The 72089-nt window shown below is 42.8% G+C and overlaps 2 protein-coding genes and 1 long non-coding RNA gene across 17 annotated transcripts in view; 2 read left to right on the top strand and 1 right to left on the bottom strand.

Annotated features, from left to right (window-relative positions):
• Window positions 1-14615: 14615 nt before the first annotated feature.
• On the bottom strand, window positions 14616-42843 carry LOC129857832 (transcription initiation factor TFIID subunit 12-like). Of its 6 annotated transcripts, XR_008759949.1 has the most exons (7): window positions 42452-42548; window positions 41349-41596; window positions 40848-40925; window positions 40600-40714; window positions 39555-39643; window positions 22800-23312; window positions 14616-22700 (listed from the first exon to the last, which is right to left on the bottom strand). XR_008759949.1 is itself a non-coding variant. In XM_055926458.1 (6 exons), the coding sequence occupies exons 2-6, from the start codon at window positions 41520-41522 to the stop codon at window positions 23286-23288; spliced, it is 483 nt and encodes a 160-aa protein (XP_055782433.1). In that variant the 5' UTR covers window positions 41523-41596; window positions 42452-42548; the 3' UTR covers window positions 14616-23285. The 6 variants fall into 6 exon arrangements, 5 of the variants coding, with proteins under 5 accessions (XP_055782433.1, XP_055782429.1, XP_055782428.1 ...); XM_055926458.1 differs by having other exon boundaries at window positions 14616-23312; XM_055926454.1 differs by lacking the exons at window positions 14616-22700; window positions 22800-23312; window positions 42452-42548 and adding exons at window positions 36187-36959; window positions 42726-42843.
• A 1428-nt stretch (window positions 42844-44271) lies between these two features.
• On the top strand, window positions 44272-50103 carry LOC129857831 (uncharacterized). 2 transcript variants are annotated; one of them, XR_008759948.1, is made up of 5 exons: window positions 44272-44685; window positions 44809-45696; window positions 45830-45906; window positions 45986-46372; window positions 48525-50103. It is a non-coding gene; the product is annotated as an uncharacterized LOC129857831 (long non-coding RNA). The 2 variants fall into 2 exon arrangements; XR_008759947.1 differs by lacking the exon at window positions 45986-46372.
• A 13521-nt stretch (window positions 50104-63624) lies between these two features.
• The window catches only part of LOC129857827 (receptor-type tyrosine-protein phosphatase U-like), a 262960-nt gene continuing 254495 nt past the window's right edge, over window positions 63625-72089 (top strand). For 3 of the 9 annotated variants that reach the window (XM_055926449.1, XM_055926447.1, XM_055926444.1), the window contains exon 1: window positions 63627-64123. In XM_055926449.1, coding sequence (XP_055782424.1) covers window positions 64054-64123 — 70 coding nt within the window. In that variant the 5' untranslated portion in view covers window positions 63627-64053. Of the gene's footprint in view, window positions 64124-72089 lie in introns of all 9 variants that reach the window. The other 6 variants (XM_055926452.1, XM_055926446.1, XM_055926445.1 and 3 more) reach the window with 5 other exon arrangements.

The raw sequence follows: 72089 nt of genomic DNA, 5'->3' as shown, positions 1-72089 counted from the left end.
TTCCAAAGTCAAGTAACTATCCTGCACCATTCCCAGAACATTGTGGAAAGGCTGTATGCAAAATAACCATAGGACAACCACACTCTCACCAAGCTCTAAGCAACATAATGGTTCTCAGAACATTATGTGCATCTTGAAAGCTAGTTATGGAGGAGAAAATTGAAGGCTTGAGTTCACGCATGATTCCAAAGTATCCCAACTAGTCCCTGGAAATAGGCAGGAACCAATGACATAATAAACAAATCCCTGTTGTGGGGAAAAGGAGGGGACATGAAACTCAGAAGGTCATCTCTCGTGTTTCTGTGAGTCCCTGAACACGGACATTTTTGCTGACTACTGCCGTCTATGTTCTATGTAATTGGCTAAAAGAGCGAGGAACTATATTTACACATCCCCAAAAAACATTAATTACAAGACGAGAGAGAAGTTATTCCTGGGGCTTCAGAGTGGCGAAGCGGTCTAAGGCACTGCATCTTAGTGCACTACAGTAACCTGGTTCAAAGCCAAGCTGTATCTCAGCTGGCTGTGATTGGGAGTCCCATAGGGCGGTGCACAATTGGCCCAAAGTCAGCCGGGATAGGCCGTCATCGTAAATAAGAATTTGTTCTAAACTGACTTGCCTAGTTAAATAAAAATGTTTAAATAAATGATGAAGCCCTAGTTGTTTTCCACACGTTCTACAGACACATATAGAAGATTGTTAAGATGCTGTATTATAGGCTATGTGCTGGCTGTATTGTCATGATCATGTCCCTTATAGAATTACCTGAGGATTATTATCAAATATTAGATTCACATGGAAACGTTTATCCTAAAGCTTGTTTATGAATGTCATTTTTCTGGTATGTAACACATATTAGGAAGCGGGCACAATCTAATCTAGCCTAGAGCACCACAGCAGCTGAAAGCTCTCCAATATAGTATCATGGTTCACCCCAACCATGGGGTGAATTGCATTTTTGCTGTGAGTGCAAATGCCTCTGGCTGCCTAAAAACACTACATTGCTATTGTTTTTTTCCAAACAGAAACAACTTATTTGAGCACAAGTGAGACTCCACCTTTTCAAGCTTTATGGCTTTGTATCTGGCTTTTTCCTGGAACATAATAGTTTCAGGAGGAGTCTCTAGTTGTCACCCGCCCACCCTCTGGTTTGAAAGAGGCATGTTGCTCTGGAAGGAATTGCAGTGTTTCCAGTGAAGGGATGGCTGTCGTAGACCTTGTTAATAATCACTTCCTATTATTGTCTCTCTGAGGATGCGGATGGGCACTGATATTGCCGGGGTTCAATAGCAGACTTTCAATTTCCCTGTGTGTGTGTGTGTGTGTGTGTGTGTGTGTGTGTGTGTGTGTGTGTGTGTGTGTGTGTGTGTGTGTGTGTGTGTGTGTGTGTGTGTGTGTGTGTGTGTGTGTGTGTGTGTGTGTATGTGTGTGTGTGTGTGTGTGTGTGTGTGTGTGTGTGTGTGTGTGTGTGTGTGTGTGTGTGTGTGTGTGTGTGTGTGTGTGTGTGTGGCAAAGGAAGGTGTTTAAAGGCTGAAGGAAGCAGGATGGCTTGCTTTTGTTGTTACTTTGTCAATGATTGATAAAATACTCCAAACGAGACAGCTAGTAACAATAGGATGGATTGGATAGATTGCCATTATTGATATTGTAGCAGCACGAAACCAATAAATGCAATTTGAAAAGACAATAACTGAGAGAGGAATCTATTTGAAGGCAATCTAAACCATTATGGGGAATCCCACACATCCTATCTATAAAAGGGATTTATAGAGAAGACCAGGTGTGGGAGAGGTGCTAATGCTTGGTGTCACTTTGTGGACCTCCTGGGAAGTCCAAGGAAGAAGTGAGCATGGTATAATACAGCAGGTAAAGATTAGCCGTATGTAGGAATATTGCTGGGATGAAACAGATATCCTAATGGAGACAATGTAAATAACATAGGTGATATAATGTTGCGTTGGTTGCCTTACAACGTTCCGTATGTTTTTTTTATGAGAAAAAAGTAATAACACTAAATACATTTATAAAGACCAGTGAAATCCCCATAAGCATAAATACGATCACACACAGTTTTTTTCATAATTTACTCATTTACATACTGTACAAACTGTTGAGCGTTCTGATGGTTTTGACTAGGTTGGGTGTTGATGCAACTACATGATCATGTCCCTTGATGTACACAATCCTTTTTATTAAGCCATCAAGTTATGGTCATAGACATTAATCTTATGAAGTTATATAAAAACAAATATATATACAGTGCTAGTAAAAGGTTTGGACACACATTTTTATTTTTTATTTTATTTCACCTTTATTTAACCAGGTAGGCTAGTTGAGAACAAGTTCTCATTTGCAACTGCGACCTGGCAAAGATAAAGCATAGCAGTGTGAACAGACAACAACACAGAGTTACACATGGAGTAAATAATAAACAAGTCAATAACATGGTAGAAAAAAGAGAATCTATATACAATGTGTGCAAAAGGCATGAGGTAGGCAATAAATCGAATAATTACAATTTAGCAGATTAACACTGGAGTGATAAATCATCAGATGATCATGTGCAAGAAGAGATACTGGTGTGCAAAAGAGCAGAAAAGTAAATAAATAAATAAAAGCAGTATGGGGGTGAGGTAGGTAAAATTGGGTGGGTAGTTTACAGATGGACTATGTACAGCTGCAGCGATCGGTTAGCTGCTCGGATAGCAAATTTTTAAAGTTGTTACTTAGGTTTTTCATTATTTTTACTATTTTCTAAATTGTAGAATAATAGTGAAGACATCAGAACTATGAAATAACACATATGGAATCATGTAGTAACCAAAACATCTAAACTTATTTTATATTTGAGATTCTTCAAAGTGGCCAACCTTTGCATTGATGACAGCTTTGCACACTCTTGGCATTCTCTCAACAAGCTTCATTAGGTAGTCATCTGGAATACATTTTAATTAACAGACGTGCCTTGTTAAAAGTTAATTTGTGGAATTTCTTTCTTTCTTAATGCGCTTGAGCCAGAATTTCTTTCTTTCTTAATGCGCTTGAGCCAATCAGTTGTGTTGTGACAAGGTAGGGGTGGTATACAGAAGATAGCCTTATTTGGTAAAAGACCAAGTCCAAATTATGGAAAGAACAGCTCAAATAAGCAAAGAGAAACAACAGTCCATCATTACTTTAAGACATGAAGGGCAGTCAATCTGGAAAATTTCAAGAACTTTGAAAGTTCCTTCAAGTGCAGTCGCAAAAAACATCAAGCGCTATGACGAAAATGGCTCTCATGAGGAACGCCACAGGAAAGGAAGACCCAGTTACCTTTTCTGCAGAGGATAAGTTCATTAGAGTTACCAGCCTCAGAAATTGCATCCCAAATAAATGCTTCACATTGTTCAAGTAACAGACACATCTCAACATCAACTGTTCAGAGGAGACTGCATGAATCAGGCCTTCATGGTCGAATTGCTGCAAAGAAACCACTACTAAAGTACACCAATAATAAGAAGAGACTTGCTTGGGCCAAGAAACACGAGCAATGGACATTAGAATGGTGTCAATCTGTCCTTGGTCTGATGAATCCAAATTTTTGATTTATGGTTCCAACTGCCGTGTCTTTGTGAGATGCAGAGTAGGTGAATGGATGATGTCTGCATGTGTAGTTCCCACGGTGAAGCATGGAGGAGGAGGTGTTATGGTGGGAGGGTGCTCTGCTGGTGACACTGTCAGTGATTTATTTAGAATTGAAGGCACACTTAACAAGCATGGCTACCACAGCATTCTGCAGCGATACGCCATCCCATCTGATTTGTGTTTAGTGGTACTATCATTTGTTTTTCAACAGGACAATGACCCGACACACCTCCAGGCTATGTAAGAGCTATTTGACCAAGGAGAGTGATGGAGTGCTGCATCAGGGGATCTAGCCTCCACAATCACCCGACCTCAACCCAATTGAGATGGTTTGGGATGAGTTGGACTGAAGAGTGAAGGAAAAGCAGCCAACAAGTGCTCAGCATATATGGGAACTCCTTCAAGACTGTTTGAAAAGCATTCCAGGTGAATTTGGTTGAGAGAATGCCAAGAGTGTGCAAAACTGTCATCAAGGCAAAGGGTGGCTTCTTTGAAGAAGACTGGTATTGTATCTCTTTGTTTGGATTCAATTTCAACATCAACAGGATTATGCCTATGTGCATGAATAGAGATGTCAATTTCAGTTTTCTCAGGGCCACTACTTGTCTCAGTATGACTTCTATTTTTCCAAACCAAAATATTCTACTGAGTCTACAGAATGGAAAGAATGGAAGAATAGAAAAGAAGGAAAACATAGTTTTTCAGGGGAAGAGAGGGAGTGATTAAGTTTGTGTAGTTGATATAGAATGAGATTGGTATCATTGCCAGGGTCGAGATGAATAAACAGAGGGAGGGCATTGTGGACAGCTGAGTGTGAAGGAGAGGGGCACGCTATGTGTGTGTGCACATGCATATGTGTGTATGTCAATGGAGGCTGCTGAGGGGAGGACGGTTCATAATGGAAACCATGTGTTTGATGTATTTGATACAATTCTGCTCCAGCCATTACCATGAGCCCGTCTCCCCCAATTAAGGTGCCACCAACCTCCTGTAGTGTATGTGCATGCGCATATGTGTGTAAGAGGGTGTGCTTATGTGTGTATGTGAAGGAGGAGTTCCTGGTGGAAGCGGTGGAGGGGTACGTGAGGCTGGTGGACTCCCAGGGGAACACTGGCCTGTGCTTGTATTGTATGAGAAAGACCTCTCTTTAGAGTTTCCTATGGGACTGCCATGTACATAAAACACCATCAAACACACACACACACGTCACACGTCTAGTCTCTACTCTGTCTCCCAGACACACGCTCTGTCATGCACTTCCTCAGACACAAACTATCATAAACCTAAACTGCCTAATGATCGTGAGAAAGAGAAATCTAAATTCTGTCATATTTACAGTGCCCTCTCTAACTCTCAGTGCCCTCTCTAACTCTAATGTTTTATTCTGTTGCCTGTATACTCCAAAAGTTTGTGTTGAAATAAAACAATGACTATGAGGTTAAAGTGCAGACTGACAGCTTTAACCTGTATAGGATCAGCGTGGCGCTAGCGGCACACCCCCCCCCCCCCCACTGAAAAACCAGTGCCGCGAAATTCAAAAAAAGTATTTTTTTAAAATATTTAACTTTCACACATTAAAGTCCAATACAGCTAATGAAAGACACAGATCTTGTGAATCCAGTCAACATGTCCGATTTTTAAAATGTTTTACAGGGAAGACACAATATGTAAAGATGTACATCTATTACCTAAAAACACATTAGCATAATCCACCATCTTTTATTTGTCCACCAACACCAGTAGCCATCACCAATTCGGCTAAACTAAGATATTTATAGCCCCTAACCAACAAAAAAACTCATTAGATGACAGTCTGATAACATATTTATGGTATGGGATAGGTTTTGTTAGAAAAAAGTGCATATTTCAGGTATATGGCATAGTTTACAATTGCACCCACCATCACAAATGGACTAGAATAATTACAATGAGCAACGTGTTTACCTAACTACTAATCATCAAACATTTCGTAAAAATACACAGCATACACGAATCGAAAGACACAGATCCTGTGAATACAGACAATATTTCAGATTTTCTAAGTGTCTTACAGCGAAAACACAATAAATCGTTATATTAGCTTAGCACATAGCAATTAGCAGCCCAGCATTGATTCTAGCCAAAGTGAGCGATAAAAGTCAACATCGCCAAAAGATATTAATTTTTTCACTAACCTTCTCAGAATTCTTCCGATGACACTCCTGTAACATCACATTACAACATGCATATACAGTTTGATCGAAAATGTTTATATTTAGCCACCAAAATCATGGTTAGACAATGTGAAATGTAGCTCAGCTGGTCAGAAAATGTCCTTGCGCCACTTAGACAGTGATCTACTCTTATACATAAATACTCATAAACGTGACTAAAAAATATAGGGTGGACAGGGATTGATAGACAATTTAATTCTTAATACAATTGCGTTATTACATTTTTTAATTTATCCTTACTTTTCAATACAGTTTGCGCCAAGCGAAGCTACGTCAAAAAACATGGCGTCCTAAGCCACTAAAATGTTTCGACAGAAACACGATTTATCATAATAAAAATGTCCTACCTTGAGCTGTTCTTCCATCAGTATCTTGGGCAAAGGATCCTTTCTTGGGAGAAATCGTCTTTTGGTGGAAAGCTGTCCTCTTGCCATGTGGAAATGTCAACTGAGTTCGGGATGAACTGAAAAGCATGCCCAACTTTTCACATCGTTGCAAAAATAAATGTCCCAAAATCGCACTAAACGGATATAAATTGCTATAAAACGCTTTAAATTAACTACCTTATGATGTTTTTAACTCCTATAACGAGTGAAAAGATGACCGGAGAAATATAACAGGCTAAACTAACGCTTGGAACAGGAGAGGGTCGGTGTCTTCCACGCGCGTTACGCAGCAAGAAAAGACTTGCTAGCTAAAGGTTTTTTTCATTTGTAGGGCCTGTGAACGAGCAATCGACCCCGTTGGAATCGTCATCACGTAAAGGCATCCAGGGGAAGACGTAAGAAGTGTCCGTATAGTCATAGCAACGACAGTGCCCTTTTAACTGACTTCAGAAAAGTGGCCAACATTTCTCAAATCTGACTCCATGTCAGGGAAATTGCTGTAGAATGGGCTCTGTTCCACTTAGAGACAAAATTTCAACTCCTATAGAAACTATAGACTGTTTTCTATCCAATAATAATAATAATATGCATATTGTACGATCAAGGATTTTGTGGGAAGCCGTTTAAAAAATTAGCCACATTAGCATAAATAGTCTAAACAGCGCCCCCATCCCCAACAGGTTAATTAGAGGGCATTTTCATCCATAGTGGTTGAACCATTTTGAAATTACAGCACTTTTTGTACATACAATAGTCCCGCCATTTTAGGGGAGCAAAAGTATTGGAACAAATTCACTTATGTCTATTAAAGTAGTAAGAATTCAAGTATTTGATCCCATATTCATAGCGTGCAATGACTACATCAAGCTTGTGACTCCACACATTTGTTGGATGTATTTGCTTATGTTTTGGTTGTGTTTCAAAAGATTTGGTGCCCAATAGAAATGAATGGTAAATAATGTAGTGTCCATTTTTTATAATCTTTTTTACTTTAATCCAGTTTTTTCTCCCCAATTTCGTGATATCTGCGCAATTGGCCCAGCGTCGTCCGGGTTAGCGTTTGGCCAGGGTAGGCCATCATTGTCAACAATAATAATTTCTGGTGTCCTTTGACAGCTCTTTGGTCTTGGCCATTGTGGAGTTTGGAGTGTGACTGTTTGAGGTTGTGGACAGGTGTCTTTTATACTGATAAGTTCAAACAGGTGCCATTAATACAGGTAACGAGTGGAGGACAGAGGAGCCTCTTAAAGAAGAAGTTACAGGTCTGTGAGAGACAGAAATCTTGCTTGTTTGAAGGTGACCAAATACTTATTTTCCACCATAATTTGCAAATAAATTCATTAAAAATCCTACAATGTGATTTTCTGGATTTTTTTCCCTCATTTTGTCTGTCATAGTTGAAGTGTACCTATGATGAAACTTACAGGCCTCTCTCATCTTTTTAAGTGGGAGAACTTGCACAATTGGTGGCTGACTAAATACTTTTTTGCCCCACTGTATGTACATGCAGGCAGGGTTATTAAAATGGCTATGCATAGATAATAACAGAGAGTAGCAACAGCGTAGCGGAGGGTGAAAATAGTCTGGGTAGCCATTTGATTAGCTGTTCAGGAGTCTTATGGATTGGGGGAAGAAGCTGTTTAGAAGCCTATTGGATCTAGACGTGGCGCTCCGGTCTATGACTAGGGTGGCTGGAGTCTTTGACAATTTTTAGGGTCTTCCTCTGACACCGCCTGGTATAGAGGTCCTGGATGGCAAGAAGCTTGGCCCCAGTTATGTACTGGGCCATACGCACTACCTTCTGTAGTGCCTTGCGATCAGAGGCCGAGCAGTTGCCATACCAGGCAGTGATGCAACCCGTCAGGATGTTCTTGATGGTGCAGCTGTAAAACCTTTTGAGGATCTGAGGACCCATGCCAAATATTTTCAGTCTCCTGAGGTGGAATAGGTTTTGTCGTGCCCTCTTCAGACTGTCTTGATGTGCTTGGACCATGTTAGTTTGTTGGTGATGTGGACGCCAAGGAACTTGAAACTCTCAACCTGCTCCACTGCAGCCCTGTCGATGAGAATGGGGGCGTGTGTAACATCTGGAGAGTGATGGGTGTGGAGTCAGACGCAGAGAGCAGAAGGTTGACGGGAAAAACGCTTTAATGTCCTCTGTGAAGTAACCAGTTACAAACATGGGTGAAGCCCAAAACACAGGCGCAAACAAACCCAAAACCATAGTTACTAAAAATACCGGACAGCGAAAACCCAAAAGAACACAAACACCACATACGTCAAATAACAACAAGCCCGCACAAACACCAGCGGGCTAAACGAACTTAAATAACACCCATCCCAAAACCCCAACAAGGAACAGGTGAAAACAATTAGACAAAAACAAACGAAAAGGAAAAAGGGATCGATGGCAGCTAGTAGACCGGCGACGACGACCGCCGAGCGCCACCCGAACAGGAAGGGGAGCCACCTTCGGTGGTATTCGTGACAGCGTGCTCGGTCCTCCTTTTCCTGGAGTCCACAATCATCTCCTTTGTCATGATCACATTGAGGGAGACGTTGTTTTCCTGGCACCACACGGTCGCGGTCAGGAGCCATATTGTGTCATTTTGGAGACACTTTTATTGTAAATAACAATAGAATATGTTTCTAAACACTTCTACATGAATGTGGATGCTACCATAATTACGGATAATCCTGAATGAATTGTGAATAATGATGAGTGAGAAAGTTACAGACGCACAAATATCATACTCCCCCCCCCTCCCCCAAAATGCTAACCTCCCCATGTTATTGGAATGGTGAGAGGTTAGCATGTCTTGGGGGTATGCTATTTGTGCATCTGTAACTTTCTCATTCATCATTATTCACGATTCATTCAGGATTATTCGTAATAATGGTAGCATCCACATTAATATAGAAGTGTTTAGAAACATATTCTATACATTTGTAGTCACAAGTAGTCATTGCGTGCTATGAATATGGGACCAAATACTTAACTTTTTACTACTATAATACACATAAGTGAATTTGTTCCAATACTTTAGCTCCCCTAAAATGGGGGGACTATGTACAAAGAGTGCTGTAATTTCGAAACAGTTCACCCGATATGGATGAATACCCATAAATTAAAGCTGACAGTGTGCACTTTAACCTCGTAGTCATTGTTTGATTTCAAATCTAAACTTTTGGAGTATAGAGAACAAGAAGAATAAATGCTTAACTGTCCCAATAATTGCGGAGGGCACTGTATGTCAGACAGATACATTGAAAGTAAGAAAGAGAGGTATCTAACATATGTTCTACTTCGTGTCAAAGGAGAAAATAAGTCTACCCTGTGATTTCTGGGCTGGCTGGGTGGGACCAAGCCAGCCCAGAGCAGATCTAGGACCCCTCCTCCCATATCGATGTGATTAGGGTCCAAAGCCTGGAGGTGATTGTGACATAATTAAAGGTCAAAGTCTAGTTTCCTCATATGACTGCTAAGTAGAGAGGGCAGTTCTACAATAATGCAGATAGTTAAATATTTTAGGGAGGAAAGAAGTATGAACATTCAGTAAGTATGTGCAGTATAGAGTAAATGTTGTTAAGTGGTTTTATGTGGCATCATGCATCTCAAGAATACATTCTCTATCTTTCCTCCCAATACAGACACATGTACGTACGCCTCTGCAGACACACACACGTCTGCCTATCTGCTTTGCACATGAGCATGTCCTGGCGAGCCTCCATTGGAAGCGTCCCTGGTGAAATGGGGAGTGAATGAGGCCTTTTGAGACCTGGATGGTGAGAGGCAGGTCCATTGTTAATGACAGCTGGGCTTCTTGTTTCTGCTCCCCTCTCTGGGGGCAATGGGCAGAGATTGGGTTTATACCACCCACCCAACCCCACATCTGCAGCAGCAGCGTTGACTGTGACTTAAAGGAGTCTGCATGCTTCAGTTCGGCTAGCGCCTAGCCGAACTCGGCTATGCGAGCTGAACGAGGGTGCTTGGGTACTCCCTTAAAAGACCTTTGCTTGAAAAAAAATTAAAAAGCGGCAATAGCACCATTTTGAGACACCATTACCAGTATACACTTCCACAAAATAGTCAGAATTAATAAATAGATCACTCAAAAAATCTGTCATAAAAAAAATAATTGCTGAGAAGCAAAACATTTTTGGACTATGTCAATAACGAACTAACGAAACAAATACCAAAAGAGTGTAATTATCTTGGATTAATTCTGACTATTTTGAGGAAGTGGCTACGGCGTCTCAAAATGCAGAAACAGTACTATTGCTGCTTTTTTCTCATTTTTCAAGTGAAGGTCTTTTAAAACTTCTCTAGGATAGGGGGCAGCAAATTCACTATTGGATAAATAGCGGGCACCCTTTTCAACTTCCTTCTACTCATCTCCAGAATATAAGAAATGCATATTATTAGTAGATTTGGATAGAAAACACTCTGACGTTTCTAAAACTGTTTGAATCATATCTGTAAGTATAACAGAACTTATGTAGCAGGCAAAACCCCGAGGACTAACCATTAATTTCTTTATTTTTTTAAAGTCACTGTCTGTTCAATGAGTTTTCATTGGGAAGCCAGATTTCTAATCACTCTGTTCTCAGTTCCTACTGCTTCCACTGGATGTCACCAGTCTTAGGAAATAGGTTGAGGTTATTCATTTGTGCAATGAAGAAGAAGGGCATCAGGAAGCAGTGTAACGTCATGTGTACTGTTTGAGAGTTGCGCAAGACAAAAAAAAGTAGCGTTAGTTTGTTGCTCTCCTGTATTGAAAACAGATAGACCCGTCTTCAATTTGATCGATCATTAAAGTTTACAAATACCTTAAGTTGTATTACAAAAGTACTTTGAAATGTTTTGGCAAAGTTTAGAGGTAATTTTTGAGATATTTTGTAGTGACTTTGCGCAAATTGGAAGCTGTTTTTTTCTGGATCAACCGCGCCAAATAAATGGACAATTTGGATATACATGGACGGAATTAATCGAACAAAAGGACCAATTGTGATGTTTATGGGACATATTGGAGTGCCAACAAAATAATCTTGTCAAAGGTAATGCATGTTTTATATTTTATATCTGCGTTTTGAGTAGCGCCGGCAGGGTTGAAATATACTACTCTCTCTTTGTTGACATTGTGCTATCATCAGATAATAGCATCGTATGCTTTCACCGAAAAGCCTTTTTGAAATCTGACATGGTGGCTGGATTCACAACGAGTGTAGCTTTAATTTGGTATCTTACATGTGTGACTTAATGAAAGTTTGATTTTATATAATTTTTTTGAATTTGGCGCTCTACATTTTACCTGGCTATTGGCCAAGTGGGACGCTACCATCCCACATATCCTAGAGAGGTTTAAGGGAGGCAAGCCACTGAGGGGAGGACGGCTCATAATAATGTCTGGAACGGCGTGAATGTAATGGCTTCAAATCATGTTTTTGATGTATTTGATGCTGTTCTACTGATTCTGCTCCAGCCATTACCACGAGCCCATCCTCCCCAAATAAGGTGCCAACAACCTCCTGTGGTATATGAGCACACTTGTTTGATTTGCTCGGCTGAGTTAGGCGCCAGCCGAACTGAAGCAAGCTGAGGCCTTGAGACAACTTCTCTCTGGACTCTGCAGCTATCTTGTTTTAAAAAAATGTTGCTATGTGGGCGTGTAACTACTTGTGACAAGGAATCAAGACAGAGATCCTTAAAATGCCCACTTAGAAGTGTTTCATGTTTGACAATTCCTTAGAACACAATGTAATTGTACCACAAACAATTCATTTGATGTGTGGTAAACTATGATGAAATTCATCTGAAATAGCAATAATGCAAAGGCTGATCTGACTTTCCGTAATGATTGGCTAATGTTGGGGACTGCATGTATTTTTGTATTGGTATACTCAATATTGCATCTTCATATGTAATTGATCTAACTAGAGCCAACCATTTCTTTCTGTACCATTCCTCACTGGCCATTCACAACACAGAACTACAAGCCTCTTCCTATTTCCACATCCTCTCCTTTCTTCTCCTCCATATCCCCCTCTCTCTTTTCCCACACTCCCTCCCACGCTGCCTGTGCTGTTATTGGTCAATCAGAAGCAGTTCTCAAGAGCACGCTCAGTTAGTCTCCTTGTGGCCGGAAAGTGGAATGGAACAAAGCTTCCCAAACTGGTGTATTAGGGCTATTTTTAGCCGTGCACGTCCATTTCCCCCGGGCTCAGGCTCCAGATATAGATCACCGCATCAATGATTCCAAACAAGTCCCCTTCTCCCTGGCTCAAATCCACTTATGTAATGCCCCCCTTGTAGCAAGAAGAACTGCTTGCACCACTGGGGCAGATCCAATACATGTTCTACTTCTCATCGTTTGTCTTTTTCTGTGTGTGTCTTAGGAACTAGGCTATGTTCATTATTTAGGAGTTGAATTTCTCTCTCTGTGTGTGTGTGTTCCTGTAGCTCTAGTCTAATAGGTCAGGTGCATGTGGCATGCTGGAAATTGAGAGTGGAGGAAGCAGTTCATTTCCATTTGGACGTCAAACACAAATCCAGGAAAACATGTTGGGTGTGACCTTAAGGTCCCAACTGGTATCCTGTCATTCAGCACACAATACAGTGAGGGAAGTGACAAATCCCGTAGCCAGTTTGTGTCAGTGCTCCCAAATAGGAGGAAGGTATGTACAGTGTCCCAACTGACAGAAGCTACAACGGCCTTGGGTGAAATCACTCAAGACAAGGATCACTTCCATTCTAAATACTGTCATAAAACTCAGTAGAAACAGCAGCCTGTTTGTATCTCAGCTGCCACATCTATTTACATTAGCCTAGGGAGAATGGTAATAATGTCACTCACCACCAAAGATAACTTTCTCTCGATGAAAGCACCTTTTGACAATTACAAGACAACCAATATTTTTTTAAACCGAGAGGACCATTCAATTGTCCCAGATTTTAAATCAGATGAATGTTTAGAGTACATGGGGAAAGAACATTTATTTAATGTGTAAAAAATTGCTTTCCCTTCCTCTGTTGCTACCCACGTGGATGAATATCCCCTCTCTTTTCTTTACATGGACATTGTGAATTATTGTGAGATGCTGCTGTGAGATATTGTGAGATGCTGCTGTGGGATGGGTGAGTCAGTGGAGCAGCTGGTCCATGGGAGGAAGAACTTAACCAGGCCTATATTGTGGATCAGCTGTGTCTGTTTGCGCTTTGTCATTCCAAATTGGCTTTCCAAATATATCCAGAGCCTGGGGAGGCTTTGACGTGCTAATGTAGTGTCCGTGGCGGTGGGCGCACCACACACTCCTCTTAACCCAGAGCTTTAGGTTACTACTGCCCCTGAAGGTAGGCTACATCCACGGGGGACGGGACCATGCAGGCCCACTGTTAGCGCAGACTGAAGTGAGCCACAAAGTCAGGAATTATGAAAATAACTCTTGTTTCTGACATCAAACCCTTCAAGCAAAACAGTTATATTGAAGAAGCATAGCTACAACATAATTGATAACTAAATAATTACTGATTGAATCAAAACTCAAAGTGGACCTGTGTCCCATTCCACATATAGCACAATTTAGACCATTACCTCTAGATCGAAATCTGTAGAAGTACCAGTAAGTTGTTCTTTTGCTAAGTTGCTCAATGTTAAGTGTGAGGGCATATAAAAACAGTAAATTCCTACTCTGAGATGAGAGCTATGTTGCTGGTGCTGTCTGGCCATCAGGCAAAGAGAGATAAATGAATTCATTTTCAAATGTGGGCACAATATTTATACCTCATCACCTCTCTGGCCATTTCAGTTGCTGAATAAAACAAAGGAGAAACAACCACAGCTCCAATGAACTAGTCTTGGGCAAGGCTGTGTGCCAGAGATCAACAGCAACCTCCCATAGCACTAACTATGCAGTCAATTTGCGGACAACTCAACATATTTGGATTTTTGTTTAAAACCATAAACATTGCCTCTCAGACAAACATTCCTCAATAATGCGAGATAAGACCCAAAGTCAACACAGTAAGTATAGCGCACATTTTGAGAGAGGAAAGCCAAGCCAATAGTATTTTTACTGCAACGCACAGCAATTGCAAAAGCACACTAGCACAGGAAGTGATGTCTGTGATATCAATATGAGAGAGAGAGAGAGAGAGAGAGAGAGAGAGAGAGAGAGAGAGAGAGAGAGAGAGAGAGAGAGAGGAGAGAGAGAGAGAGAGAGAGAGAGAGAGAGAGAGAGAGAGAGAGAGAGAGAGAGAGAGAGGAGAGAGAGAGAGAGAGAGAGAGAGAGAGAGAGAGAGAGAGAGAGAGAGAGAGAGAGAGAGAGAGAGAGAGAGAGAGAGAGAGAGAGAGAGAGAGAGAGAGAGAGAGAGAGAGAGAGAGAGAGGAACCTTTGTGACTGACCCAAACTTAAGGAAAGCTTTGACTATGTACAGACTCAGTGAGCATAGCCTTGCTATTGAGAAAGGCCGCCGTAGGCAGACATGGCTCTCAAGAGAAGACAGGCTATGTGCACACTGCCCACAAAATGAGGTGGAAACTGAGCTGCACTTCCTAACCTCCTGCCCAATGTATGACCATATTAGAGAGACATATTTCCCTCAGATTACACAGATCCACAAAGAATTTGAAAACTAATCCAATTTTGATAAACTCCCATATCTACTGGGAGAAATTCCACAGTGTGCCATCACAGCAGCAAGATTTGTGACCTGTTGCCACAAGAAAAGGGCAACCAGTGAAGAACAAACACCATTGTAAATACAACCCATATTTATGCTTATTTATTTTAACTTGTGTGCTTTAACCATTTGTACATTGTTACAACACTGTATATATATAATATACCATTTGTGATGTCTTTATTGTTTTGAAACTTCTGTATGTGTAATGTTTACTGTTAATTTGTATTGTTTATTTCACTTTTGTATAATATCTACCTCACTTGCTTTGGCAATGTTAACACATGTTTCCCATGCCAATAAAGCCCCTTGAATTGAATTGAATTGAGAGAGAGAGAGAGAGAGAGACTTGCTGACACTACTAGCTGCTGTGAAGGGAACCCTATATTTGTGGTAGCTGTTTGCAACACAGCACACACAGAGTACACTAAGCATGTAAACACAGGATTTCCCCATGACCTCCTCATTGTTCTCAGCTTATCTGGAGGACCTGGCTGGCACCATGGCAATCACAGCCCACCCACAGTGGCTAGAGCAGCACAGGTTGCCCCACTTTTGCCTGTCTATTGTTTACAGGGTATATTTGTTTTGAACAGGGGGTTTATTCAGACTATACACCTTTTGAACATTGTAGTCTCACCTGCTGTCCACAACAGCATCTATAAAAAATGCTGTGGGAGAAATCACTCACTGTGTTGATGCATGGGACACAGTGATGATTTATGAGAAACAAACAAATAAACACACACTTATTATATTTGGACACTTTCCAATCGCTTATACGAACACTGCTTCTTTTCACATCCTTTTAATTAATTGGTGGATAATGCTTGTTCTTTTCTAAAGTCTGCAAAGACGCATAGTATTGTAATTTAATTGATTTATCTTTGCAGTGATGTGATACAAACTTTCCATGAATTTACCATCTGACTACCATCACCTGGAATTACAGAAAGAAAACGGGGAGAGAACAGAGAGAGAACAGAAAAGCTCCACAACAAATAATGACCTCATCTTCCATCTGTGGGCTGCTGCAGGGAGGAGACACCTTCAACCTGGCCACTGCAGTCTGTCGCTCCGTCATCCTGGTGACGTCTGCTTCTGGGTGACTAAGAGATGAATGCACCACCAGCAGAATGGGCACCATACACTGACAACACGCAGGCCACAGCACGAGCACAGATGGCTTAGTCCAGTCACATTATTAAGTCAAGTGAAAATGCAAACTAACCTATCCCTAATAATTCCAGTTATAGTGGATACAATTCGATTAATGATTCCTTGATGATAATGGTTATGCTTATAGCAGATCTTCCAACTGAGGGAAAGTAATGTTTATATTCTACTAACTGCATAACTATGGTAAGTCATTGTTTGTTTCACTGAATAGTGTCCACTTCCCTGGTAACCCTAAGTACTCAAACCTGTACAGATGTGTGTACTACTGTAAGTATAGAAGCTGACAGACATGTGGAGAATCTATACATCTCATCCACATCACAACCCTGTGTCATGGTTTATTTCCCTAGAAATGTAGTGTCATTGTCCTGTATATCACTTACTTACATAATTACCAGGCATAAAGATTCCTGTTTTCAGTGTGGTGTCCAGTGAGTGGAGGGATGGAAGGCAGAAAGAGAAATTCAGGTCAGAAAACAGAACATCCACATGAGAAAAGAACCAAAAGGTTGAGGCTGTGACAACCTTCAATCTTTACCTGAATGCTGCTGAGATGTTTTGGTTCCTAGAAACAAGGCACTCCCCTCGCAAGGAATTGTGTTGACGTAGAATAGATAGTCACTGTCCTTAGTCTGGGTTCCTTTAATCCTCAGACTCCTGAAATTCCACGGACAACCCCCAAGCATGCACACAGACACACACACCATCCGTTTTGTCACCAAAGCCCCATATACTACCCACCACTGCGACCTGTACACTCTCGTTGGCTGGCCCTCGCTTCATACTCGTCGCCAAACCCACTGGTTCCAGGTCATCTACAAGACCCTGCTAGGTAAAGTCCCCCCTTATCTCAGCTCGCTGGTCACCATAGCAGCACCTACCTGTAGCACGCGCTCCAGCAGGTATATCTCTCTAGTCACCCCCAAAACCAATTCTTCCTTTGGACGCCTCTCCTTACAGTTCTCTGCTGCCAATGACTGGAACGAACTACAAAAATCTCTGAAACTGGAAACACCTATCTCCCTCACTAGCTTTAAGCACCAGCTGTCAGAGCAGCTCATAGATTACTGCACCTGTACATAACCCATCTACAATTTAGCCCAAACAACTACCTCTTTACCTACTGTATTTATTTATTAATTAATTTTGCTCCTTTGCACCCCATTATTTCTGTCTCTACTTTGCACTTTCTTCCAATGCAAACCAACCATTCCAGTGTTTTTTTTAGTTTTTATTTTACTTGCTGTGTTGTACTCACTTCGCCTCCATGGCCTTTTTATATTTTTATTTATTTATACATATATCTGTTTGCCTTCCACCTCCCTTATCTCACCTCACTTGCTCACATTGTATATAGACTTATTTTTATTTTTTATTTTTTTTATTTCACTGTATTATTGACTATATGTTTGTTTTTACTCCATGTGTAACTATGTGTTGTTGTATGTGTCGAACTGCTTTGCTTTATCTTGGCCAGGTCGCAATTGTAAATGAGAACGTGTTCTCAATTTGCCTACCTGGTTAAATAAAGGTTAAATAAAATAAATAAAATAAAAATCACAGTTGGGATGGTGTTCTTTGGCTTGCAAGCCTCCCCATTTTTCCTCCAAACATAACAATGGTCATTATGGCCAAACAGCAGTGGTGGGCAGTCAGGGCCAGCAAGGCCTTCTCTACTGGCCTAAACATCATCAGAATATATATATATATTTTTTTTAAATATATTTTCCCACAAATATGTACTAAATTATTCCCCAGGGTAAGAGTTATACTCTTCATTTCATAGCTTTCCTCTTGGTTGCACTGCTTCCAGCCCCAGGTTGAGATTTGGAGGGCTGGTCTTTATGTTAGATCTTTTATCCAATCATATTCAGCCATCATGTGTTGCCAGGGGTCTAAAATCTGCCCTCAGGCCTTCAGATTTAACAGTGCGGGCGCTTGTAGCTTAAAGTGAATCAAATAAGTGCATTGATGACGTCGTCTCCACAGTGACCGTACGTACATACCCAAACCAGAAGCCATGGATTACAGGCAACATCCGCACTGAGCTAAAGACTAGAGCTGCCGCTTTCAAGGAGCGGGACTCTAGCCCGGAAGCTTATAAGAAATCCCACTATGCCCACCAACGAACCATCAAACCGACAAAGCATCAATACAGGACTAAGACCGAATCGGACTACACCGGCTCTGACGCTCGTTGGATGTGGCAGAGCTGCAAACCATTGTAGACTACAAAGGGAAGCACAGCCGATAGCTCCCCAGTGACACTAGCCTACCAGATGAGCTAAACTACTTCTATGCTCACTTCGACGCAAATAACACTGAAACATGCATGAGAGCACCTGCTGTTCCCGGAAGACTGTGTGATCATGCTCACCGCAGCCGATGTGAGAAAGACCTTTAAACAGGTCAATATTCACAGACAGATTACCAGGACGTGTACTGCGAGCATGTGCTGACCAACTGTCAAGTGTCTTCACTGAAATGTTCAACCTCTCCCTGTCCGAGTGTAATAACAACATGTTTTAAGCAGACCACCATAGTGCCTGTGCCCAAGAACACTGAGGCAACCTGCCTAAATGACGACCGACCCGTAGCACTCACTCCTGTAGCCGTGAAGTGCTTTGAAAGGCTGGTCATGGCTCACATCAACACCATTATCCCGGAAACCCTAGACCCACTCCAATTTGCATACTGCCCCAACAGAGCCACAGACAATCTCTATTGCACTCCACACTGCCCTTTCCCACCTGGACAAAATTAACACCTATGTGAGAATGCTAGTCATTGACTACAGCTCAGTGTTCAACACCATAGTGCTCACAAATCTCATCACTAAGCTAAGGACCCTGGGACTAAACACCTCCCTCTGCAACTGGATCCAGGACTTCCTGACGGGCCGCCTCCAGGTGGTAAGGGTCGGTAACAACACATCCGCCACGCTGATCCTCAACACAGGGGCACGTCAGGGGTGCGTGCTCAGTCCCCTCCTGTACTCCCTGTTCACTCATGACTGCACAGCTAGGCACAACTCCAACACCATCGTTAAGTTTGCCAATGACACAACAGTGGTAGGCCTGATCAACAACGAGACGCTCTATAGGGAGGAGGTCAAAGACCTGGCCGTGTGGTGCCAGGACAAGATCCTCTCCCTCAACGTGATCAAGACAAAGGAGATGATTGTGACTACAGGAAAAAGAGGACCGAGCACGCCCCCATTCTCATCGATGGGGCTGCAGTGGAGCAGGTTGAGAGCTTCAAGTTCCTTGAAGAGGGCACGACAAGACCTTTGCTCCCTCAGGAGACTGAAAAGATTTGGCATGGGTCCTCAGATCCTCAAAAGGTTCTACAGCTGCACCATCGAGAGCATCCTGACTGGCTACATCTCTGCCTGGTATGGCAACTACTCAGCCCTTGACCGCAAGGCACTACAGAGGGTAATGTGCACGGCCTAGTACATCATTGGGGTCAAGCTTCCTGCCATCCAGGACCTCTATAGCAGGCGGTGTCAGAAGAAGGCCCTCAAAGACTCCAGCCACCCTAGTCATTGACTGTTCTCTCTGCTACCGCACGGCAAGTGGTTCCGGAGCGTCAAGTCTAGGTCCAAGGGGCTTCTAAACAGCTTCTACCCCCAAGCCATAAGACTCCTGAACATCTAATCAAATGGCTACCCTGACTATTTACATTGCCTCCCCCCTACACCGCTGCTACTCTCTGTTGTTATCATCTATGCATATTCACTTTAATAACTCTACCTACATGTACATATTACCTCAGCTAACCGGTGCCCCCGCACATTGAGTCTGTACCAGTACCCCCCTGTATATAGTCTCGTTATTGTTAATTTACTGCTTCTCTTTAATTACTTGTTACTTTTATTTCTTATTCTTGTCCGTATTTTTTAAAACTGCGTTGGTTAGGGGCTCGTAAGTAAGCATTTCCCTGTAAGGTCTACACCTGTTGTATTCTGCGCTTGTGACTAATACAATTTGATTTGATTTGATTTAGATGAAGGGGAGGAGACAGGTTAGAGGAGGATTTTTAAGCATTGAGACAATTGAGACATGGTTTGTGTGCATTGCAGAGGGTGAATGGGGAAGACAACATATTTAATTGCCTGAACTGGGTATCTTAGTAGGTGCCAGGCGCACCGGTTTGTGTCAGGAATTGCAATGCTGCTGGGTTTTTCACACTCAACACCTGACCTGTGTGTATCAAGAATAGTCCACCACCCAAAGGACATCCAGCCAACTTGACACAACTGTGGGAAGCATTGGAGCCAACATGGGCCAGCATCCCTGTGGGACGCTTTGACACCTTGTATACAGAGTGTATATTATCAAGCATGTTAACAAAAACAATGATGGACCTCACATGCCATCTGGTGGTCATAGAACTGACTGCCACAAGATGGGGCCACCTTCTGCCTCCAACAACAATAGGGCTCCCAGCCTCTTTGTGTATCAAGATGTAAAATTATGAGTTTGAACGATAATAAAACACGAGAATCCCCTTCAACATTTTTAACAATCAAATTACATTTGGGCCCCTAAAGTAAATGTAATTTAGGCTGTTTTGATAATATATTACTTCATAGAATTTAATGACTAATAAGAGAACTTAAATGAGAACTGCACCCGCTGATTTGGTCTCGTTTTTTTGGCTTGCTCCTCAAGAAATGCTGGCGGCCATGACAGAGCCAAATGTGATTTGGCTTTGCGGTGTGGGTTTATGTGGGTGTTTCTTGGGTGTGTTCTTGCCACCACCAAGACACCCATCTGTCAGAACCTTGCCACAGTGGTTTCCACCCACTCAAACTCAACAGACAAACCTCCTGCAGGTTGAGTTAAATAACTACAGGCAGAAGTATGGTGAGATACCAGAGGGAGATTTGAATAGGTCAGTAGCCTCCAGAGTAATATGAGAAGAACGCAATTGCTGAATTTACAGTCTTATACTCAGCTGGCCTCTCCCGGGATTTTGTGTTAAACGCTCTACAACAAAGCTTTCTTAGTGTCCAACAAGCTTTCTCTGCCCTTAACTTTGTTCTGAACACCTCCAAAACAAAGGTCATGTGGTTTGGTAAGAAGAATGCCCCTCTCCCCACAGGTGTGATTACCAACTCTGAGGGTTTAGAGCTTGAGGTAGTCACCTCATACAAGTACTTGGGAGTATGGCTAGACAGTACACTGTCCTTCTCTCAGCACTTATCAAAACTGCAGGCTAAAGTTAAATCTAGACTTGGTTTCCTCTATCGTAATCGCTCCTCTTTCACCACAGCTGCCAAACGAACCCTGATTCAGATGACCATCCTACCCATGCTAGATTACGACAGGTAAGGTTGCTCTCGAGTGGCAGATGTTCTTTACCATTCGGCCATCAGATTTGCCACCAATGCTCCTTATCCAATGCTCCTTACAGGACACATCACTGCACTCTATACTCTTCTGTAAACTGGTCATCTCTGTATACCCGTCGCAAGACCCACGGATTGATGCTTTTTTATAAAAACCCTCTTAGGCCTCACTCCCCCCTATCTGAGATATCTACTGCAGCCCTCATCCTCCACATACAACACCTGTTCTGCCAGTCACATTCTGTTAAAGGTCCCCAAAGCATACACATCCCTGAGTCACTCGTCTTTTCAGTTCGCTGCAGCTAGCGACTAGAATGAGCTGCAACAAACACTTAAACTGGACAGTTTTATCTCAATCTCTTCATTCAACGACTCAATCATGGACACTTTTACTGACAGTTATGGCTGCTTAGTGTGATGTATTGTTGTCTCTACCTTCTTGCCTTTTGTGCTGTTGTCTGTGCCCAATAATGTTTGTACCCTGTTTTGTGCTGCAACCATGTTGCGCTGCTGCCATGTTGTGTTGCTACCATGCTGTGTTGTCGTGTTTTGCTGCCATGCTATGTTGTTGTCTTAGGTCTCTCTTTATGTTGTGTTGTCTCGTCGTGATGTGTGTTATATCTTATATTTTGATTTAATTTTTTTTAAATCCCAATCCCCGTCCCCGCAGGAGGCCTTTTGCCTTTTGCTAGGCCGTCATTGTAAATAAGAATTTGTTCTTCTCTGACTTGAGAGATTTATTAGTTAAATAAAGGTAAAAAATAAATAAAAACATTTATGCAGATTTTCTAAACTAAGTGTTTTGATAACTTTCAAATGTAGTAACAGGTCCATGTAGAATTAACAACCCTTTACATAATACCATAGAATCAGTGTTCGGCTAATATAACAATGGGCACATTTCATCTTTCGTTGTCTTTCCAAGCCGATACAGATACTGTGCCTATTGGCATTTTGTTTGGTGTTAATGGGGCTACCTTGGTAAACATGTCAGGGTGGTCATACCTTCCTATGTGGTGTCCTGTATACACCAGGAGTTACCTGATCCTGGTGCAGAATACACCGGGTTTCTCCCTCCCCATATTGCAGGATACCATTCAATTCAATAATAAAAAAAGACAAGTTAAAGTTGTCTAGTAAAATGTTCATGCCGAGTACCAGGTCTCTTTCCATTTAGAGATATCAGTATGAAGCCCGTATGTAATTCTGGACTTCGTCACGTCATCTTGCAAGTCTCCAAGTTCCGGGTCAATAGATACATCTGTGAACAAATACACAGTCACTGTTCGATCACCAATGCCAGTTAGGATACGTGATATATTATGTTAAAGTTTGAACAGGTCAGACTAAACCTACCTACCTCTCCATTGACGACCATTGGTAAGCAGGCAAGAAGTGAGGCTGGAGGTAAGTTCTTTGCCAGCACCCTATTGATGGGCATGGCAGCGTAGATGAGCTCCTGGCCCCTCCTGAGCACTGATTACATTATCAATGGTGGTTAAAATTAGCATGGTGGAAACAACCTGATCACTACATTCACCTTTCTATTTCACTTCAGATTTGAAGTGAAGTGAAATATAATGGTAAACGCAGTGATCAGGCTGGTTCCACCAGGCTATGTTTTGAAGTTGAATTGGGACAAAACTCGCAACTGTTTTACCTTTGACCAGGTCAAATGTCACCAACCTGATTCAAGTGTCCCCACTGTTCCATTTATAGGAATGCTTACAGCGAGGACATGTCTGCGTGTTTGTGAGGGTCCCCTTGCTGGTCTTCTCTATGTTGTATGTTTGGCTGATACTGGACATCTCTCGAACAACTGCAGCAGGTAATGTACTTCGTCATCTTATGAGCTGGTGTTGACTGGTAGGTCCTGTGACAGGGTGATACAATAGACAGCCAAGTAGAAAATTTCATTTTGTTATAAAGAAAGGACAACGTTTTTTGATAATGTACTTCACAACCAAAATCACTCTTCTACTTGTTTCTGCTTGGCTGGGTAATTAACCTACTAGTTATCAAACTGGGTATTTTTCACATAAGACACATTGACGTCTGTGTCATCAGGGCAGTAACTTGGGTCAAGCTAATTCTAGTTTGTCACTAGTTACCACAGCCACAAAGTCATACATGCCGTCTATTTCTACAATTTCTATTCTTAAAATGTGATTTTAAATCTAACCTTAACCACACAGATAACCGTATGCCTAACCCCAGCGGTGTAGCCAGAAATTCATTAGTCGGTGGATGGACAAAAATGTTCACGATTGGGAAACGTTGTTTTGAACAGTATTCCATCTCGAAATTCCAAGTTGCAAACTCAGGCATCTTTCTAGTCTTTCTTTCCGACCGACGTCATTAATTTGACCTAGTTTTTATTTTCCCACTTCCCAGTTCACTTGAAGGCAGCAATAGTTCACTGTATTAGTCAGACTCAGACATGAGTTAGCAACCACCATAGCTACATCCATTATTTTGTTTTTCCCTAGACAAAACAGAATTAACCTATATGAGCTACAAAATAACTTGCAAATCTGACTTGTAGGCTACCATTAGCTACTTAGTTAACTAATGTTAGCTAGCCTGTAGCCAGCTAGCTAGCTAGCCTGCCTTTGCTAGCATTATCAAATGATACCGTTACATAACCAGCAGTATCTAGAGACAATACACAATAAATGTGTATTAGCTATGACCTAACTAAGTTCTAATGAGGTCTCTAGCTAGTTATATTAGCTAGCCTGCCTCGCTAGATCAAAAGATAGCAAGCTACCTAAAGTGTCTTCAGAAAGTACTCACACCACTTTACTTTTTCGACATTTTGTTGTGTTACATCCCGAATTTTAAATGTATTAAATGGAGATTTTTTTGTCACTGGCCTACAATACCCCACAATGTCAAAGTCAAATTATGTGTTTTGGAAATGCTTACAAATTAATAAAAAAAAGCTGAAATGTCTTGAGTCAATAAGAATTCAACACCTTTGTCAAGGTAAGCCTAAATACGTTCAGGATAAAAGAATGTGCTTAACAAATAAGGTTTTAATAAGTTGCATGGACTCTGTGTGCAATAATAGTGTTTAACATGATTTTTGAATGACTACCTCATCTCTGTTCCCCACACACACACAATAATCTGTAAGGTCCCTCAGTCGAGCAGTGAATTTCAAACACAAAATCAACCACAAAACACCGGGGAGGTTTTCCAATGCCTCGCAAAGAAGGGCACCTATTGGTAGATGGTAAAAAATGTAAAAAAATGTAAAAGCAGACTGCTGTGCCACTTGGGAGCCACGTCACTACAAAGATACAGGCGTCTTTCCTAACTCAGTTACCGGAGAGTAAGGAAACAGCTCAGGGATTTGACCATGAAGCCAATGGTGACTTTAAAACAGGTACAGCTGTGATAAGAGAGAACTGAGGATAGATCAAAAACCAGCGGTGGAAAAAGTATCCAATTGTCATACTTGAGTAAAAGTAAAAGATACTAAATAGAAAATGACTCAAGTGAAAGTGAAATTCATCCAGTAAAATACTACTTGAGGTAATGTCCAACAGTATTTGGTTTTAAATATACTTGAGGATCAAAAGTAAATGTAATTGCTAAAATATACTTAAGTATCAAAAGTAAAAGTATTAATCATTTAAAAATCATAGCAAACCAGACGCCCCATTTAAAAAAAATATAGGTTTTAACAGATAGCCATGGGCACACTCAGACATAATTTACAAACAAAGCATGTGTGTTTAGTGACTCCGTCAGATCAGAGGCAGTTGACAGGGGATGTTCTCTTGATAAGTGCGTGAATTTCACAATTTTCCTGTCCTGCTAAGCATTCCAAATGTAACAAGTACTTTTGGGTGTCAGGGAAAGTGTATGGAGTAAAAAGTACATTATTTTCTTTAAGAATGTAGTGAAGTAAAAGTAGTCAAAAATTGAAATAGTAAAGTACAGATACCCCAAAAAGCTACTTAAGCGGTACTATTTTTTATTTAAGTACTTTACACCACTGTCAACAACATTGTAGTTAATCCACAATTTACTAACCTAATTGACAGAGATGCAATCTCAATCGCACTCCACACTGCCCTTTCCCACCTGGACAAAACGAACACCTATGTGAGAATGCTGTTCATTGACTACAGCTCAGCGTTCAACACCATAGTGCTCACGAAGCTCATCACTAAGGACCCTTGGACTAAACACCTCTCTCTGCATCTGGATCCTGGACTTCCTGATGGGCTGCCCCCAGGTGGTAAGGGTAGGCAACAACACATCTGCCACGCTGATCCTCAACACTGGGGCACGTCAACAATAAAAGGACAGCGAGGTGTCTGATTTTATGTTAAAATTACTCGCTTTCAATAAAACATGAAACAACTAAGAGGAGCATATCATACAACTATCCTGTACTCCCTGTTCACCCACGACTGAGTGGCCAAACACAACTCCAACACCATCATTAAGTTTGCTGACGACACAACAGTGTCTGATCACCGACACCAATGAGACAGCCTATAGGGAGGAGGTCAGAGAACTGGCCGTGTGGTGGCAGGACAACAACCTCTCCCTCAATGTGAGCAAGGCAAAGGAGCTGATCTTGGACTACAGGAAAAGGCGGGCCCCCATTAACATTGATGGGGCTGTAGCGGAGTGGGTCGAGAGTTTCAAGTTCCTTGGTATCCACATCACCAACAAACTAGCATGGTCCAAACACACCAAGACAGTCGTGAAGAGGGCACAACAAAACCTTTTCCCACTCAGGAGATTGAAAAGATTTGGCATGGGTCTTCAGATCCTCAAAAGGTTCTACAGCTGCACCATCGAAGAGCATCCTGACCGGTTGCATCACCGCCTGGTATGGCAACTGCTCGGCATCTGACCGTAAGGTGCTACAGAGGGTAGTGCGAACGGCCCAGTACGTCACTGGGGCCAAGCTTCCTGCCATCCAGGACCTATATAATAGGTGGTGTCAGAGGAAAGCCCATAAAATTGTCAGAGACTCCAGTCACCCAAGACTATATAGACTGTTTTCTCTGCTACCGCACAGCAAGCGGTACCGGGGTGCCAAGTCTAGGACCAAAAAGCTTCTCAACAGCTTCTACCCCTAAGCCATTAGACTGCTGAACAATTCATAAAAATCACCACCGGACAATTTACATTAACACCCCCACCTCCCTCTTGTACACTGCTGCTACTCGCTATTTGTTTGTTACCTATGCATAGTCACTTCGCCCCCAACTACATGTACAGATTACCTCAACTGGCCTGTGCCCCTGCACACTGACTCGGTACCGGTGCTGTCACGTTCCTGACCTATTTATGTTAGTTGTTATGTGTGTTAGTTGGTCAGGACGTGAGGTTGGGTGGGCATTCTATGTTTTCTGTTTCTGTGTTGGTTTTGGGTTGCCTGGTATGGCTCTTAATTAGAGGCAGGTGTTTGGCGTTCCTCTAATTAAGAGTCATATTTAGGTAGGCGTTGTCACAGTGTTCGTTGTGGGTGATTGTCTCCTGTGTTTGTGTATGTCGTTGCGCCACACGGGACTGGTTTCGGTTTGTTTGTTAAGTGTCATTTATGTGTAGGCTTTTTCCCTGTTCGTGCGTTCTCGTGTGTTATGTGAGTCCGTCGTTCAGATCTGTTCTACACCGTTTATTTGTTTTGTTAGTGTATAGTCAAGTTCGTGTTTTTTCGTCTTGTCATTAAATTCATTATGTATTCAAACTCCACTGCGCCTTGGTTCAATCCCTGCTCCTCTTCGGATGAAGAAGAGGAGGACAGCCGTTACAGAATCACCCACCACTCCAGAGCCAAGCAGCGGAGTCAACGGAGAAAGGGACAGGAAAAGAAGGAGCAATGGACATGGGACGATGTATTGGACGGAAAGGGTTGCTACACTTGGGAGGAGATCCTGGCTGGGAGGGATCGCCTCCCATGGGAACAGCTGGAGGCACTGAGGAGAGCAGAGGCTACCGGGGAGAGGAACCGGAGCTATGAGGGAACGCGTCTGGCACGGAAGCCCAAAAAGCCCGTAAGTAATTCCCAAAAATTTCTTGGGGGGGGGCTAAGAGGTAGTGGGCCAAGGGCAGGTAGGAGACCTGCGCCCACTTCCCAGGCTTACCGTGGAGAGCGGGAGTACGGGCAGGCGCCGTGTTACGCAGTAGAGCGCACGGTGTCTCCTGTACGAGTGCATAGCCCAGTGCGGGTTATTCCACCTCCCCGCACTGGTAGGGCTAGATTGGGTATTGAGCCAGGTGTCATGAGGCCGGCTCAACGCGTCTGGTCTCCAGTGCGTCTCCTCGGGCCGGCATACATGGCACCTGCCTTACGCATGGTTTCCCCGGTTCGCCTACATAGCCCGGTGCGGGTTATTCCACCTCCCCGCACTGGTCGGGCAACCGGGAGTATTCAACCAGGTAAGGTTGGGCAGGCTCAATGCTCAAGAGTGCCAGTACGCCTCCACGGTCCGGTATTTCCGGCACCACCTCCCCGCCCCAGCCTACAGTGCGTATCCTGAGCCCTGTTCCTCCTCCACGCACTCTCCCTGTAGTGCGTGTATCTAGCCCGGTGCCTCCAGTTCCGGCACCACGCACTAAGCCACCTGTGCGTCTCCAGAGCCCTGAACACACTGTATCTTCTCCCCCTACTAATCCTGATGTGCTTGTCCTCAGCCCGGTGTCACCAGTGCCGGTACCTCGCATCAGGGATAGAGTAGGCTTTGAGAGTACAGTGTGCCCTGTCCCTGCTCCCCGCACTAGTAGGAAGGTGCTTATCCTTAGCCCGGTGCCTCCAGTTCCGGCACCACGCACCAGGTCTACAGTGCACCGTATCCGGCCAGAGCCATCCGTCTCCCCAGCGCCATCTGAGCCATCCGTCTCCCCAGCGCCATCTGAGCCATCCGTCTCCCCAGCGCCATCTGAGCCTGCAAAGCCGCCCGTCTGCCATGAGCCTACAGAGCCATCCGCCAGACAGGAGCCGCTAGAGCCGTCAGCCAGACAGGAGCCGCTAGAGCCGTCAGCCAGACAGGATCTGCCAGAGCCGCCAATCAGACAGGATCTGCCAGAGCCGCCAACCAGACAGGATCTGCCAGAGCCGCCAACCAGACAGGATCTGCCAGAGCCGCCAACCAGACAGGATCTGCCAGAGCCGCCAGCGAGCCATGAGCAGCCAGAGCCGTCAGAGAGCCATGAGCAGCCAGAGCCGTCAGAGAGCCATGAGCAGCCAGAGCCGTCAGAGAGCCATGAGCAGCCAGAGCCGTCAGAGAGCCATGAGCAGCCAGAGCCGTCAGAGAGCCATGAGCAGCCAGAGCCGTCAGAGAGCCATGAGCAGCCAGAGCCGTCAGAGAGCCATGAGCAGCCAGAGCCGTCAGAGAGCCATGAGCAGCCAGAGCCGTCAGAGAGCCATGAGCAGCCAGAGCCGTCAGAGAGCCATGAGCAGCCAGAGCCGTCAGAGAGCCATGAGCAGCCAGAGCCGTCAGAGAGCCATGAGCAGCCAGAGCCGTCAGAGAGCCATGAGCAGCCAGAGCCGTCAGAGCGCCATGAGCGTCGAGAGCCGTCAGAGCGCCATGAGCGTCGAGAGCCGTCAGCCTGCCATGAGCGTCGAGAGCCGTCAGCCTGCCATGAGCGTCGAGAGCCGTCAGCCTGCCATGAGCGTCGAGAGCCGTCAGCCTGCCATGAGCGTCGAGAGCCGTCAGCCTGCCATGAGCGTCGAGAGCCGTCAGCCTGCCATGAGCGTCGAGAGCCGTCAGCCTGCCATGAGCGTCGAGAGCCGTCAGCCAGCCATGAGCGTCGAGATTCGTCAGTCAGCCATGAGCTGCCCTTCAGCCTGAAACGGCTAGATACCCAGAACTGCCCATCAGTCCAGAGCTGTCTCTCTGTCCGGAGCTGCCTTTCAGTCCGGAGTTGCCCCTCTATCCTGATCCCCCTCTCTATCTTGATCTACCTCTATATTCTTATCTATCCCTCTGTCTTGATTTATCTCTCTGTCCCGGTGCTGTCCTTATTAGTGAGGTTATTAAGAGGATTTTGTGGGGGTAGAAAGAGGGTGGACATTCTTAGAGGGAGGAAGCTAGGATGGATTATGGTGGGGTGGGGACCTCGCCCGGAGCCTGAGCCACCACCGTGGTTAGATGCCCACCCAGACCCTCCCCTAGACTTTGTGCTGGTGCGTCCGGAGTTCGCACCTTGTGGGGGGGGTAATGTCACGTTCCTGACCTATTTATGTTAGTTGTTATGTGTGTTAGTTGGTCAGGACGTGAGGTTGGGTGGGCATTCTATGTTTTCTGTTTCTGTGTTGGTTTTGGGTTGCCTGGTATGGCTCTTAATTAGAGGCAGGTGTTTGGCGTTCCTCTAATTAAGAGTCATATTTAGGTAGGCGTTGTCACAGTGTTCGTTGTGGGTGATTGTCTCCTGTGTTTGTGTATGTCGTTGCGCCACACGGGACTGGTTTCGGTTTGTTTGTTAAGTGTCATTTATGTGTAGGCTTTTTCCCTGTTCGTGCGTTCTCGTGTGTTATGTGAGTCCGTCGTTCAGATCTGTTCTACACCGTTTATTTGTTTTGTTAGTGTATAGTCAAGTTCGTGTTTTTTCGTCTTGTCATTAAATTCATTATGTATTCAAACTCCACTGCGCCTTGGTTCAATCCCTGCTCCTCTTCGGATGAAGAAGAGGAGGACAGCCGTTACAGGTGCCCCCTGTATATAGCCTCATTATTGTTATTCTTATTGTGTTACTTTTTATTATTACTTTATTTTTTAGCCTACTTGGTAAATATTTTCTTCTTCTTGAACTGCACTGTTGGTTAAGGGCTTGCAAGTAAGCATTTCACGGTAAAGTCGACAATTGTTGTATTCAGCGCACATGGCAAATAAAGTTTGATTTGATTAAATGGGAAGAGGTCTGTCCGTGATAAGGTACTGCTCTGCTTTCTTGATATCTCAGTCAACCAGACAGGTCCTATAAGCTTTAGTTTTGTTGCATCTGGACCACTGTCCAATTGTGTGGTCAGGTGCAGCAAAGAAAGACATAGGCAAATTGCAGTTGGTCCAGATCAGTATATTCTCATGCATGTCATTGTGGTCCTGTATGGCTCCGCTGGTAGAGTATGGCGCTTGCACCGCTAGTGTTGTGGGTTTGATTTCCAGGGCCACCTATACGGAGGATGTATGCACGCATGACTGTAATTTGAGTCTGCTAAATGGTTTATGTATTATTACATACACTAGATGACCAAAAGTATGAGAACATCTCATTCCAAAATCATGGGCATTAATATGGAGTTGGTTCACCCTTTGCTGCTATAACAGCCTCCACTGTTCTGGGAAGTCTTTCCCCTTGATGTTGGAATATTGCTGCGGGGACTTGCTATTCAGCCACAAGAGCATTAGTGAGATCGGGCACTGATGTTAGGAGATTAGGCCTGACTCGCAGTCGGCGTTCCAATTCATCCCAAAGGTGTTCGATGGAGGTCAGGGCTCTGTGCAGGCCAGTCAAGTTCTTCCACACCGGTCTTGAAAAAGCATTTCTCTATTGACTTCGCTTTGTGCACGGGGGCATTGTCGTGCTAAAACAGGAAAGGGCCTTCTCCAAACTGTTGCCACAAAGTTCGAAGCACAGAATTGCCTAGAATGTCATTGTATGATGTAGGGTTAAGATTTCCCTTCCCTGGAACTAAGGTGCCTAGCCCGAACCATGAAAAACAGCCCCAGACCATTATTCCTTCTCCACCAAACTTTACAGTTGGCACTATGCATTGGGGCAGGTAGCATTCTGCTGGCATCCACAAAACCCAGAAATGTCAGTCGGACTGCCAGATGGTGAAGGGTGATTCATCTCTCCAGAGAAAGCGTTTCCACTGCTCCAGAGTCCAGTGGCGGCGAGCTTTACACGTTTGGCATTGTGCATGGTGCGGCTGCTCGGCCATGAACCCCATTTCAGGAAGCTCCCGACGAAAAGTTATTGTGCTGATGTTGCTTCCAGAGGTAGTTTGGAACTCGGTAGTGTGTTGCAACCGAGGACAGCAGTTTTTTGTGCGCTACGCGCTTCAGCACTGTGAGCTTGTGTTACCTACCACTTCACGGCTGAGTCGTTGTTGCTCCTAGACGTTTCCACTTCCCAATAACAGCACTTATAGTTGACCGGGGCAGAAATTTCATGAATTGACTTGTTGGAAAGGTGGCATCCTATGACGGTGTCATTATGAATGTCATTGAGCTCTTCGGTAAGGCCATTTTACTGCCAATGTTTGTCAATGGAGATTGCATGGTTGTGTGCTCAATTTTATACACCTGTCAGCAACGGGTGTGGCTGAAATAGCCGAATCCACTAATTTGAAGGGGTGTCCACATACTTTGTATATAGTGTATATTTGGGTTCCCAATTGGCGCAACGGTCTAAGGCACTCCTTCTTAGTGCTAGAGGCGTCACTACAGACACCCTGGTTCGAATTCAGGCTGTATCACAACCGACGGTCCTTGGAGACGCATAGAGCGGGGCAAGAATTGGCCCAGCGTCATCCGAGTTTGGCCGGTGTAGGCTATCATTGTAAATAAGAATTTGTTCTTAACTGACTTGCCTAGTTAAATAAAGGTTAATATATATATATATATATATATATATATATAATGTCAATCTCTCCTGGCTCAAAATTGAGGAGATATTGACTGCATCCCTTTTGGTCACAGTTCGGATAATCATTGGTATCACACAAGACATGCAATCAGAGGTCTCTTCACAGTCCCCATGTCCAGAGCAGAGGCCGGGAAACATACAGTATTAAGTAGAGCATGACTAAATGGAACTCTCTGCCACCCCAGGTAACTTAAGCTAGCAATTAAACAAGATAACTCTGCCACCCCAGGTAACCAGATTAAAGAACACCTTACGGCACGACGGGGACGAGACACATTTGCATGCATTTTGTATTTTATTTTGCATTGTATCATGTATTCAGGTATTCCCCAGGGGTACGCACAATGCCGTCGGGGGTACGCCAAATACAATGTGATTCACATTATTTATTTTTTTTGAGCGAGAATTAAGACGGCTTTCGAGTAGTAAGACATGTATTAAAGCAACAGATTCCATTAATAAGAAGGGTCTAGAAGCATCTAATATGGTGAGCTACCGAGTGGCTAGGACAGGCAAGCCCTATACTATTGTGGAGGACATAATCATTCCTGCTGCTGTGGGTATGGCTAGGAAAATGCAGGGGGAAAAGGCCCAAAAAACTATACAGACAATGTCTTCATCAAACACTGTTTCACGACGCGTCAGTGGCATGGCAGGAGATGTTTTGAAAGAATTACTGCTTTGCATACAAGCCAGTGAATTCTATGCGTTACAGCTGGATGAGTCAACAGACGGGCCTGGCACAGCTCCTGGTATATGTCCGTTAATAATTAAGGAAGACATCCTCTTCTGGAAACCGGGACAACAGGAGAGGATATTTTTTAGCTTTGTGACATCAAATGGACTTTGGTGGTCACGATATATTGGTATCTGTACTGATGGCGCAAAATCCATGACAGGGAGACATAGTGGAGTGGTAACGCGCGTGCAAAGTGTTTCTCCCGACGCCACTTGGGTACGCTGCAGCATCCACCGAGAGGCTCTTGCTGCCAAGGGAATGCCTGACAGCTTGAAAGATGTTTTGGATACTACAGTGACAATGCTTGCTTTGATAAAGCAAGGCCCCTGATGAACTCTCGTGTATTTCCTGCACTATGCAATGTTATGGGCAGCGACCATGTAACGCTTTTACAACATACAGAAGTGCGCTGGTTATCAAGGGGCAAAGTATTGACACATTTTTTGAATTGAGACAAGCTTTTCATTTGTCTGACCGCTTGCATGATGACGAGTTTCTCATACGACTGGCATGTCTGGGTGATGTTTTTCTTGCCTGAATGATCTGAATCTAGGATTACAGGTACTCTCCGCAACTATATTCAATGTGCGGGACAAAATTGAGGCTATGATTAAGAAGTTGGAGCTCTTTTCTGTCTGCATTAACAAGGACAACACACAAGTATTTCCATTATTGTATGATTTTCTGTGTGCAAATGAACTCAAGCTTACAATGTCAAATGTGATATAGCGAAGCACCTAAGTGAGCTGGGTGCGCTATTACGCAGGTACTTTCCCGAAACGAACGGCACAAACTGGATTCATTATCCCTTTCATGCCCTGCCTCCAGTCCACTTACCGATATCTGAACAAGAGAGCCTCATAGAAATTGCAACAAGCAGTTCTGTGAAAATGTAGTTTAATCAGAAGCCATTGCCAGATTTCTGGACAGGGCTGCGCTCAGAGTTTCTTGCATCCAATACCACCCAACATTGCAGAGTTATGTGCATCCTTTTAAGCACACCCTTTTCATTAACCTGTGGTGAGTTATTCACAATTTTCAATGAACAAATAAGGTTTTATATGTAAGATGGCTAAATAAAGAGCAGAATTATTGATTATTATATTATTATTTGTGCCCTGGTCCTATAAGAGCTCTTACTCACTTCCCACGAGCCAGGTTGTGACAAACTCATTATGTTGAATAAATGTATTGTATAGTGTGTGTGTGTGGCAGGCTTACAATTATGGCAAAAAACAAATTTGAGAGTGCGCTGACCCTGTTGCTAGAGGGGGTACGCAGCTGGAGGTTGAATGTTTGAAGGGGTATGGGACTATAAAACATTTGGGAACCACTGATGTACGTGATTGGGATACGACTGTGATATGTGGTTCTTGCATGGCTATCCTAAGATGAATGCACTAGTTGTGGGTCACGCTGGATGGGAGCATCTGCTGAATGGCTCAATGGTAATGTAAATGTAGTGCTAAATATGTACAGTTGAAGTTGGAAGTTAACATACACCTTAGCCAAATACATTTAAACTCAGTTTTTCACAATTATATTTCTTTCATCACATTCCCAGTGGGTCAGAAGTTTACATACACACATAGTATTTGGCAGCATTGCCTTTAAATTGTTTAACTTGAGTCAAACGTTTTGGGTAGCCTTCCAAGCTTCCAACAATAAGTTGGATTTTGGCCCATTCCTTCTGACAGAGCTGGTGTAACTGAGTCAGGTTTGTAGGCCTCCTTGCGCGCACACGCTTTTTCAGTTCTGCCCACATTTTTTATAGGATTGAGTTCAGGGCTTTGTTATGGCCACTCCAATACCTTGACTTTCTTGTCCTTAAGCCATGTTGCCACAACTTTGGAAGTATGCTTGGGGTCATTGGCCATTTGGAAGACCCATTTGCGACCCAGCTTTAACTTCCTGACTGATGTCTTGAGATGTGAAGAGATCCACATAATTTCCTACCTCATGATGCCATCTATTTTGTGAAGTGCACCAGTCCCTCCTGCAGCAAAGCACCCCAACAACATGATCCTGCCACCTCCATGCTTCACGGTTGTGATGGTGTTCTTCGGCTTGCAAGCCTCCCCATTTTTCCTCCAAACATAACAATGGTCATTATGGTCAAACAGTTCTATTTTTGTTTCATCAGACCAGAGGACATTTCTCCAAAAAGTACAATCTTTGTCCCCATGTGCAGTTGCAAACCATAGTCTTGCTTTTTTATGGCGGTTTTGGAGCAGTGGCTTCTTCCTTGCTTAGCGGCCTTTCAGGTTATGTCGATATAGGACTCGTTTTAATGTGGATATAGATACTTTTGTACCGGTTTCCTCCAGCATCTTCACTAGGTCCTTTGCTGTTGTTCTGGGATTGATTTGCACTTTTCACACCAAAGTACATTCATCGCTAGGAGACAGAACGCGTCTCTTTCCTGAGCGGTATGACGGCTGCATGGTTCCATGGTGTTTATACTTGCGTACTATTGTTTGTAGAGATGAACGTGGTACCTTCAGGCATTTGGAAATTGCTCCCAAGGATGAACCAGACTTGTGGAGGTCTACAATTTCTTTTGAGGTCTTGGCTGATTTCTTTTGATTTTCCCATGATGTCAAGCAAAGAGGCATCTTTTGAGTTTGAAGGTAGGCCTTGAAATACATCCACAGGTACGCCTCCAATTGACTCAAATGATGTCAATTAGCCTATCAGAAGCTTCTAAAGCCATGACATCATTTTCTAGAATTTTCCAAGCTGTTTAAAAAAGGCAGTCAACTTAGTGTATGTAAACTTCTGACCACTGGAATTGTGATACAGTGAATTCTAAGTGAAATAATCTGTCTGTAAACAATTGTTGGAAAAATGACTTGTGTCATGCACAAAACCGACTTGCCAAAACTATAGTTTGTTAACAAGAAATTTGTGGAGTGGTTGAAAAACACTTAGGTTGGAGTCATTAAAACTCGTTTGTAAACTTCCGACTTCAACTGTATGCCATGTCACAATGCTGCCCTTGAAAAACTGACTGCCTTCTTCGACAAAACATCATAAGATAATCTTGACTTGAGGCTCTTCACCGGATGAGGAGAAGAAATGTTACAAGATTGTCATTACCAATTGTGCCAACTTGTCAGAACATGGACATAGACATAACACATGTAAAATTCTTTGCAAGTGCGTGAACAGGGAATTTTCTGAAGGAGTTTGTCCTCCAGAATCAAGAAACTCTATACTAGTGGTATTACAGTTATGAAAATGTAGTCAAATCTCTTTGCCCTGAATAGTGAAATACTGATGTAATCCTTTTATATAGAAAGTGAACTCTGAAAAACTCAAGTTTACAACAAATGAGAAAGAACATGACTGAACAGTGAAATAAACACACATATTAAATGCCAAGTGAAATATGAATCTTATTTATGGAATAAAAATAACAGGTTTAACTAAAACACTGCCATATAAAGTAAAACAAATGTTACAGCTTCCCCACACATCCCCAAATAAGGACCATTACCCAACCCCATATCACTGCAGTCTGGCGACACAAGACATACTTCACATACGTATTATTTTTGAATAATAGTCAGTCATTTGTTGTTATGTTATGAATCTTATGAAAAACAAGGTCCTGGGTAATTTTCGAATGAACTATGGAGATGACATCAGATCCCTACAGCACACACACAAACATTGTGCCATGACAGTACCCTGGAAACCAACTAAATGCAAATGGTATATATTTCTGATGTTAGATGAAGGGGGTTTGTTTATCTGACAAAAACTAAACACACAACAGCAAACGCATGCCAGACAAAATCAACACAAAAAAAACAAGTGGGAAAGAGTATGGAAGCCACCACCATATTGAAGGTGTGTGTGTTTGGTGGTTACCCCCTGAACAAAAAAGTAAAGTTGAACAGATAATTCCAAAAACAAAACACTGTCCCAAAACAACATTTACACTGAATGAGGAGTGTGTGATTTTGGCCAGTCTGTGATGGAGCTGACAAATCACACACAAAACCTGGGGAAGATGAAGACATGGGTGAAAGAATGTCCCCCATTATTAGAAATACACAGAGAAAAGACAAAGACAAACAGCACAGAGGGTTTGTGCGAGGCTGGTTCCAGGTCTTGCTACTTTTTGGTTGTTTTGCGGATCAATGCCATTCTCTGGATGAGACAAATGAAAAACATGCTCAATCACTATTGCATTTAGGTCATTTTTTCGTAGACATTCTTATCCAGAGCACCTTATAGTCAGTGCATTCAACTAAGGTTGGTAAGACAACCACATATCAGTCCCATATTAAATTATGGAAATTATTTTCAATACTTCCTAAACAATACACCAAAAATTATAATTATATAATACATGTACTGTGAAACAGTATTTACCCCCTTTCTAATTTTCTCTACTTTTGCATATTTTTGATACTGAATGTTATACCTTCAACCAGAACTTAATATTAGACAAAGGGAACCTGAGAACAAATAACAAAACAATTACATAAGTACTTTACACCACTGGAAATAAGTAATTAGTACTTTAAAGTATTTTTACTTAAGTAGCTTTTGGTGTATCTGTACTTTACTATTTATATGACAACTTTTACTTCACTACATTCCTAAAAGAAAATAATGTACCTTTTACTCCATACATTTTCCCTGATACCATAAAGTACACGTTATATTTTGAATGCTTAGCAGGACAGGAAAATTGTCAAATTCACACACACATCAAGAGAATATTCCTGGTCTGATCTGGCGGACTCACTAAACACAAATGCTTTGTTTGTAAAGATGTCTGGCCCACTCTTCCAAGCAGAACTGCTTTAATACAGCAACATGTGGGTTTACAAGCATGAACTGCTCATTTCAAGTCCTGCCACAACATCTCAATTGGGATTAAGTCTGGACTTTGACTAGGCCATTCCAAAACTTCAAATGGGCTGCTTTTTAGCCATTTTCATGTAGACTTGATTGTTTGTTTTGGATTATTATCTTGCTGCATGACTCAGCCGCGCTTCAGATTCAGCTCACAGATGGATGGCCTGACATTCTCCTGTAGAATCATCTGATACAGAGCAGAATTCTGGTTGGTTCCTTCTAGGGCTGGGTGATATGGCCAAAATCTCATATCCCGATATAGGTAATTTCATATCCCGATAACGATACATATCACGATATAGCACTTTTGCTGTAAATTCAATGAATAAATCGTTTATATAAAATGACCACATGTAAAGGCCTATTTCTTATTACATTTTGAATTATACTCAACAAATAAAAGATACTTACTCATTTTGATTATTTCTCCTTTTCTTTACAACCTTTGCACAAATGTTCAATTAAGCATGTAACAAAATATAAAAAATTAATGTATAAAATCTAAATATATATATACATTTGGGGGCTTGCCTGTTTTGCATGTTATTTTGGCATTAATGTGTCACATATCAATTTGCATTTGGTACCTTGGGTAGACTGCTAGCACCAACTCACGAAACCCCCGTTTCTCGACCGTGTAAATTGAGGCCATGTCTTTGCAGATGTAAGTTGCAACGGCAGCTGTTATCTCTTTCCATCTTCGTGATTCTTTGCCATAGTGTGTGCCGCGGGCAAAAGCCTCTTGCGAGTCGGGGGTTTGTTTTGAGCACTTGACTGTACTTTGTGGGTCTCATCAGTAGATTCTCTCCGTCCTGTTTCACATGATTCTTGTGTAGGTGGTAAAAGAGGTTAGTGGTGTTTGAGCCTGTTGTCGGGACCGGCCTTCGGCATATTTTGCAGAGGACGGTTTTCTAGTCCGTGTCAGACTTTTCATACCCGAACCACGTCCATGCGACCAAAGTAGCCCCTCTTTTAGGTAGGAGCTTCTTGATCTGTGTCACGTTCACTCTCCTCCATGTTTGTTTGTGTTGCAAATTTCTCTGTGTGGAAGAACGCAAAGCGTTGTCCAATTGACAACAAATATTGCCGTAAAGAGTGATTTGCGGCAACAAAATAAACGATAGAAAAACGTCTATCGTTTCATATTATGCTCTTTCGTCACACGATATATATCGTCATATCGCCCAGCCCTAGTTCCTTCTATTAAGGAGTCGTCTAGGTCCTGAGGTAGCAAAGCATCCTAAAACTATCACACTACCACCCACCACCATGCTTCACCATTGGTATAAGGTTCTTACTGTGTAACTGGTTGTGCCACCTTTAGCTGAATGACTGCAACCAAATCTCATCGGAAAAGTTTACTCAAGTTTGCCAAAAAGCACCTGGATGATCATCAAGACTCTTAGAATAATGTTCTTTGCGTGACATGGGTCCAATTATGCCTGGTGAAAACCAAACACTGTTCATTCTTCTAAGAGTCTTGATGATCATCCAGGTGTTTTTTGGCAAACTTGAGTAAACTTTTCCAATGAGATTTGGTTGCAGTCATTCAGCTAAAGGTGGCACAACCAGTTATTGAGTGTAAGGGGGCAATTACTGTTTCACACAGGGGAATTGGGTGTTGCATAACTTTGTTAATTAATAAAATAAGTACATCTTTCTTTGTTACTTGTAAACTCAGGTTCCCTTCATCTAATATTAGGTTTGGTTGAAGATCTGATAACAATCAGTATCAAAAATATTGAAAAATAGAAAAACTCAGAAATGGGGAAAATACTTTTACAGCACTGTTCATTTAAATTATTGAACGTTTAGCACAATTCATTAGTATACATGTGAACCCTGGGTGTGATCAAGATGAAAGAGTGACAAACAAACCTGTTTGTGGGCCTCTGTGGTACAAGCCTTCTTATACGGCCGAATCTCATCTGAACCATAGCCAGGAATCCACATGTTCCATTGGCGCTCTGTTGAGTGGCAGACAACACAGGGAGTGAGAATAAAAATATAAGAGAAAATACACTCAACAGGAAATGGTCCATTAACTTCATCCACCTTTTATATGCAGATCTTTAAAACTCAAAACTGCTCTCAACACTCTGTTCATTTTTGCCATAGTAAATTAATAATTCCAGTAATGGAGACAAACACTGCTTATGCCACAAAGCTGCCAGGGCTCTACGGTGCGACCATTTTACTCACATATGCACCTGGAATTTTTATTTAGAAGCACAAGTGCACCTAGAAAAATTATTAATTAAGTTATTATCGCTAATATTGTGATCCTAAATTTCTTTGTGTGCGCCAACATTTCTCAATTTAGGCGCACACGTGCTCCTTGTAAAAAAGTTCAGCATATAGCCCTGACTGCAGCGGCTGCTGCTATTCCAACCATTTTTTAAATTTCACTTTTATTTAACCAGGTAGGCTAGTTGAGAACAAGTTCTCATTTACAACTGCGACCTGGCCAAAATAAAGCAAAGCAGTGTGACACAAACAACAACCCAGAGTTACACATGGAATAAACAAAAACAGTCAATAATACAATAGAAAAAGTCTATATACAGTGTGTGCAAATGAGGTAAGATAAGGGAACTGAGGCAATAAATAGGCCATAGTGGCGAAATAATTACAATATAGCAATAAAACACGGAGTTGATAGATGTGCAGAAGATACTTGCATTTAAGAGCATTTGCCGGCCACGGAAGGAGAGTTGTATGGCATTGAAACTCGTCTAGAGGTTAGTTAACACAGTGTCCAAAGAAGGGCCAGAAGTATACAGAATGGTGTCGTCTGCCTAGTGGATCAGTGAATCACCAGCAGCAAGAGCGACATCATTGATGTATACAGAGAAAAGACTCGGCCCGAGAATTGAACCCTATGGCACCCCATCAGCCAGTATCAGCCTGTACTTTTACTCACCCAGGTGTAGCTGGACGTCCTTCACTTCTAAGGTGTTGGATTTGCGATGGCGGGCCAGCTGACAGGCAGCTGTCACCACACTGTCAATGAAGTCATCTGCAATCTGCAGCAGCATCTGAGAGGAAGACAGATGGGGGACCTCAGGTCACAAGTGATGAGGCTCCAAAACATTGCATGCACTAGTCTTTGCATTATGGTTTGGGACACCATCTTCAGTGAAAGACACTTCTGAGCACTTCTGAGCATACCTCCTCCACATCCTCATCGAGCTGCTCATTGGGGTCAATCTCTCTTACGAGGTCCTGCAGCTTCTTTTTACTCAACACCTGAGTGGAGGGCAAACAGGTTGTTCGTCATAGTCAATGGTGCACTAAAAGCAGTCAAGCAGAGTGGCTACACGCTCATTGTACACCCTGAAACTTGGCATCTGGCTAGGGAGATGAACATAGAAGGCATGTTTTTACAGAACCAACCTGCACATGAAACTGAAGGATTGGCGTCAATGTATGTAAAGCCAAGTAGTAATTGTACCTTACAGTTATAGTGAATCCTTTGAACAATTCTATTGAAAAACGTCACCGAGCAAGAGTATACCATGGTCGTGCTTATTAGCCACCAAATGGAAGAATCCGAACTGAAACAAGGAGGGACTTCCTGTCCAATAAAAAATATACATTTTCATTTTCTGTCGCAAAACTTTTTACTGCATGCCCCAGGTTGGCGATGAGGAAATGGATAGGAGGACTCACCTGACTTCCTTCTGGGCTGATTCTGCCGGCAGGGCCAGGTGTGCCCATCACCTTCCCTGGGGCGGCGGCGGCGTTGCTATTGGCCATGCTGGTGGCGAGAGGTGGTGTTGAGGAGGCCTCGGCTTTCACGGTGAAGAAGTTGGAGTGGTTGGACTGTGGTTGGTACTGGGTCATAATCTGCCAGACCTAGGATGTCAGATGGTGGGGCCTCTCTCTGCACTGTCTTCGTAAGGACCAAGTCCGTGAAACTGGAATCAGAAGGGAAAAGTGTGAGAAAAAAAGCTCCTTGCGCCCTCAATCAACAAGCACACAGAATGCCAGGGTGCGGATAGACTGGTACATGGGATATGACTAGGGCCTTATAAAACTGCGTTATGGAGAACGCCTGCATTAAAGGGTAACTACACCCCAAAACCCACATTTCTTCTATTTTTCCCCAGACATCAAAAGTGGTCTCCTGATGTAGTTAATATTGTAGTCCACAACAATGCTTTAAGTGTGATTTTGAGCATGAAAAACATTGGAAAAACAAACATAATTTGGGAAAAATATTATACAGATCTTATAAGGTCCTAGTCATATCATGACAGCTAGGTAGTTAGCTAGTCTGATATTTAAATGGCTAACCAAAACCTGGCATGATTTTTCTATGGATATTTACTGGGTAGTTAAAAAAACAAATATCACACATTGCGGCTGGCAAACCAGTAAACATTACACCGTCTGTCAGTTTACATTATTGCGTATGGGCATATCAACACTCACGTGACAACTGAGTTAGCTAGCTGGCTATGTTTGTTGACTAGCTAGCCGGCCGACATGTTAACTGGATAAATATTTATTGAGCACATGTTGATTGTATGATCTCGTGAGACAAGCGTTGAATTTAACTAAAATAATCCGTAATCACGTTGAAAAACTAACGTTAGTAACAAATGCATCACAACCACAGCTAATTTCAGTTAACATCAGTTAGTTAGCAGGCTAACATTGTTTAACTAGGTAACGATACAGATTTAGCAAATATTCAGCTTGAAGACACAACGGTCACATTTTCCATGGAATGGTCCAAGCAAGCGTATCTACATATAGCAAATAAATACCTTATTAGCCAGCTAGATACCTGTTAACACAACATGGGGAGGATCTCAATTGCATACGTCATCTATCTTTGCCTCCTTCTCAAAAACCCATTGGAGGAGAAGTTCCGAAGGGCGGAACTTCTGGCTTTCTCATCCAATGTGTTTTTGAGAAGGAGAGAGGACGCGAGCAGTAAATAACTGAGATCTTCCCATAATCATTACGCTATGCAAGCTAGCTGGAAAAATGTACAAGTAATCTCTCAAAGATATATATATATATGTTTTAAATACTTACCTGACAAAACAAACACTATCTCCCCATGTTTTAAATTATCTAATTTAAGTCCACACAACACAAACCCGTCTGTGGCTAGAAAGTCCGATTTTTTTCTTATCTTCCTATTTTAATAACTGTATTTCCGGTACACCCAAATTGACGTACTCCCCCCCAGTGTCTGATGAGGAAAATGTTGCACAACCGTACCAATTACTGTTGTAATGAACACTTATGAGAATGGTGGACTGAATTTTCTGGACTTTACTACTTTAAATAATACTTTAAAGATCAATTGGATAAAACAATTCCTAAGAAGACCCACTTCTATCTGGAATTTTATTCCTCATCATGTCTTCTCTACTTTTGGTGGCCTTAACTTCATGTTGTTTTGCAATTATAATTTTGACAAAATTCCAGTGAAACTTTCTGCTTTTCATCGATTTCTTGTCATGGTCCTTAATTTATAAACACAATTTTCTCCACACAGATATTATATATGGAATAATCGGGATATATTGTATGAAAATACTTCTTTGTTTTTAGAATAGTGGTTCCGAAATAATATCCTATTGGTGAGCCAACTGGTAAATGCAGAGTTTCTTTTACTCAGTTATAAGGAATTCTTATCACTTTACAAGGTCCCTGTAACACCTAAAGATTTTGCAATTGTTATAGACGCCATTCCCTCAGGTGTTGCTCTGTTATTCAGGAACGTGTCAAGACCTGACCCTCAGAGCCTACCTTTTATTGACCCTGTTGACTCATCAGTAGGAAAGATTTGTTTCTCTTTTGGTCCATTCAACAACAGAGCGATACGAACCTTGTTTCAGCAGGATGTTGTATCTATCTATACCTTATGTCATGCCTTATTGGAATGGATTTATTGATAATATCTGTTAGAAAAAAGTTTGGATGTTGCCACACACATACCTACTTGTTAACAAAATTAAGGAAGTTTCCTTTAAAATTATTCATAAATATTATCCTGCCAACCACTATATGAAGAAGTTTAAGGAAAACAAATTGCTCCTCTTGTAATGACCACCCAGAAACAGTGTTGCATCTTTTTTGGCATTGTATTCATGTAAGAAAACTGTGGCAAGAGATCAGTAGATTTATAATTGAACACATTTATGAAGATTTTACACTATTGTGGAGAGATGTACTGCTTGAATTCTTTACATACGATAGAAATAAGCTGAAACATTTTTATGTAATTAATTTAATTATTCTTTTGGCCAAATTTCATATACACAAATGTAAATTTACAAACAAAAAACCAAATGTTCTTACCCTACAAAAAGAAATTGATCTATATTCTAAGACAGTTAAATACTCTACTAACAAAAAAGCTCGATTGTCCATTGTATATAATATATATATATATATATATATATATATATATATATATATATATATATATATATATATATATATATACTTGTGTTCCCTTATGTACTTTCTGTATTGATTTGTTGTTAATAAAAAATATAAATAATAATAATAATAAAATAAAAAGGAAATGTTGCACTATGTAGCAACGCCCACTTCCGCTCTACTTCCTACCCGATACATAGCTTACTGTCCCGATCGCGTCCTGTCAGCCTGATTGTAGCCATACTAGCTTCGAAGTCCCTCGTTTTATTATTATCTCAGTATATTAATATAATCATATTTCTATAATTCTTGTTCAAAATTATGTTTATCCGTTCAGTTAGTGATTTTTGTAAATCGATGATTGTGTTCAGGGTCTTTTTTTGTTTCTATTAACGTTCTAACTAGTAAGGTGGCTAGTAATTAGCCAACGCCTCCCTCCCCTACCAAACATGGCACTGTTTTACTCAGGGCGCTTGTAAGAGCTGACAAAGATCACATGACGGATGTACATCGTCTGGCCAAGACAAGTAGCAAAGCACCGAACTCCAAGTTAAAAACAAGGATTCAAGCTTTGTGTCCAGTTACCTTTTCAACTATGAAGGTAAGTATAGCCAAGTTGCCTATCAGACAAGGACGTTTACTCAAAGCTGTAACGTAGTTTAAGACATGCCTTTTGCAGTAGCTAGCTAACATTATGATTGCTCTTTCTTTTGATTCCAAACAGCTTCGAACAGGACCAACGTGACATGAGAGGTCAGCATAAGGGCTTGCTGCTTGCTACAGGTCCATGAGGAAAAATGAGAAACCACACAGTTTGAGTGTAGGCTGAAAAGTCAGGTGTTTGTGACACACTATATGCAGGTTACACAGTCAGAGATGAAGCCTAGTCTTAGACTAAGAAGTTCCTGTCAATGGAGAACTGCATTAAGAGGCATTGCTTAGTCTAGGACTAGGCTTAACCCATGTCTATGAAACCGTTCTTAGTGCAGTAATTGTTCAGATGTTTTCCTTGTTGTTTATGTGAACTCTGTTATGTTGGACGCATTAGATTACATTTAAACAAGGACATATACCCTTAATAGAAAAGTTAAAATTCTTTATTAGTTGTCCCCCCTTCCTGCCATGCTACTGTAGCTAGGAAGCAAACGTAGCTAGCTTGCGATCATACAAGCTTAATTGATAATATATCGTTATATTGTTAACCTATTCGTTTACCAACAGTTCAGTTAATGTATAGTGCTTCTACACCTGCATTGCTTGCTGTTTGGAGTTTTAGGCTGGGTTTCTGTACAGCACTTTGTAACATCAGCTGATGTAAGAAGGGCTTTATAAATACATTTGATTGACATTGCTGTAATGAATTTAGTGGCTGTTGCGCCGGTCATTTCTGTTTGCTGGTCGTCACACATGTTGAGTGATTTTAGTCTAATCATTTTCTTTTTATATCCCCACGTGGGTTGTACTGAAGCCCTGTGAGCCAGTAACAATGACATAACATCACCACACAGTTCCATTACTTTTCCAGTCTGCACACTAAGATGTAACACCAGTCGTCACACCTGTGCACAGCTGCACAGAGGCCGAGCAGCAGTGGCATAAGCCAAGGACTATGGTATGTTTTAATAGCTATACCACATATCAAAATGATATGGTTATAATCCCATCATAATGCTAATAAATTGTTTAATGACAACTTAAATCTTCTCATGATTAGATTTAGAATAGTGTCCTTGTACTTTTTACAGGGTCTGCAACCTGGGCCCATAGGCAAAATGACCATCACCAAGCCCACCAAAAAGCGCATGGCAGAAGGACGGATTAGGTGAGTATTCCCTAATAGCCAGTGTAGTAGCTGGGCATATCCTATTAAACTTTGACTATATAAAATTATTTAATTTCAGGTTGTTTCAAGTACATTGTTTAGATTGGCTAACCACAGCGGCTGCTTTGCGGAAGTACTCTCTACAGCGCCCTTTTTGGAACGCTCCCTGACCTCTCAGTTCTCCAGATAGAAGAGGAAAACAAGAACTTTGACCCTCTATCCAAGCCATTGATCTGCAGCATGGGGATGTCTGCTGAAAAGCTTTTAGCTGACTCCCACTTTGGAAAGGTATAGGTGGGGAGCCTCCTGTCTTACCAGCAGCCTCCAATCACAACGTGACCATAGTTCACTATAAGGAGACACCACCATTCCCTTTACTGCCACTGGGTGGCTACAGACTGGAGAGCTACTTTCAAGGCTGCACTTGTGCTCAATGAAGAAGACCAGCTTCACATAGTCTCTTCAGGTGAGAGAATACATAGAGACCCAGTGGTGTTCTCACTAATTAAAGAGAAGGGTGACTGGTACTACTTATGTGTACATGCAAAAGTTCTTAGGCAGGAAAGACTAAATAACAAGGGACAGGCTCCTTTATCTTTCAATTAATGAAAGAGAAACAAACCAACATCTGTCTGTGCAATTCATTAATAATTTAAAATAATTCAGTAAAATGTTTCTGTTCACATCACTGTAAATAGAAAATCTTTATAACATTTTGTTTGGTGTATAAGCAGAGGTGTTTATTATCAATAAAGGGACTACAGGGTGTTAGACAATGTGGATGGTCACAGCAAAAAAAGGAAAGATGCATTGCAGTAGTAGCTGGTAGCTAACGTTTGCTAGCTAAATAGACAAGACAGAACCCAATCGAATTACAAAAACCTATAGAAATATGATTATATTAATTTACTGAGGTAATGATAAAATGAGTGACTTCGAGGCTAGTATGGCTGACAAGTAGTGATGTTCGCTCACGAACAAGTCGGCTCTAAGAGCCGACTCGCATATCAGAAGAGCTGAATCCATTTACAAAAAAATGAAGATATGAATAATCAAAAGATTTTAAATTAATAGAATTAACTAATTCAAAGAACGGAGAAAAAAAAGAAACAAAATATAGGCCTAAATACTCAAGCGCAAATTCATTCTGACTGTCTGCTCAGACTAACAGCCTCACCTGTTGTTCCTGTCAATCAGACACGCAATGTCAACCAATGAACCAAAGACGCGTGAGGGAGGGCTGAGCCAACTCACACAGTCACACACTTAGCAGCCGAGGAGAGAGAGGAAGGACAGCTGTGGAAACAACAGCTGTAAAATAAATTGGAAGCACAGTAGCATTTGGATACATTGTAATAATGTAGACAATGTTAGAGCACAGTGTAGATTTTCCTAAACAAAATCTCATATAAAGCCGGTTCTACGCACAACCTACACCGGCATATGCGAACTGTGCACCCAACTGTGAAGCTAGCTGTAGCAGAGCTTCGAGAAGCTAGCGGGCCTGCTAGTGATAGTGGTGGAGTCACCACCTCCACATGTGGAGATGTATCCTCTCAGTCAAGTAGGCCTACTCCGCGACCCTCAGCAACGCAATCTTCTATGGACCAGTTTATGCCAAAGTTTATGTCTGCAGCAAAACAAGGCCAACTTGATAGTGCATTGGCTAAAATTATGGGCACCGATTTCCAGCCATTTTCGATCGTTGAGGACAGAGGTTTTAGAAATTATCGCAATAGTCTAAATCCAATGTACACAATTCCAAGCAGGAAAACCCTTTTAAAATCACTTATTCCACAACTGTACGAGAGCACACAGGCTTCAGTGCGGGAAAGAGCCCAAAAAGCTACTGCAGTTTGCCTTACAACTGACTGCTGGACATCAAGGGTAACCACTTCTTACGTGTCGGTTACATGTCACTTCATTGAAGATTTTTCGATGTCTAGCTGTCTTCTGGACTGCTTTGAGTTCAGCGACAGACAACTCGGAGAACTTGGCAGAGGAACTGTTGAGTGGCCAGAGAATGGCAAGTAGATGGAAAAGTGGTCTGTTGTGTTAGCGACAATACAGCTAACATAACCAAAGCAATGAACATTTTAAAATAGACCCATCATCCATGTCTTGCCCACACAATCAACCTGATTGTAAGAGATGCTCTGAAGGTGATGAAGCCCACTGGACAAAGTGAAAGGAGCTGTGGAATACTTCCACAGGAGTACAGTAGGTGATGAGGATGCATGAGCGGAGGTCTAAACAAGACTGCACTAGTGGAATTCAACATTTTATATGTTGAAGTGGTTTCTTGAGTCAAAGGATGCCACCATCTCTACTAGAGGTCGACCGATTATGATTTTTCAACACCGATGCCGATTATTGGAGGACAAAAAAAGCCGATACCGATTAATGCTCTGACCCAAGAGGAATGGGAGGTGGTGGAGGAGGTGTGCAGAGTCCTGGAACCCTTTGAGCAGGTCACTGTGGAGATCAGTGGATAGGGCAGTTATTACTACATCATTATTTAATCCAGTATTATATATGTATATTAGCAGTATATGAGAATGTAGTATCAGTAGACAAAACATGAACTGAACTAATAAGTTACTGTTCTCTCTTTTCAGCTATGTGACAGCCTCAAAAATGATACTCCTGTGTAAGGGTCTGCAGGGAATCACAGCCAGCCGCCAGAGAGAAGCAAATGTAACCACAGGACATGTGACAGAGTTGATGGACACCCTATGTTCATCAATGGACAGAAAGTTCCACAGAATGGAATATAATCACGTGCTATCAGAAACCGCTGCACTTGCCCCCAGGTTTAAGAAGTTAGCCTTCAGTGATGCCAGAGCGATTGATGAGGATCTTCAAAGATTGACCTCAGCAGCAGGGAGGGACAGCCCCAGCAGTCAGTTCAGCTCAGGCACCAGGGCAACAGGAAGAAGAGGGAGCAGATGGAACAGAAGCACCAGCAGTAGTGCCACAAACTTCTGCTGTTTGGATGCGGTTTGACGAGAGAGCAACTGGGGATGCAGCCCCGAAGGAATCCCTCAGCAGATGCCATAATGGAGGTCCGATGCTATTTGGAGGAGACCCTCCTCCAAAGATCTGCAGATCCTCTGAGCTGGTGGGAGAACAAGGCCTCAGTCTACCCACGGCTTACTAAAGTCATAACAGGGAGACTGCATAGTGGCCACATCCGTTCCCTCTGAGATGGTCTTCTCGAAAACGGGACAGATAATTACTGAGAGACGAAACCGCATCAGCCCCTCAAGTGAGGCAGCTTGCATTTCTGATTGCAAATCTCTCATAAAAGCAAAATATGGTCAGCATTGCTGTGTGCTGCTGGTTATAACATGGCAATAAAGAATAGAGCGAAAAGAGGGACCAGTTTAGTGTTTTAAGTAGGATGCTGCAGTTTTGCCCATTGTTATTTATTTTTCTTTTATATGGTGCAATATTCTATTATTATGTTCAGATTGTATTCTTTTTGAATTGTTACATTTATATGCACTTTGTTTTATATACATAAAGTTATACTTTAAATGCACATGTGTAATAGCATCCTTCTTTTTTACATTTATTTCAATTTGTGGGATGCTGCAAGTTTTTCAAATGACTATTTATTTTTCTTTGAAATGGTGCAATATTCTATTATGTTCAGATTGTATTAGTTTTGAATGGTTAGATTTATATGCACTTTGTTTATATACTTTAAATGCAAATGTTTAATAGCATTCTTTTTCATAATAAACCAATGCATTTTTAAATACATTGTGGTTAAGGTAGAGTAGGATTTCATTTAATAATTTAATTAGAATTGTTTTAACACCAATCATAGTCAAACTATCGCAAACTGTTTGACTTGAAAAAATACAAAACCTTTTTTTTAAAGAACCGTTTGGGCGCCAAAAGACCCAGCTCTTTTTGGTGAGCTGAGCCGAAGGAGCCGGCCCACTTAAAAGAGCCGGAATGCCCATCACTACTGACGAGACGCAATCGGGACAGGAAGCTATGTATCGGGTAGGAAGGTGAGCGGAAGTGGGCGTTGCTATGTTGTGCAAAAGGTCTATCTACAATATGAATGTGAACGCAATCCCCAAAAACTGATAGCACGTGTAGCCACCCACAACTGGTCAGTGTGATTGTGAATGGGTAAATTTGGGCATAACAATTTAATACTAAATAAAAAATGATTGGTTTTATGTTTTCACACATCATTTTCTTTACCACTTGATGTCAACAAAGCATGTTTGTGTGTCAGTTTTATTCAACCACAACACACACTTTTAGCTCTGTACACAAACATTTGAGGCCTAAATAAAATAGTGTTGGGGAACTCTGTGAGAGGGGCAGTCATAGTGGGCCTGGGTTATTGTGGTCCTTGTCCCTGTAGAAACCATAGGCAGTACATGTTTGTTGTTGTGTAGTGTCCCCTATGGAGTTGCCAGATTGGGATCTGGGGGCTGGTCACTGAATTGGGTGGCATACTTGGGCTCCAGGGGCAGGGGCTCAGTGTGCTCTAGGAGCTTTCCAGGGGTGTCATAGTGACTTGAAAGTGAAGGGGACGGTGTAGGCCGGAAGGTGGAGCTAAGCTTGAACATGCATCACATCTGGCTCTGCATAGTTTAGGCAAGCAGAAACACAACACACATGAATGTGTCATAGAGCTCACATATTATTTATAGTTCTATGAAGCACCAGAAACATATAGCTGAAGTACAGTTTAAATGTAACAGCCTTAATTTCAGAAAGGGTAACAGGGGTTAAGGATTGTCATGACAACATACTCCAGTTCTGTACACACAGGCTTGGGCTCCCGAGTGGCGCAGTGGTCTAAGGCACTGCATCTCAGTGCTAGAGGCGTCACTACAGATACCCTGGTTCGAATCCAGGCTGTATCACAACCGGCCGTGATTCGGAGTCCCATGGGGCGACGCACAATTGGCCCAGCGTTGTCTGGGTTTGGCCGGTGTAGGCCTTCATTGTAAATAAAATTGTTCTTCACTGACTTGCCTAGTTAAATAAAGTTACATGTTTTTTACAGTACTGGGGTATGTTGTTATGACATAAGGGCAAAAATATATTCAAATTCAAGTGTTGCTCTGTACTCTCTCCAGCCATGTCTTGAATGAGCCTCCCTCATACTCAGTAGGGCTCAAATCATGGGCATTGTTGAGCCCCTACAAGAGCTCTGTGGCTGGGATGAGGGCTGACAGGGGAGGCCTCAGACCCTATCCCATACCCAACCTTCGAGAAGGAGCTATTAATTGTCTTAGCGACTGACCCTCTGTCTTGTTTATCACTGGCCTTCTCATTGTAGGGCCCCCTCATCTGTGGGAAGGAGGGGGAGGCTGTGCTTCCCTGGCATGAGTGCCCTTTATCCAGGACCTATTAAAGGGTCTCTTTTAGAGCGGGCTCCGCAGATCAAAGAAAGGAATGTTTATACTGCAATTGTGAGACTGACTAAGCGAAGGGGAAGAATGGGCAGTCCATGGAGAAAGCTGTTTGCGTGTTGAGAGAGATGAGGTGGGACTGAAAGAAGGTGATGGACTCAGATTCACGGATGGCTGGAGGGAGGGAGTTCCAGAGCCTAGGAGCAACCCTGGAAAAGGCCCTGTCGCCAAAGCTCTGGAGCTTGGACCTGGGGATGTCAAGGTGGCCTGCTGTGGTGGAACGGAGTGAGCTTGTAGGTTGGTGCGGCAGGTAGCCTAGCGGTTAGAGGCGAGCCAGCAACCGGAGGGTTGCCAGTTCTAATCCTATGGGCCACTGCCTGTCGTTCTGCCTTCGAGCAAGGCACTTAACCCCCCACGGGAGAGGGAGGTCTTGACTTTGGCAATGTTGCAGAGGTGGAAGAGGGTAGAGTCCAGGCTGACACCAAGGTTACATGCGTGAAGGGAGGGAGAGACAGTGGTGTCGTCAATGGTGAGGTTGCCAGCTTTGGTGAGGGTGGATTTGGTGCCTATCATAAGGAGTTCTGTTTTATCACTGTTGAACTTGAGGAAGGTTTGTTGCATCCATGTTTTTATTGCAGACAGGCAGGATTCAATGTGGGTCAGAGGTGGATTGAGGAAGGATTTGGTGCCAAGGTAGATCTAGCAGTGGCATAGCAGTGGAAGTGACGGGGGATCTGACCAAGGTGAAGGATGTAGATAATGAAGAGTAAGGGGCCCAGCACAGAGCCCTGGAGGACACAGCTGAGTCTGAGTTGTGGCCATTGAGGGTCCGGTTTGTGAGGTATGATTGTAGCCTGGTGAGGAGGATCTGATGGTTGACTGTGTCAAAAGCGGGAACTTAGATCGTGAAGAATCAGGATGTTGAGGGCACCGGCATCAGCAGAGGTGGGGAGGTCATTGACAACCTTGAGGAGTGCAGTTTCAGCACTGCGGAGGTGGGGGAAACCAGACTGGACGGGCTTGATTAGCAGGTGGGTTTGGAATTGGGAGGCAGCAGTCCATTCCAGTCTTGGTAAGGAAGGGGAGCAGGGCATAAAATGTTATTTTTGGTCCACCAGCCATTGTGGCAGGTAGATAAAAAAATATACCAGCCAAAATATTTTTGTTGTTGCTAAAATTACACCATCAAAACACAAAAAAACAGAAGAGCATGCTTCGTATTGTTTCTAAAACAATAAATGTATTACTAGTAAGAAGTAATGTGGTATATTGTTTAATTTCATTTTTTGTGACCCGAGTCTTTTAGCCAAATATCACAGATGAGACAAAAATGTTCACCTGACCCTTTAAGGGCGGGAGGTTACATGGTAGCACGACTCCAGTCATTTTTGTGCCTGTGAGATTGAGTCTGACAAGTTGAAGCGTTGTCTTCTCTTCCCTAATAGTTGAAACTCAAACATAGAAAAACAACCTAACTTGTGAACGAAACAATGTAAATAGCCAAGACACATGAGGACAAAATCTTACTTCAGTAGACTTTCATATAAATTAAACCAACTTTTATGCCTCTGGAAAAGTAAAAAAAAAACAGTGAGCAAAGCGCAAAAATACCTTTGAGTAAGAATACTTTTTCATGTGTGCAGCTTTTTTCTTATAAAAGACAAGACAACACATTAAATTAATCAAACTACACCATAATTATATGCAGTTGAAGTCGGAAGTTTACATACATTTAAACTGATGTCTTGAGATGTTGCTTCAATATATCCACAAACATTTTATTCCTCATGATCCATCCATTTTGTGAAGTGCACCAGTCCGTTCTGCAGCAAAGCACCCCCACAACATGATGCCACCACCCCTGTGTTTCACGGTTGGGATTGTGTTCTTCGGCTTGCAAGCATCCCCTTTTCCCTCCAAACATAACGATGGTCATTATGGCCAAACAGTTCTATTTTTGTTTCATCAGACCAGAGGACATGTCCACATGTGCAGTTGCAAACTGTAGTCTGGCTTTCTTATGGCGGTTTTGGAGCAGTGGCCTCTTCCTTGCTGAGCAGCCTTTCAGGTTATGTCGATATAGGACTCGTTTTACTGTGGATATAGATACTTTTGTACCTGTTTCCTCCAGCATCTTCACAAGGTCCTTTGCTGTTGTTCTGGGATTGATTTGCACTTTTCGCACCAGAGTACGTTCATCTCTAGGAGACAGAAAGCGTCTCCTTTCTGAGTGGTATGACGGCTGCGTGGTCCCATGGTGTTTATACTTGCGTACTATTGTTTGTACAGATGAACGTGGTACCTTTAGGCGTTTGGAAGTTGCTCCCAAGGATGAACCAGACTTGTGGACGTCTACAATTCTTTTCTGAGGTCTTGGCTGATTTTTCCAATGGTGTCAAGCGAAGAGGCACTGAGTTTGAAGGTAGGCCTTGAAATACATCCACAGGTACACCTCCAATTGACTCAAATTATGTCAATTAGCCTATCAGAAGCTTCTAAAGCCATGACATCCATTTCTGGAATTTTCCAAGCTGTTTAAAGGCACAGTCAACTTAGTGTATGTAAACTTCTGAAGCACTGGAATTGTGATACAGTGAGTTTTAAGTGAAATATTCTGTTTGTAAACAATTGTTGGAAAAATGACTTGTGTCATGCACAAAGTAGATGTCCTAACCAACTTACCAAAACTATAGTTTGTTAACAAGAAATTTGTGGAGTGGTTGAAAAACAAGTTTTAATGACTCCAACATAAGTGTATGTAAACTTCTGCCTTCAACTGTACATAAGTAGCAGACAGTGTAGTCTCTCATTGGTTATTTTGGGTGCTGAGATTATCTACAGTGTACTAACCAGGGTTGGGTAGGTTACTTTCTAAATGTAATCCGTTACAGTTACTAGTTACCTGTCCAAAATTGTAATCAGTAACGTAACTTCCGACTTCAACTGTATCCCTCATATCCCATACTGCTGTTATTATCCCTGCACAAACTACACTTTACCTTCATAAACTGCACCACTCATATTTTGAAATGGACTACATCAAACATCAATGAATAATTGCCCTCAGCAGTCTTTGGTGTGGCACCTATTTTAAGAAACAATTAGATGTAGGGGCCTCAATGGTCCCCTCAGCAGCGCGTAGAACTTGGATAGAAAACCCTGTGTTAATGAAGGCACTTGCAGAGTCATACAGTTGTTACCACTGCTTCCAACCAAGTGTCTACAACAGAACTGTATCAGAATTTGAGCTAGTCATATGAGTGATGACATGAGATGTTGGTGGAGTGATTTGATATGTGTTGGTGGCTCTCTGTGTGTAGTAGATGGAGGCCATGCTGCAATGTCAGATGAGAGGCTAGAGAAGGCCTACATTACAGTGGAGTGGAGCCCTCGGCCAGCTCCTCCCATCATCAGCACAGCCAATGGACATGTCAAGAGGAAAAGGGGTGATTTCATCCCTGGTCAGCAGTGAGACTGATGACAACCAGCAGCAGGTCCACAATGCTCTTAATGGTGAGAGAATGTAAACTTGGATGTGAGCTTGGAATGGGCAAACATACAGTGGTTGATCCACTAAAAGTTTTGCGATTATGCTGCGGGACTTAGAGGTAATTTGTGGTTTAGAATGGTACCCTGCGTCACCACTTCATTGCTCCAGACCAGCGCAAGGGGGAGTTAGAGCACTGATTATGCTTTTGGGTCCTACTGTGTCTCTAACGGACAGTGAATGGGCGACATAAACCTAAATAGAAACTGATAATTGTGCACAACTTCAGTATTACTTACTAAAACTGTTGTTCCTCTAAGGTTTTTATTATTTTATTTTGTTAGGATTATTTTGCTCTTACTGTAGTGCTGTAGGCCACTCTCGACCGGTCACGTTGTACATAGCCTGAGTGGCGCAATGGTCTCAGACACTGCAGTGCAAGCAGTGCAAGCTGTGTTGCTACAGATGCTGGTTCAATACCTGTGCTGGCCTCGACTGGGAGACCCAGGAGATGACTGTAGGTTTTTGGTTTCTCTCCCTTTAAAAACAGAAATAAATAATTCTAAATAACAAACTGGCTTTATTTACAAATTAGTAACAATGTCTCACCCCATGTTCAAGAATGGCCTTTTTCCTCACTCATTTCACATTATTTGAAAACGAAATAATCTCCAAAATATTGATCATTTTTAAACAAAGCGATTATTATTATTAATTTACAATTATATAAAAGCCCGCTGGATATTCTCACAGATATATTTTTAACCCTGTTGTTAGCAGGACAATATATATTGGTCATGGCTCCCGAGTGGCGCACAATGGGATTGCCTTGCAGTTCTCCAGCTGTATCCACTGAAAGCGCGCAAGGTTCAAGGCACGAGGGTAGGGGGCACAGGATGGGCCGCAGAGTCGCTCACAGAAGACCGATTTAGCCCATGGGGGAACGGAGGAGGATGGAGGGGGGATGAACCTGTACCCACACCCCGCCACACTGGGTAGCATAGAGCAACACTTTAAGGGGCATTGCACTAATAATGGCGCTGACTAGGGAAACGTTCCCGCTGTTCTAGCATTTTTTAAAATCAGTCTCTTATACTATGTTCTTACAAAAAAAGGTTTTAAATTATCTAGTACAGCCACTATTGAAGGCTATCAAATGCTTCTCAAAGATGCCCTCTGTTGGTCAAACTAGCACTAACTAGCATTAATGGTACCAGTGGTTCACACTTAAATAACGTGCCATAGAATTATGCGGCACCATGTAAGCTGTTCTGCAGTACGTTGCAACTTTTAAAGGAAGACCCACTGTACACTCTTAGAAAAAAGGGTTAAAAAAGGGTTCTTCAGCTGTCCCCATTGGAGAACCCTTTTTGGTTCCAAGTATAACTCTTTTGGGTTCCATGTAGAACCCTCTGTAAAGGTTTCTGCATGGAACTCAAATAAATGTGTTCTACCTGGAACCAAAATGGGTTCTTTAAAGGGTTCTCCTATGGGATTCTAGATAGCACCTTTTTTTTTATAAGAGTGTAACATGAACATTGTCATATACAGTACTCTATATCAGAGGAAACACCATTTGTACTGTACTTACAATAGCTAGGTTTGGATCCCTGCACTAAAAGTAACACCATTGCTTGAAGTTATTTCTGCTTACCTGATATGTATACAGACTATTACTATGTTAGGTTTTCTTATTTCAGTGTTCATTGCCCGATGTTATACCAGTACAACCATGTATCCTTCCTCAGTGCTGGAGGACCAGTTGGAGGACCAGAGGAAGCCGAGGAAGGATGAGCCCCCACCCAGCCCTGGTCACCTCTACGTGGGCAGCTTCTCCAAGGCCACCCCCTCAAAGTGCCCGCGGCTGTATTGCTCTAGCTCTTCCACCACCCAACCTCAGAACCAGACCACCTAATCGTCCATTGTCTTATCCCGCATCACCACATCCCCAGTGGGTCAGCCTCTCAATGTGGCTGGCTTGCCTGTGGCCACTGTCCAAACTCCACACCGGCTCTCAGCTCTTCACCCACTACACCACTGGCAACACCTCTGCATGCAGCCTCCAGGGTGACTGTGCTCAACACTACAACAGAGTCAGGGGTGGGGACCCCTCTACAGGTGCTTCATCTAACCCAGGAGAGGGTACAGGAGTCTGGGGACATGGAGAGCCAGAGGCTGGGGGAGGAGAGGATAGTACTTGTGCAGCAGGGGGTACTACTGGACACTCCAGAGATTCAGACACACTAGGCTGGGAACAGTGGGGTCTCAATCAGAGATGGAGGAAGAGGGGGAGGAGGAGGAGCAGGGGAGGGACAGGAGAATAAAGGTACAGAAGGAACGGTTGCATAATGTAGAGCATGTCTTTGGCAAGAAGAGGGCAATTAAAGAACATAAAACCAAGTGAGAGAAGAGAGAACCGTAACGAAAACAGTTAAAAGAAAATAGAGTGAGTGAGCGAGCAAGGGAGTATGTGTGAATGTGTCCATGTGGAAGAGAACAAGGTGGTGAACTTCGCCATGTCATGTTTAACTCCGCACAGACATTTCAGATTGTTTTTTAACGTACAGTACTTTTTCACATGGTGTTTATTACTGCAGTGCCCATAGTACTTTAATTACCCATGGTCTTCATCATCAAGGACATTGAAATACTTAATGATAGGGGAGAGTCAGCTAAGTTGAGCCATGTTTTATATTCAGCATTAATCCGTCTAGGGAAATATAGTATTCTTTCTAACAAAGATATCTACATATATTTCAGGATGTTGTGCATCCCTGGAAATAATCAGAATCATTTAAATATTACAGTTTTGCGGGACAAGGTAATTTAAGCCGGCTATTTCTGTACTGAATTAAATATTACCACTACTGTTTTAAAACACTGTCTATCTTTATTTCCCAAACACAAATCAACACAATCACACAATCGCTTTTTCTTGTTTTAATAATACACTGCTCAAAAAAATAAAGGGAACACTTAAACAACACAATGTAACTCCAAGTCAATCACACTTCTGTGAAATCAAACTGTCCACTTTTGATGGAAGCAACACTGATTGACAATAAATTTCACATGCTGTTGTGCAAATGGAATAGACAAAAGGTGGAAATTATAGGCAATTAGCAAGACACCCCCAATAAAAGAGTGGTTCTGCAGGTGACCACAGACCACTTCTCAGTTCCTATGCTTCCTGGCTGATGTTTTGGTCACTTTTGAATGCTGGCGGTGCTTTCACTCTAGTGGTAGCATGAGACGGAGTCTACAACCCACACAAGTGGCTCAGGTAGTGCAGCTCATCCAGGATGGCACATCAATGCGAGCTGTGGCAAGAATGTTTGCTGTGTCTGTCAGCGTAGTGTCCAGAGCATGGAGGCGCTACCAGGAGACAGGCCAGTACATCAGGAGACGTGGAGGAGGCCGTAGGAGGGCAACAACCCTGCAGCAGGACCGCTACTTCCGCCTTTGTGCAAGGAGGAGCACTGCCAGAGCCCTGCAAAATGACCTCCAGCAGGCCACAAATGTGCATGTGTCAGCATATGGTTTCACAAGGGGTCTGAGGATCTCATCTCGGTACCTAATGGCAGTCAGGCTACCTCTGGCGAGCACATGGAGGGCTGTGCGGCCCCACAAAGAAATGCCACCCCACACAATGACTGACCCACCGCCAAACCGGTCAAGCTGGAGGATGTTGCAGGCAGCAGAACGTTCTCCACGGCGTCTCCAGACTCTGTCACGTCTGTCACATGTGCTCATGTGCTCAGTGTGAACCTGCTTTCATCTGTAAAGAGCACAGGGCGCCAGTGGCGAATTTGCCAATCTTGGTGTTCTCTGGCAAATGCCAAACGTCCTGCACGGTGTTGAGCTGTAAGCACAACCCCCACCTGTGGACGTCGGGCCCTCATACCACCCTCATGGAGTCTGTTTCTGACCGTTTGAGCAGACACATGCACATTTGTGGCCTGCTGGAGGTCATTTTGCAGGGCTCTGGCAGTGCTCCCGCTAGCTCAAGGCAACTATGCTGCACTCCGGAGTAGTGGGCATGTGGGTGTGTTGAAAGGAAGGAGTGGGCGTGTAAAAAGGAGTAGGTATGTCAAAAGCACTCTGCTATAGGTTAGAGCTTTTGACTAGATGGTATACAGCTTACATAAAAATAATAAAAATAAACAATAATCATAGCAGGTTAAGAGAATTAACATAGCAGGTTATGAGAATTTGCTTAAGGTCAGGAAAAAGGTTTTATTTTATATAACCTTTATTTAAGCAGGGAGTTATGCTGAGACCACGGTCTATTTTGCAGATGGTCCCTGAATGAACATATCAATAAACAACAATTACACTATACATACAGTGTCTCTATATACACACCAATTACACAATACATGAAAAGCAAACACAAAGCACGGTTTAGGGTAAGGGTTAGCTAAAATGCAGAAAGGGTTAGGCGGAGCAATATGACCAATTAGCTGCTTGCTTTCGAAATGACCACTCCTTTCCTCACACCCATACTCTGATCGCCATATTGGGCTGCAGCTACCCCCTTCTTGCACAAGGGCCGAATTAATCAAAAATGAACTATAGCTGCAGACCTCATCTCTCAGGACCCTCTCGTCGAGAAGGGTGTGATCGCGGTCCGCAATCCGGGTTACCACTAGATAACACAGCCACAAAGTAAAAATGTTCTATGTTGTAAAAATTCATGAAAACAGAAATTTGCTTTTTTGTCATAATTTATGGCATAAGGTTAGCAGTGTGGTTAAGGTTATGTTTAAAATAAGATTTAATGAAGATAAATTGTAGAAATAGGCTGTGTTAACTAGTGATGTCCTGCAATTTGGGGTGTTCTTGCAAGTGGGCGTTCCTGCATCTCACCTCCACCCCACATTGTGAGCAAATAATTTTAGTGGCCCCCCTCTTGACAGGGTAGATATATATTTTGGGTTTTACAGCTAATTTCCTGCAAATCTACACATTTGTCCGTAGGGTGGAGAGTAATGCTTGCAGTTTTTAATATGATATAATTGTATTTAACCTTTTACTGCATTGTGCTAAATCAGGGTCACACAGAGTGTTACTTGGCGGACTTAAACAAATCTACTTTGAAACAAAAGTATACACCGCAGACACATGGTTATGGGCTTAAAGAAATTAAGACAGCTGTATCATGTAAGGTATAGAGATGAAATGTATTCAATTTTGAGTTTGCATCCCAATATGACACTTTATATACATCACAGAAGACTGAAATATAACAAAACATTTTTTCAAAATGTATAAGGTTGGTTAAAAATATATATAATTTGACTGTAGGATTTGACTGTAGGAAAGGGCTACATTGAAGTCAGACTGACTAACAAAATGAATGCCCCCCGGCCGGTACTTCAACCATGATAACAAGTTTAGATAGCTGGCTGCTAAACTAACTTAGTAATCTAAAAAATGTTAGCTGACATGGGCTAATTGCCTATCAGTGACTGACATAACCAGAGAAAAACTAATGATGCACAACCACATTTTGAAATTGCAGCTTGTGTATTCTATTATTCTAATTCGCAACAGTAAGTTGGGACCCCGACTGTTCCCAAAAAATACAAATATAAGTTGCCCATCCCAGACCTAGCTAGTACACACATAGCTCTAAGAATAGCTTGTCACTTGTCAATTGCTATGGATCCTTAGATATGAGTGTCACACCTTTTTTTCAGATGGACCTATGGGATGTTTGAGGGGGAGCAGCTGCAGGAACGCCCATATGCAGGAACGCCCCAAATTGCGGGCCACAATCACACACTGTCGCTCTCATCTCTCAGGCCCATCAGTTACGAACCTCCCAGGAAAAATGAACCCCCTCTATCAATTGGCTCCTGGAGGCTTCTCTTTCTGTTGGCTCTTGACTCCTGTCTGACATGTAGATAGTTCAGGGGGAGGGGCCTGAGAGATGAGGGGGCCTGAGAGATGAGCTCTCTAGTAGGTGGCAGTATAGCGAGGGGCCTGAGAGATGAGGTCTGCAGCTGGACTTCTCTCAATGAGTGTCCCAAACAATGTCCATTCAGACTATAGTGTTCTGTCAAAAAACAGCAGCCACTAGTCAGTAAGCCTTTCCCGACTGTAAACAAAAAATGGAATAAAGTGTGTGGATGTATGGATTATGTGAGCAGCACTACACTACCTACACAGGTCTGATGTCATGATGTTTTTGAGATGGCTTAGCCCTGTGACATTGATGTAACCTAATTCAGTGTTTCCCAATGGAACCTGTAGCATACTGTATATTACACAGAGACTGGAGCTGTCTGGAGTCCCTGATTCCCCCTTGTTTTCATCTGAGATGTGCTGTAGATTTGAATCCAACCTCCCAATCAAAGTGACTAAGTCAATTTGTGGTGTGGTTGGACTATTAAGGTGCAAAATGGCTGCCATGCATCACCCAGGTATGATTCTAGATGTTAGCTTGACATTCACTTTGCTCCTTTGGTCAAATTGAATCATTTGCAGAATAATCCATCGCTCATCTGCCATCCCCGGCTAACTACATTAGAGACTGGGATGGGAGCTCCCCTTGCAGGCCCAGAGATGTCGCTGTCGGCAGGGGTGTAAGTCTGTTTACCCTGTTTAATCCAATCCAACGGCTGTAATGTTCAGGCGGGACAACAAAGTGAATGATGAAACAGCCTGCAAATGGTGGTTTGATCCAATTGGGCGTTCTGGGGCCACAGTGTTTAATGATGTCCAAACTGTGTTCAAATCAAATTTTACTTGTCACATACCGATACAGAGACAATGTGTGGGGGCACCGGTGTCGAGGTAATATGTACATGTAGGTAGAGTTATTAAAGTGACTATGCATAGATAATGACAGAGTAGCAGCAGCGTTCCAGGGGGGTGGGCAATGCAAATAATCTGGGTAGCCATTTGATTAGATGTTCAGGAGTCTTATGGCCTGGGGGTAGAAGCTGTTTAGGAGCCTCTTGGACCTAGACTTTGCGCTCCGGTACCGCTTGCCGTGCGGTGGCAGAGAAAACAGTCTATTACTAGGGTGGCTAGAGTCTTTGACGATTTTTAGGGCCTTCCTCTGACACTGCCTGCTATAGAGGTAATGAGTGGCAGGAAGCTTGGCCCCGGTAATGTACTGGGCCGTACGCACTACCCTCTGTAGTTCCTTGCGGTTGGAAGCCGAGCAGCTGCCATACCAGGCAGTGATGCAACCCGTCAGGATAATCTCAATGGTGCAGCTGTAAAACCTTTTGAGGATCTGTGGACAGTTTTTAAACTCGATAGTACTGACATTAAATAACTGTTTACTGTCTTTTTGAGTGGTGAGTAAAGGTTGAAATCTCATTGATCAACTTCTCTACCAAATATTACCACGTTGAAATGATGTGGTGTGCCCATTGGGATGCTGTTGCCTTGTCAGCACTTTGCGGCTTCCTAAAATATTTATCTTGAATTATGAGTCACAAGGCCCATATAATTCCAGCATAAATATGTGAGGACACCATTTATATGTGACACTATCTGGCAATTCATAAAATAAATAATGGAATAAATAAATCACATTGCAATGTCTTAATGCATGTTGCTGTATGCAAACAAGTCGGCTGGCAAATGAACTAATCTAATCGTGCCATCATGGCTGACTTAATGGTACATTAAACTCACAAAATGATCAGTGTCCATGGCTTTGTGTTGAATCAATGACATGTTTGAAAATGGATGTCAGGTGAATGACCAGTAAGAGTGACAGACCAAGTGTCCGAATTTAAGTGTCCTTAACCTGTATTGCAGGATTAGCTAAGTACTAAAATGCCTGATGGAACATGTAACAATGGTTTTCAATCAGAAAACAGACCAGACAAGAGAAAATACTTCAATTAGAGACTTTAACAGATCAGTAACATGCAGGGATCTTCTTCTTCAGAACAACACATTGGAAGAATCTCAATTGCATACTTCTCGCGTCCTCTCTCCTCTTTCCTCGCCTCCTTCTCAAAACATATTGGAAGAGAAAGCCCCTCCCCTCTGACCTTCTCCTCCAATGGATTTTGAGGAGGTGGCAAGGAGAGAGGACCTGAGGAGTATGCAATTGAGATTCTCCCATAAACTAATGTATTTGTATATTTGTCTTTGTATTTATTATGAATCCCCAAAAGCTGATCTGTTAAAGTCTCTAATTTGTATTTTCTCGTCTCTTCCTGGGGTCCAGCAAAATGAAGGCAGTTATATTCAAATAAAAACGTTACATTACATTTCACAACACATTGTGTGCCCTCTAACACCATACATCTACAACAAAATATCCATGTGTACGTGTGTATATGTGCGTCGATCTGTGCCTGTGTCTCTTCACAGTCTCCGCTGTTCCATAAGGTGTATTTTTATCTGTGTGTATCCTTTATGGAGTAGAGATATGCACCTCTGAACAAGTCACACATACCCATAGCCTACACAGTACAATGTCATAGAGACTGAGCTATACAGAGTACATTTACATTGATAGATGGATTAACATTTGGATATCTATGTCCCTTCCACTTCCCCAGTAATGACATAGCAGCCAGCCAAAGTGGTCGGCTCCGCACAAGGTACACCTATTCATGGCTCAAAAGGTACCTGGTCTTTTGTCGTGTGCTGAAAAGATTTGCCTTATCCACTCAACCTGTGAAGCTGTTAGGATAATTAATCTGTTTCCCATTCTGCAGATAGACTGACAGACTGTATCCATTTTTGCAGATCTGCTCATCTCACCTTTGATCATAAAGCCACCAGTGAATCCATTGTTGAGGCTACTTTGAGTCACAGGTCAGAGTGGATCTGGTGTGACATCTTTTGGGAGATCATCAGGTGGATAACCTCAGCACCAATCAGTTTTTATGGAGACTACGCTGTTGCAAGAGACTAGGTGGATGTATGTGAATGCTTGGTGAGGCACACACACACAGAGAGTGAGAGACATGTAGTGAGTTCAGTCTTACCTCAGAAAAACCTTTAGATTCCAGAATAGTTGCAAGATGGTGCAGCTTGGAGGCGTCCGTCGCATATTTTTAATCACACACATATCGAGACAGAACGTGTGCTTGGCTGAAGAGTGAAAATGTTCTGTACTGTTTATCCTGACGTCAGTAAGCACGTCTTGAACTACTGCTGCTGTCTCGCAACTACGTTTCAGAAAGAATTAGGGAATCGATAGGCTGGAGTCCACAATTTGCACATCGGTCCTCCCGGAGTCACTGAAATTATTTCTGCATCTATTCCAAACTGGACTAAAACAGCACAATGAACAACTGTGCATTTCTACTGATCCTGGCCGTTCAAATCTACGCCGAAGGCATAGAGGGACCAACAGGTAAAGAGCCATTTCATCCTGTTTTCAAGTCACTGCGCACTTGGGAAGCGATGCATCCATGGTGGAGAGTTTTACATCAATGTATTGATCCTGAAAAGGGGGTGTGAAAGGTGTCGCAGTATGTTTTCCGCAGTTAACTTTATTCATAGGCGACTGAAGGCTATTCAACGGAAGGCTCGATTTATTGGATAATGAAGAGGGTTTACTGAACTGTCAAGATGCGAGATAAGGGGCTTTTCATAAGAATAGGCAACTTATGAAAATGTGTTACATTAGATTGCTTCGAATCTGAGGACAGTGCTTGTTTTGTGGCTCACTGTTTTGAGAAAGACTTGACCCTCTGCTTAACAGATCAGAATCCACCTCACATTCCGCTTTTTGTTATAACTTTACCATATTTAAAGGGACGGGTAGTCTAGGGTATGTTATTAGTAAATTCGCCTAATCGTTTATAGCCAATATTTCCAATATTTAAGTAGGCTATTCAAACAGTGCGTCGGCTACCCTGTCATGATAACTTCTTCATATGTTTTGCTACTCTAATTCTAGATGAACATTTCTGGACATTAAATTCCCGAAATTGCATTCCAACGTGTAAATGTGGATACAGCTTTACCGATGTTTTGTGTTGAGTTCTGTTTTAAAGCCTCATATCTAATTGAAATATGCAGACTGCTGAGGGAAAATCATGCTTTGATTGAGAACATGTGCTGACCAGCTGGCAAGTGTCTACACTGTCATTTTCAACATCTCCCTGACCCAGTCTGTAATACCTACATGTTTCAATCAGACCACCATAGGCTATGTGCCCAAGAACGCCAAGATAACTGTCTAAATGACTATCACCTCATAGCACTCAAATCTGTAGCCATGAAAGGCTAGTAATGGCTCACTTAAACACCATCATCCCAAACACCCTGGACCCATTCCAATTTGCATACAGCCTCCACAGATGACGCAATCTCTATTACACTGTCTATTACACTCTCCCACCTGGAGGAACACCTACACTATATATACAAAAGTATGTGGACATCCATTCAAATGAGTGGATTTAAGCTATTTCAGCCACAGCCGTTACTGATGTGTATAAAACCTTTGTCTTCGTCTTTTCCCGTGTATTTATCTTTTTATATATTTTTTTTGGCATATCTTTTTTTTATATTTTTCTTAACCTCAACTTCAACATACTCTCCTGCAATCCACCTCACCCAATGTGGTATGGATCTACTATTTTCTTTACTTTTGTAACGGCGGTCCTCCTCCTCTTCGACCGAAAAGGAGGAGTATTGAGGGAACCAAGGGGCAGCGAAGTTTGAACACATATTTATTTAACAAAACAAGAAAACGATCGTGAAGCTAAATAAACGATGTGCACACACAGGCTACAAACGTTTAACATAGACACGAACTTGTATAAACTAACAAAACAACAAAACGGTGTAGACAGACCTATACGACGAACTTACATAAAAACAAGAAGAACGCACGAATAGGACAATTAGACTACACAAACCGAACAAACCGTAACAGTCCCGTATGGTGCAAACAATTACACAGACACGGAAGACAATCACCCACAATGAACACTGTGACAACGCCTACCTAAATATGACTCTTAATTAGAGGAACGCCAAACACCTGCCTCTAATTAAGAGCCATACCAGGCAACCCAAAACCAACACAGAAACAGAAAACATAGAATGCCCACCCAACCTCACGTCCTGACCAACTAACACACATAACAAACTAACATAAATAGGTCAGGAACGTGACAACTTTAGAACTGGAACCCCCAACAGTAGCTAGCCAGCTAACTAGCTACTAGCTAGTAGTCAGCTAGCCATTGCTAGCAGTCATCAGTTAACCTTTAGCCCGGACAGCTCTTGCCAGTCTGCACAGCGCAATTCAAACCAGAGCATATCGGACTTATTTTTCTCCATATCTCTGGATTCCTACCGCAAGCTCTGAACCTTTACACCTGGATCATCGCAGCTCGCTATCTGCTATCTGAGTGGCCACTCCTGGCTAACGTCTCTGTCACGAAGCAAGCACCAATTAACCTGAAGCTAGCCTATGCTGGGCACATATCCCGGCTAGCTGAAGAGGTCTATCAGCCACTCCACGGGCTACAATACCTATTTTGCCAATTGGCCTGGACCCCTTTTACTGCCGATATGGAGCCCCGCCAATCCATCACGACTGGACAACCGACGTAATCTGCCCAAGGTTTTTTTTCAACAGGCTCCTCCATTGCGACGTCCCTGAATGCCCATCTGCTAACCGCGGCCCGCTAGCTGTCTAGAGCATATCGGACTGTTAACTGAAGAGGCCCATCAATATACCTATTTTGCCAATTGGCCTGGACCCTTTTACTACACTGGTCTGCCGATGTAACCGCACGAGGGGGCTACAACAGATTTCTTCCATCGCGACGTCCCTCTAAGGCCGTTCTGCTAGCTTGCTAGCCTCGGCCCGATAGCTGTCTGAATGGCCGTGTCTCCAGCCCGCCTAGCTACTCACTGGACCGCTATGATCCCTCGGCTACGCATGCCTCTCCTTAATGTCAATATGCTGTTTTGCTGTTTTGGTTAGTGCCTTATTTCACTGTAGAGCCTCTAGCCCTGCTCAATATTCCTTAGCTAACCCTTTAGTTCCACCTCCCACACATGTGGTGACCTCACCTGGTTTAAATGATGTTTCTAGAGACATTATCTCTCTCATCGTCACTCAATGCATAGGTTTACCGCCACTGTATTCACATCCTACCATACCTTTGTCTGTACATTATGCCTTGAATCTATGCTCCTTTTACTCTCTGTTCTGAACATACTAGACAACCAGTTCTTACAGATTTCTGTCTTACTATCTAGGTCTGTGCCCAAACAATTTGAGCTTCTAATTTTTAAAATCCACCTTTCCAGAAACAAGTCTCTCACCGTTGCCGCTTGCTATAGACCACCTTCTGCCCCCAGCTGTGCCCTGGACACCATATGTGAATTGACTGCCCCCCCCCCCCCCCGTCTATCTTAAGAGCTCGTGCATTTAGGTGACCTAAACTGGGACATGCTTAAGAACAAATTCTTATTTACAATTACAGCCTACCCTTGTTTAAAAGCATGGGAGCCGGTTAATAACTTTCTTTTATATTCCAGGCATTTCTTTCAGATCCACAAAAATCACAATAAAGCGCCTATGCAAAGCCCTCACTCTGTCACGCAGAATCTTATTCCAGCGTCTGCCAGCCAGCTGGAAATCTTTGTGTGTGTGTGTGTGTGTGTGGGCTACCTGCCCCTTCCCTCTGAATTATAGGTTACTGTAGCCTAACTACAATGTTACAAGCATGGTTCAGAAACCATGATGGCATCTTGCCATCTTGATGTAACACATGTATCACTAGCCACTTTAAACAATGCCACTTTTATATGTTTACATACCCTATTACTCATCTCATATGTATATACTGTACTCGATACTATCTACTGCATCTTGCCTATGCCGTTCGGTACCATCACTCATTCATATATTTTTATATACATATTCTTATTCACTCCTTTACACTTGTGTGTATTAGGTAGTTGTTGTGAAATTGTTAGATTAGATTACTCGTTGGTTATTACTGCATTGTCGGAACCAGAAGCACAAGCATTTCACTACACTCGCATTAACATCTGCTAACCATGTGTATGTGACAAATACAATTTGATTTGATTTGAAACTACTCAGGCTATATAGAATAAGCAGAGGTTAAACATAAGCTGAGAGTCAAAGAGACCGAGAGGAAGATGAATGGGACGCCTTGCGAAGAGCATGCCTGCCTTCGACTGGGCATACAAATCACAGCACTTGGTGTTAAGCTGAAATTCATAAAACACCCATGGATTAGTTTGATTTTCTGCTGCCTGTAAGATGAGTAACCCAGTCGGGGTCTGGCACCCATCCACGTAGCCCTGCCACATTATATATCAGCGGGAAGGGGAGCAGAGACAGGAGAGCAGAGCACAGCACTCCTCTCAAAAGCACACTGCTTAATCACACATGGCTGGGGAGGATGGGAGGAGGATGGTCTGGGGGACACCTAGGGGGTTATAGCACCACACTGGGTACCCGCTCTGAGACAAAACCGCCTGTCACTCTATATGACAAAATCACTCCCTCTCTGTCTTTTCCCTTCTCCCTCCACGCTCTTTCGCCCTCTCCCTCCTCGCTCTCTTGTCCTCTCCCTACAGACGTTGGTTGGTCTGGCTCGTGGTGGAAATGTTTCACCTCTGTGGTTCCAAAAACAACATTGATAGCTTTTTCTTCTGTAATGATTTGCAACCTTTTGTCTTGGACTTTTTGTAATAGACTTGAACCAAATTAACATCTTGAAAAATTTACCCAAAATGCCTACATACCCAGTGGACTCTGAGGCGAGTATCTAAGCTAAACATGTAGAGTATAATATTCAGTGCGTATTTTATAATTCACACAATAAAGCTCCTCCCAAGAGAAACATGAGTGGATACACAGCATGCATTTATTTTTTTTATTTCACCTTTATTTAACCAGGTAAGCTAGTTGAGAACAAGTTCTCATTCACAACTGCGACCTGGCCAAGATGAAGCAAAGCAGTGCGACACAAACAACAACACGGAGTTACACATGGAAAAAACAAGAGTTTAGTCAATAACACAATAGAAAAAAAGAGTCTATATACATTGTGTGCAAATGGCGTGAGGAGGTAAGGCAATAAATAGGCCATAGTAGCGAAGAAATAACAATTTAGCAAATTAACACTGGAGTGATAGATGAGCAGATGATGATGTGCAAGTAGATATACTGGTGTGCAAAAGAGCAGAAAAGTAAATAAAAACAATATGGGGATGAGGTAGGTAGATTGGGTGGGCTATTTACAGATGGGCTATGTACAGCTGCCACGATCGGTTAGCTGATCAGATAGCTGATGTTTGAAGTTAGTGAGGGAAATACGTCTCCAGCTTCTGTGATTTTTGCAATTCGTTCCAGCCATTGGCAGCAGGGAACTGGAAGGAAAGGCGGCCAAAGGAGGTGTTGGCTTTGGGGATGACCAGTGAGATATACCTGCTGGAGCACCTGCTACGGGTGGGTGTTGTTATCGTGACCAGTGAGCTGAGATAAGGCGGAGCTTTACCTAGCATAGACTTATAGATGACCTGGAGCCAGTGGGTCTGGCGACGAATATGTAGCGAGGGCCAGCTGACTAGAGCATACAGGTTGCAGTGGTGGGTGATATAAGGGGCTTTGGGGACAAAACAGATGGCACTGTGATAGACTGCATCCAGTTTGATGAGTAGAGTATTGGAAGCTATTTTGTAAATGACATCGCCGAAGTCGAGGATCGGTAGTATAGTCAGTTTTACGAGGGTATGTTTGACTGCTTGAGTGAAAGAGGCTTTGTTACAAAATTGGAAGCCACTTCTAGATTTAATTTTGGATTGGAGATGTTAATATGAGTCTGGAAGGAAAGTTTACAGTCTAGCCAGACACCTAGGTGTTTGTAGTTGTCCACATATTCTAAGTCAGAACCGTCCAGCGTAGTGATGCCAGGCAGGCTGGAGGGTGTGGGCAGTAAACGGTTGAAAAGCATGCATTTGGTTTTACTAGCATTTAAGAGCAGTTGGAGGCCAGGGAAGGAGTGTTTTATAACATTGAAGCTCGTCTGGAGGTTAGTTAACACAGTGTCCAAAGAAGGGCCAGATGTATACAGAATGGTGTCGTCTGCGTAGAAGTGGATCAGGGAATCACCCTCAGCAAGAGCGACATCGTTGATATATACAGAGAAAAGAGTCGGCCCGAGAATTGAACCCTGTGGTTCCCCCATAGAGACTGCCAAAGGTCTGGACAACAGGCCCACCGCTTTGACAAACTGAACTCTGTCTGAGAAGTAGTTGGTGAAGGCAGTCATTTGAGAAGGCAGTCATTTGAGAAACCAAGGCTGTTGAGTCTGCCGATAAGAATGTGGTGATTGACAGAGTCGAAAGCCTTTGCCAGGTCAATGAAGACGGCTGCACAGTACTGTCTTTTATCGATGGCGGATATAATATCGTTTAGTACCTTGAGCGTGGCTGAGGTGCACCCGTGACCAGCTCGGATACCGGATTGCACAGCAGAAAAGGTACGGTGGGATTCTAAATTGTCAGTGATGTGTTTGTTAACTTGGCTTTCAAAGACTTTAGAAAGGCAGGGCAGGATGGATATAGGTCTGTAACAGTTTGGGTCTAGAGTGTCACCCCCTTTGAAGAGGGGGATGACCGCGGCAGCTTTCCAATATTTAGGGAAAAATCCAATCTCGTACGATACAAAAGAGAGGTTGAACAGACTGGTAATAGGGGTTGTAACAATGGCGGCGGATCATTTTAGAAAGAGAGGGTCCAGATTGTCTAGCCCAGCTGATTTTGTACGGGTCCAGGTTTCGCAGCTCTTTCAGAACATCTGCTATCTGGATTTGGGTGAAGGAGAAGCTGGGGAGGCTTGGGCAAGTAGCTGCGGGGAGTGCGGAGCTGTTGGCCGGGGTTGGAGTAGCCAGGAGGAAAGCATGGCCAGCCATAGAGAAATGCTTATTGAAATTCTCGATTATCGTGGATTTATCGGTGGTGACAGTGTTACATAGCCTCTTATTCTCCATTGACTTTACAGTGTCCCAAAACTTTTTTGAGTTAGACCTACAGGATGCAAATTTCTGTTTTGAAAAAGCTAGTCTTTGCTTTCCTGACTGACTGCGTGTATTGTTTCCTAACTTCCCTGAAAAGTTGCAAATCGCGAGGACTATTCGATGCTAGTGCAGTCCGCCACAGCATGTTTTTGTGCTGGTCGAGGGCAGTCAGGTCTGGAGTGAACCAAGGGCTATATCTGTTCTTAGTTCTACATTTTTGAAAGGGGCATGCTTATTTAAGATGGTGTGGAAATTACTTTAAAGAACGACCAGGCATCCTCGACTGACGGGATGAGGTCAATATCCTTCCAGGATACCCGGGCCAGGTCGATTAGAAAGGCCTGCTTGCAGAAGTGTTTAAGGGAGTGTTTGACAGTGATGCAGGGTGGTCGTTTGACCGCGGACCCATATCGGATGCAGGCAATGAGGGAGTGATCGCTGAGATCCTGATTGAAAACAGCAGAGGTGTATTTGGAGGGCAAGTTGGTCAGGACAATATCTATGAGGGTGCCCATGTTTACGGATTTAGGGTTGTACCTGTTGGGTTCCTTGATCATTTGTGTGAGATTGAGGGCATCAAGTTTAGATTGTAGGACTGCCGGGGTGTAAAGCATATCCCAGTTTAGGTCACCTAACAGAACAAACTCTGATTTAACTGGCGTCAAGGGGTTCCACTCATCTTTCAAGCAAACTGCTTAGGAATAATGACGCTGTGTCTGTTTGTCTGCCTGTCTGTTTGTGTGGATGTTCTTGCATGTCCTGCCAGCAATAACTGATGTTGCTGCCGGTGTTGAAGACAGTGGCTCTGCTCTAATAATAAGAGCACCTTCTCACTAGGCAGTCATTTAGACTAAGTGTGCCGCTTCATACCCCTTCTCATCTCGAAACTGTCTTAACGTCTCACAACATTGAAATAGGTGAGAATTTTCGGCACACTTCGGAAAATGAGAGATGTGACACAGGACAATTGGCATAGATTATGCCACTTAGCCGACAGCATACAGAGGTATGATGAGGGACAGATGGCGAGCAGATTTCTATCCTATTCCCATTTGACAGAGCAGAGGAGGTGAGGGGTGAAAGTGCTGGATAGGGATCCTGTATCATTAAAGAGCAACTGGACGTAATAATTTACTTATCTGGTTGAAAACGGCCTATGTGGCATCGATTATTAGTCATTTATTCCAGTGTAAGTAGGATTAGGGCTAGCACAATTATCGTATAATTTTATAACAAACAAATATGGACAATAACCGTGATTTATTTATTTTTTCTTCATATTTGTCTAATAAC

Source organism: Salvelinus fontinalis, chromosome 6, assembly GCF_029448725.1.
Source record: "Salvelinus fontinalis isolate EN_2023a chromosome 6, ASM2944872v1, whole genome shotgun sequence".
NCBI lineage: Eukaryota > Metazoa > Chordata > Actinopteri > Salmoniformes > Salmonidae > Salvelinus > Salvelinus fontinalis.
The sequence above is the reverse complement of the archived record's forward strand: the minus strand, read 5'-3'. Positions and strand labels throughout refer to the sequence as shown.

What these genes read in the sequence shown, in the direction of transcription:
- LOC129857832 (XM_055926454.1), bottom strand. Translation starts at nt 41,522, where the DNA reads ATGACCCAGTACCAACCACAGTCCAACCACTCCAACTTCTTCACCGTG. An exon ending in TCAGCCCAGAAGGAAGTCAG is followed by an intron (nt 40,926 to 41,348) that starts GTGAGTCCTCCT and finishes CCCTCCACTCAG; the next exon opens with GTGTTGAGTAAAAAGAAGCT. An exon ending in TCGATGAGGATGTGGAGGAG is followed by an intron (nt 40,715 to 40,847) that starts GTATGCTCAGAA and finishes TCTTCCTCTCAG; the next exon opens with ATGCTGCTGCAGATTGCAGA.